General features: G+C 36.9%; 3 protein-coding genes and 1 pseudogene across 4 annotated transcripts; all 4 read right to left on the bottom strand.

Annotated features, from left to right (window-relative positions):
- Positions 1-3021: 3021 nt before the first annotated feature.
- On the bottom strand, positions 3022-8685 carry LOC117011849 (dynactin-associated protein-like). 2 transcript variants are annotated; one of them, XM_033087571.1, is made up of 4 exons: positions 8579-8685; positions 7888-7995; positions 5594-5671; positions 3022-4746 (listed from the first exon to the last, which is right to left on the bottom strand). In XM_033087571.1, the coding sequence occupies exons 2-4, from the start codon at positions 7942-7944 to the stop codon at positions 4402-4404; spliced, it is 480 nt and encodes a 159-aa protein (XP_032943462.1). In that variant the 5' UTR covers positions 7945-7995; positions 8579-8685; the 3' UTR covers positions 3022-4401. The 2 variants fall into 2 exon arrangements, with proteins under 2 accessions (XP_032943462.1, XP_032943461.1); XM_033087570.1 differs by lacking the exon at positions 8579-8685 and having other exon boundaries at positions 7888-8200.
- A 12540-nt stretch (positions 8686-21225) lies between these two features.
- Positions 21226-21930, bottom strand: LOC117011846 (proteasome subunit alpha type-2-like; annotated as a pseudogene).
- Positions 21931-22602: 672 nt separating this feature from the next.
- Positions 22603-31831, bottom strand: LOC117011686 (dynactin-associated protein-like). Its single transcript, XM_033087183.1, has 3 exons — positions 31702-31831; positions 28141-28305; positions 22603-23052 (listed from the first exon to the last, which is right to left on the bottom strand). The coding sequence occupies exons 1-3, from the start codon at positions 31756-31758 to the stop codon at positions 22603-22605; spliced, it is 672 nt and encodes a 223-aa protein (XP_032943074.1). The 5' UTR covers positions 31759-31831.
- Positions 31832-44632: 12801 nt separating this feature from the next.
- On the bottom strand, positions 44633-51584 carry LOC117011685 (dynactin-associated protein-like). The gene is made up of 3 exons (XM_033087182.1): positions 51528-51584; positions 47692-47856; positions 44633-45055 (listed from the first exon to the last, which is right to left on the bottom strand). The coding sequence occupies exons 1-3, from the start codon at positions 51582-51584 to the stop codon at positions 44636-44638; spliced, it is 642 nt and encodes a 213-aa protein (XP_032943073.1). The 3' UTR covers positions 44633-44635.
- Between the last annotated feature and the right edge of the window lie 20505 nt (positions 51585-72089).

The raw sequence follows: 72089 nt of genomic DNA, 5'->3' as shown, positions 1-72089 counted from the left end.
AATTGATCTGTCTTAAAACTTACCAATCCTTTTTCTGTTTGGTCAAGTCTGTTGAAGATCACTATTGAATTCTTTAGTTCAATCATTGCATTCATCAGTTTCAAAATTTCTGTTTGGTTCTTTTTCGTTTTCTGCCTCTTTGTTGAGCTTCTCATTTTGTTCTTGTATTGTTTTCCTGGTATTTTTAAATTATTTATCTGTGTTCTCTTGTAGTTCTCTGAGTATCTTCAGAACAGCTATTTGGAATTTATTTGTTGGGTAATCCTTAGAAATCCATTTCTTTCTCAGCTACTGAGAATTTACTGTATTCCTTTGGTGGACTGACATTTCCCTGATTCTACATGATTTCTGTAGCCTTGTATAGGTGTCTGTGCATTTAAAGAAGCAGTCATCTCTCCAGACTTTATGGACTGACTTCAGTATGGGAAGACTTTCAACTGTGGGTGGGAGCATATTGCAGCATATTGTGACCACGGCTCTAGTTGTGTAGGGTGCCAAGCAGGGGAATATGTGGCAGCACTGGGTCCAGCAGGGCATGCTGTTTAGTTCAGGCCACTGGGACCCACAACATTGACAACCATGTGGTCCTTGACAAGCATTGTGAGGCGTTTGCAGTGGCTGCACGGGATATTGGGGTCTTCAGCAGCACCTCTAGGTCCAGTGACTAGGAACCAAGGCAGGCAACAGTGGTGGCCAAAATTAGTGGACACTACTGCTGGCTGCCAGTGCAGTTCCCAGGCTCCAGTGGAGGCAGAGATGGGAGGGAGTGGGGAACGAATCAGACGGCTGACATCAGCAAACAAATACCTGGGGAACAAAAGCTGGTGAATTCTGCAGGTGGTTTTCTGCTGTTGGGCTGGCTATTAGTTCCTTCTTCAGTGGCATAAACTTCTGGATTTATCTGTAGAGAAGGTTGCTGTGAACCACAACGACTCTTGCTGCATGGCTGCTATTAGAAGTCCCTGCTTTTTCTTCCTTGTTCTTAGCCATCTTTATATGTCTCAGCTTTGCTAGTCTTGGTGGGGCAAAATCAATGTGGGATCTTTGGGCCGAAGGTCTGAGGAAGCTGGTTACTCACCTGCTCATCTTTTCTTGGCACAGGGAATGATTTCTAGCTGGGAAGTTCCCACTTAGTGTTGAACAATGCCTGCTTGGGAGATGGGATGAGGCAGGCAAAATGAATCTGTCTTCCTTCTTTTTTCTATTATTAGATATTTTGTTCTGCTATGTTGGTGAAGTTTTGTAAGTGGACTCCAGTGCTCTCCCAGAGCTCTTCTTGTTCATGGATAGCTGTAAAATTGTTGATCTTTGTGGGAGGACGAAGGCTGTTGTCTGGTACGCCACCATCTTGGTGACAAGATGCACAATTATTTTAGTTTCGTCTTTTTGTTGTTAATCTACCCTGTGTTTGTTTTATTTGTGTTTTGCCTTGGGGTACATAATGGACAGTTTTAAACATCCTGTCTGATAAGTGCAAAAGCAATATGAGAAGGAAGTCTCCTCTGAAGTCAATGTAAATGGAGAAAATAATTTTAAAAATTGAAACTGGTGAGAAAAATGATGATTGTTGCTTGTGATTTTTAGGAAGAAATTGTTTCATGGTAGGGAGCATTTTGAAAGACAAAAAAAGACTTCTACAAAACTTAGAAAATGCTCTCATGATGCCTTGACAAAAGTCAGCTGGAGACGTCACAAACTAGAAGCATGTTTGACTTGAGCATAACACTGATATTAGATGCCTATCACTATAATGACAATTAATTAAGAAGCTTAGGAAGTTATTGAAGACTAAGCAGGGGAAAATTCACAAATACTTTGTTACAAAGTTGAGATGCTTCCAAAGTTCAAAAAGCTTTTGAAACTGCATAATATCAAGGTGAGTGGCTTAAACAGTATAACTTCTGAAAGTGTTCCCTAAAATATTTGTGGACATCGTCATGAAGCAGGGCCACCTATTATGGCAGATTTTCATAGATAAACAAAATGCCCAATGGAAATGTTTTTTGTTTGTTTGTTTTTTAGTAAAGCATCTAAAAAAAGTGAATTATACTCTTATTTGGTGAAATGTATTGAAAACTTATCATTTTAATCCCACATGAATTACTTTACATTTAAGAACAAATGATGGACTCAGATGCTTTAAATACAGAAGAGTCCTGACTGATTTAAAATATATTACTGTCATTCAAGTATGGTGAATAAAATTTTTAAATAATAAATATTAGAACAAATGTATGGTTTTGATATTTGCTGAATAAATCATTAAAATTGGGTGATTACTTATTGATTGACTATGCAAATTTCACTTAGTATTTTCATAGTGTTTTCTAAAATTTTTGTTCAAGTTATGTATTTTAACTTGTGAAGATACTTGCCACAACTTTGTTTACTAATTTAACATTTTATTGAACCATAAAAGTCTAGAGCATAAAAAGAATCCAAGAGCTCATTCACTTCTCTATTTTACAAAGCACAGAACCCTCATGATCTCATATAACCTTAATCACAATATCCTCCAACCAAATATTTGACGTTAGGAAATTCATTGTTAATAGAAGGTGCTTCTAAAACACAAAGAAATTATCCTTCTGGTATTACCATACTGTATTCTGTATTACATCTAAGAGTAAAGGAGGTAAACAGTAGCTTTTATCACAACATTAAGTTCACTTAGGATAGCTTCTAGAATACCAAACTTCAAAAGAAAAAATTTTATTAGCAGTAAATTTATTTTAGCTCTTTGTATTAAAAGCGCTTCTTTTTTATCACAAAGTTAAATTTAAATCCTATAAAGAAGCATGTTTTAACCTAGTGAATTTAATCTTTCTTCTTCACAAGCATTTAAGTCAAAAATATAGAAATAAATTGATTTAAAACTATACTGGGGGAAAATGCATGCACACTAACACCCCTTTGTTTATTAATCTTATCTAGAGCTTTATGAAATTTGTTTTCTAAAATTTACATAATACCTTTCATCACTCTTAAAGTCTATTGTCAAATAATGTTTGTAGTATAAAAAATTACTCTTCAAAGACTCAAATTTTTACATTCCCCAGTGTCTGAGAAATAATACTAGCTGCCCCAAAATAACAATTATCTAAAGAATGACCATTTCTAATATTTTATTTGCAGAGCTAAATATTCAGTTAGGCCTCAAGGTCTATGCTAATTTACATGGCTTATTATTGACTGCAGCAAATTAATGTACAATTATATAAAACAAAAATCTTTTGCTTTAGGAAATCTTGAAAAACAAAACTACATATTTAGAACATTTAATGGTATGCAAAAATAGAAGCAGAAGTTGTAAGCTGGAGATCCAGGCTCTAGTGACAGCTCATAGGGTCTGAGTCTTTGACTAGAAGCTCCTCTCCCTTCTCTGGGACAGTCTTCCCCTTTTGCAGAGTTTGGAAAGTGGGTGTAGAGTGGACAGTTTGCTTTAACCCAAAAGGTTTTTCCAGATTGAAATGTTTATGCTTATATTAAGTATCAAACACTCAAAATAAAGTAATATTGAACAACAGTCTGTGTTTCGTAGTAAATTATAAGCAATGTGCCCTCAACGTTACAATACAAAGCATAAAACAGTTTGAAAGTTCAAATTTTATTAGTAGTTTAGAGATTAAGCAAACTATCACATATGGAAAATATTCAGTGAAAAAGTGCAGTTATATAAAATATATCACTTGTTACATTTGAAGTATTTCTAAATGTATTTTTAATTTTAATCTATTAAACACCCTTAGCCCTCCCATTTTCTACTTTAATTTTCTCTACTTAAATCCAAACTTTCACCCTTTTTCAACTTTCAGCTCTTCTCTGAAATCTTCCTTAATCATTCCTAGCCTCCCTGATCTCCCCTCTTTTCTGAACTCACCAATAGGAGAAATACTTCTGTAATGATCAATAGGTATTTAATAATTTATGCACATCAACCACTTTGAACATTTCCTTTTTCCCTTCTGGGATACAAATGCTGAAAATAGATTGGGAAATAATCAACAATGGATGGTAAATACTGTCTAAAGAACCAGCATGCAGGAAGGGAGGTAAGTAGAGTAGGGTACACCTGGTTGCCTGTTCAGCAGTTGGAATCTTCATCAGTGATAACTGAGGTTATTGGTACAGGAAGAGTGAAGAGAAATCTCTGGGCCCCAGCCTAGATGAGTTAATGAGGTTCAGCTGAAAATTTTCTTTTCCAATCATTTGAACATTGATGGGCCCAAGACTGAATCATCACCATATGGCAATCCAGCAAATGATTGAGCAAGAGAGGCAAGATCCCATGAAATCAAATATTTTGGAACCTCTTGGCAGGGAGGACAGAACAGCTTGGACATGCCTCCTTCAGGGTAAGAGTGTTGATCTGGCTTGAGGAGGGCTGAGGGCTCAAAAATATCATTCTCCACTTTCAATGATAACTTCGTGGCCCACTGATGTGGGTTTAGTTGTCTCCATGGCAGATGGAGGCACTGTGGTAGGGGAGCTTTGGTTGGCCACAGGGATAGAAGGCAAGGTGCTCTGAGACCCAGGTAGGAGTGATGAGGCAGGAAACGGGGCAGAACCAGGGATGCAGGTGACATGACTGGACTTTCCATTTGTCTGAATAATGACGGTGGTACCAATGGTAGGTTTGCCAAAGTGGGCAAAATATAAGACCAGAACAACAAGGGCCATAGCAATTAGACAGGCCAAAAGACACACTAGAAATGTTTTCCAGAGTGACCATGGTTTTGCTGTAACCTGCAAAGGATTACAATAAGTGGATATTTCAGCAAATTACATAGTGGCAACTTAGGTAAACACTTGCAATTAGAATAAGGCTAACCTTCTTCATTACTCCAAATGTTGTAATTCAAAAAACAATGTATTACCTCTCTCTCTCTCTCTCTCTCTCTCTCTCTCTCTCTCTCTCTCTCTCTCTCACACACACACACACACACACACACACACACCCCTTGTCTACAAGTCCACGAGGACAAAATGTCTCCTCATAGTTACCCCTTTGTACTAAAGCAATAAGTTGGCATCTCAAATGCAAATGGATTGCCTCGGGGATATATTATGTTTAGTTATTATCAGCTACTAACTTTGCAGTATAAATTAAATTATCTAATTAGTCCCCATGGGTAGAAAAATAATGAATAGATATATCAAAACATTTAGATAATTATCTTTGGGTGATGGAAAATTGCAGGTATTCTATTGCTCATCATTATTTCCTGTTTTCACATTACATATTGAGATATTACAGTTAGAAAATTATTTATTAAATACATTTTAAACTATTAAACATAAATAAAAGGACTTCCGTTGACTTTGGAAAGACATCAAAATAGAAAATGTCTGGTATGGAGGGGATCTTAAAGGAATAGAATATAGCACTGATAAACTGTTGGGGGCTGCAGGTTTAGGTGTGACCTACAGACTGTGGAATAGTAGCTCAGAAGTGTGGAGTAGCCAAAGTGTACAGCCAGTGAGGGGTTAAAGGAAAGCAGAGTCCTGCAGAGTGCGGCCTGCCTGTCTCATTTCTCCATTGTTCCAAAGGACTACTGAAGACTCCCCACCTTCCCCAGCCCCCAGACCTTACCCACTGAGGCTGGAAGGGTACAGGCAATCTACAACCACAGTGTGTTCCTTCATTTGAACAGTATGGATTTCTGGGTAACTGCAGAAAAAGAATTTAAAAACAAACAAACAACCTTGATTTTTAAGGATGAGGAAAATTTATTTTATCCAGGGATGTAAATATATAAAATATATAAAAATTACATAAACCTAACATGTATTAAATGAAGAGCTAACCAATTCTAGGAGAATTTGAAACGCTAATTACGCTTTAGGGATATGAATTATATAAATATACTTTTCATATCAAATGATCAGAGAAGAAAAATGAAATGATCATCTCAGTAGATGCTTAAGGATCATTTAACAAATTTCAGCATTTAGTCCTGACAAAAGCAGACAACCAATACAAATCTCAAAGAAATAATAATAAAAGAACAATTCCCAAATGTGACAAGGAATGTTTACCTCAAAATAACAACCAACATCATATTTAACAATGAAACATCAGACACCTTCCTTTAAAGTCAGAGGTGAAGAATGTCTCCTACGACCAATATTAGGTAATTTTTTAGAGGTTCTCATTAACATGTATGAATAATGGAAATGTGAAGATAAAACTTACATTATTTGCATGTGATATGATTGTGTACAAACAGAATTTCATGTAATCTATCAAAATAATAAGAACTCATTGGCTGATTATAAAAATATGAAAAATATTTGTAACAACACTTATTGTATGTATATTTGTATATACTAGCAACTGCTATTCACAGTAGTGATAAAGCATATAAAGTGCTTACCCATATAAAATGCTGTAGAACTTATATAAAGAAAACCATACAACTTTACTAAGGAACAAAAAGACAACTTGAATAAAGGTCCCCTTATAAAAAGTTTCAGTAGTATAAGCTCTCAATTCTCTGAATTTTAATGAAGAGCTTTATGGAACTTTCTGGAGGAAATAAATAGGCACATTAACAAAAATTTCATGTGGCAAAATAAATCAACCCAAACAATAAAATGACATTAAATTGGAGTGGGAGAAGACAGGAAGCAAAATATTAGCAGCGATCTTCTCTGGGAGGGATCATGGGTGACTATTTTTTCTTTGTAATTTTCTACATTTTCCAAATGTAAAAAACAAGTCTACATAACAAATGCAAAACGAAAACACATCTTCTACCCGGTTTGGGGGAAGCTAAGAGGTTGTCTGTCAGATTACTAAAAGATGGTAAATTCTAACCATTCTGTTTCATAGTCTCAGAAGTTGGTTTCACTGTTTGGGGATTTTTTTGTTTGCTTTGGTTTAGTGTAATTAATTAATTATTTGATTTCATGAAACAAATTGCATAAATGTTTTTGGCATATGGGGACACCGTAACTCATATTTAATATATTATGAAATGGAGGAAATAAAATATGTATGTAAGATATTAAAGCAGTGACATTTTTTAGCTTCCTTGATATATGAAGCAGCCTATAAATTAAGATTATGGTGCTATGGTTATTGAACACCCAAACTGATCACAAATACAACTTTCAATCTGTAAAGCAATTTTTAAGTCAAATGCTATCTTTGTATTTATTTTGTTTGACTTGTCTCTTGGTTCTAAAACCTTAAGTTAATTATAAAATATGTTTTTCTTTGTTAAGAAAATAGTAGTCAAGGTTTTGTGAAAAGTAGTTTCTTATAATGAAAAGATTCTATGTGAGAAACTTGAGTTCATTTTCTGGCTTGGTCAATGTCTAGGTAGACTCTTAATGTTTCAATGTCTTTATTTGGAAAATGAAGGGATTTGTTTGAATGATGAGTGAGACCCTTTATATGTTCTACAAAATAGAATTTTCACATTACTAGAGTTATACATTTTAAGCATAATTTCCCAACCATAAGATATTTTTTCATGTTATGATTTGAAATACAAGTAAGCCAATGAAAATAAATATTTTCATTGGATTAAAATATGTAGAAGTATAAATAATACTGTTAATATTTGCTATTAACACATTTCAAATCATCTATTCAAAGTTTGTCTACTGCTACCTTATTATAGGTTTTTGATATAAATATCAAAATTTAGGCAAAAAGTCTAATGCAAAATTCCTAATGATGTGAAAACACTATTTGGCATACTAAATAACCTCTTCAACACTTAACGATTACTTATAATAACATACCAGATTGCATTCATCCTGTAATAGCAAACATCAGAAAAAAAATGCAATTAAATTTTCTTGAAGAATTAAATGTTAAATGTTGAAAGTAAGGCTCTTAGTCGTGAAAGGATTAAAGATATTTACAATACTCACCAGCTCAGCTGTATTTTGTTCAATATCCACAGCATTTTGCCGTTGTTTTCCATTCATTCTGAGGGTGCTGGTTTCTCAAATGCAGCTCCAAAGATGTCTGTACTCACTCTGTGGATTAGAAGTTAGGAAACACTGGGTTTATAGTAAATTAATAACTGTGAATTTATTTAGTCTTGATTACGTAAGCTAATAGTCATCTATTTTCTGAAAAAATAATGTCCATAATCCCAAAGTACACAATTTATGCTAGTTGTGGAAAAATAAACAGAAAAAGTTGCTCCCTTCAAAAACGACATGTAAAAAATTAACTGTAAGAATGACTCTAGGATTCTGAGCAGATGTAAACATTTGAACTCCTTATTTCACAAAAATTATTTAAAATCACGGAAACTTGATTTCTCACAGGTTAGGAATTTAGTTTTTGCTTCTAAAAAAGCGCACAAAGCCACGCCTTGATTATAAATATTGCAGAATTCTGTGGCTAAACAAACAGAGGGATTATGGTGATGACTAATGTCAAAACTGTCCAAAAATAAGACAATACTGAGATTACTGGGTAGCGATAAATTTAGGTGAATCGTGACTAAAATCTACCACACTAAGTGAGTGGCTGTATTGCAATGGACAAAGGAAAAAAATCGTACTAAAGTGGCTTCAGCTAAAGTTAAAAATAAAAATAAGAGATAAATACACTTCAGTAGCTCTTGATTATATAAAGCAAGGATTATCCACAGGAAATTTTGTCTGCTTCTTAGGACGTATCTTGCTTTAGGCTATTTAATAATTGTCACTGTTTCAGATGACTCCTAATCTTTTGGATGAGCGAGAACTGGAAAAGAAAGAATGTCTTCAGTACTTTTCCACTTCTCCCAAAAAGTGTACATGATACAGCACGAAAACTGAAGTGGTGTTTCACATCAATATAAGAGCTGATGCTCTCTAACCCTTTGACAAGCTGGCATGCAGTATAGAATACAGAAAAAATGACTTTAAAAATTCTTTTAAATCACACATTTCCTATAAGCCAAACAACTTTGGGTAGGGGGTGGTTAGTGACATGAATTTCCAAAATATTAATAGACTTACACATAATTGTTCAGAATCCTTACAAGAACTGAAGAGATTGTGTTTTTCAGTTCCTTTGTAAATATCTCTGATATGAAAATTTTTTCCATATGTCACAGTAATGGAGCCAATTGTAAATTCCAGAAATGTCAACTCTTCAAAGTAGTTGATAATAGTATACAAATAAATGAAATATGTTGTCCAGAGAGCATGAATGTTGGGACCATTTGCATTTTTTCTTGGCTCTAAAATTCAGTCAGAAACCAAAAGAAAACAAGATCAATTTCCGATTCTCTCCCATTCTTATGGTGACTTGCTTATGGAATCCCAAACGGGGAAATATAGAATTTTGAGAAAGTTATCCAGAAGCTCAATAGAGTAAGAAAATAAATTTTGATGAACTACAATAATAGAAGTTAAAACATCCTAAATAAATGAAGTTTTAATACATACATTTATACTAATATATATATATATGCTATGTGTATGTATGTAAGTATATATATACTAAAATATTAACAATAATATGTAAACAAATATGTATAAATATTAACTACGTATTTTATATATAAATATATAATGCATATGCATGTAAATATCCATATATACAAAACATTAATAATTCTGGCATTGAGTGGAATACCCACACTATAATATTAGTAAGTATGGGTATTCTACTCAATGCCAGAATTAGTATATACTAATATACTTATATACAATACCAGTAATTATATATTAATAATTTTATATGTAATTAAATGCTTCTTTGTGAAAACATTTATCTCATACTTATAAAAACAAACAATTGTCAGGGACTATAATAGATAAATAAACTACTTTAATCTTAAAAAATGCCCTATGAAAAAGTATTATGCCCGTATTACACGTGAGGAAACCAAGATCCAAAGAGTTTAAGAAATGTTCTTCAGGTTGCAAAGTCAATAGTTGCTGCAGAGCAGAAATTCAATCCCTACTCTAAGTCAAAACACATGTAAGAACTAGAAAATTGATTCTTCAGATAGGTATCTAATAGATAAATCACTTAGCCAGATACTCTGATGTGAATAAGATGCGAGGTAACATATGTGAATTGGATTTACCTATGATGTCTTGGATATATTTTGTACCTCAGCTTTTAAACAATGCTCTATGACCACTATTTGAAAATTAAAAGAAAAGCTAGCATAGCATCCACACAAGAGGCCAGACTCATCATTCTACTTTTAATCCATTAACTTTAGTTTCCATTACTCAATGCCCCCAATTTACTGTCTTGCTTCTCTTATTTTTTCATTGTTATGAAACATTTGACTTTATATACTTTGTCCAATAGAAAAGTAAGTGTATGAATAGTAAGAGCCTATTTTAATGATAATTCAGAAATTTAAGGAAAATAATTACCTATACACGACTGCAGTTTTGTAGATTTCTTCCAGACATTTTTCAATGCATATCTAAGGATATTTATTATTTTTTGTTCATTTTAGTGTATTTTATTGGTTACTACTGTCATTACATAAAATTAATATAGTTTACTTAAGCACACTTCCATGCTTAAGTATTTAGATTGCTCCAATTTACTGACATAATATTCAATATGATAATCATTTTTTAAAAACTTTTTATCAGACTTTCTGTTTGTTTCCTTAGGTTGCAATATAAAAGTGGAATTAATTAAATAAAAAAAATAAAAATTGCTAAATTGACAAAGAAAATTGTACTAGCCTACACTGTCACTAACAATGCAACAAGACTGCCCTACTCACAGCATTCTCCTTATTTTGACCATTTTTTTTTTCAGCCTTTGCTAATTGGGCCAGGAAAAAATGTCTGTGCGTGTGCGCGCGCGAGCATGTGTTTAATAATTTCCTTTTTTTACAACTCTGAAATTAAACAATTTAATAACAATTTACATGTTATTCAATATTCATATTTATAAAGTATTTATAGATGTGTTTTTTCATCTTCATGCTCATATTTATTCATAATCATATTTATATTTTTGACGGTTTAACACTTGTGGTTCAGTATTCTTTTTTCTAGCAAACATTTTATGTTTCAAGATACCAATGACTTTTTTCTCTATGTGTTACAAATGTTTTTTAGCAGTTTTTTCCTGTGTCTTTTTTTTTTTTTTAAGAGATTGTTTTGACTTACAGAAGTTTTAACACTTAGGAGTTTAAACTAATTATCTCTGGTTTTTATGTTTTTATTTTCAACAACTAAATCTTTTGTGGATTTGAAATCAGTTTGTTTTATCCCAACTATTTAACCAGTTTTTTCCAGAACATTTATTGTATATTTCCTTCCATTCCAATTTATGAGTTTTTCCATTGTAGATTACTTCGCTCAATTCTAAACACTTTAACCTAATTACAAACTTAATTATTGAATCAAAAGCCCAGGACAATTAAAGGTTGTTTGTTGGACATTCTGGTTACCACATACAGAGCATAAATATTTTGAAAAATATGACATGAACATCCAAACTTTTGTGATTTTTGGGGCTTTAGGAAATTGGTCTACGTATGTTATATCCTATGAGGCTTATTAATAATTGGCCACACATCTAGTTGACATTCAGATGACATCCTGTCATCTATTCTCCACAATCATTCTCCTGATTCTCATCAACTAATATGGATACTACATTTGATGCGTGTCCTTTCTTTTGACACCGCCTTTTTCTGAAAACATTTCCTTCCTTTAATTACCTTACGTATTTCTGCATTTTTATCCTGTGACTATAATTCTCTCTTTGCATATATTATAGTCTCAGGTGAGCTCTGCTGTGGGACTGAGCACAAGCTATTGTAATTAAATATATTATAATGTTAGTTTCTGGGGGGCAGGGACCAGGCCTAGTTTTTTAAATGAATTTCCTGAGTGGTTAGTACCCACAGCACAATTTACAAGAACTTAATCAATTTTGGGTGGCTGATAAATAACTGGTTCATGATACAAAATTCTGTAAATAAGTAGTCTATAATAATTACTAAAGAGTCTCTTGTTTGTGAATACATGATGTGCAAGAGACTTTGAGGGTGTGAGTTAATCAGTGCATATAGGCATTGGGTATCATTTCTTGACTGAGAATTCTATCTACTCTACAAAATGTTTCATTATAATGAAGATTTCCAAGTTCTCATTTCAACCAACTTTATAGAACCTTTCAATCCTGTATCCTCTTGAATGGCTATAACTGAGTTTATCCCCCGCTTTGTGCTGATCAGAAGAAAATGGAGACTAAATCCCCATGAAAATGAAACCTAGAACCTTTGTAACAATTGTTACAACTTACCTCCTAAAGCCACCCCCTCCAGAGTGATTCAAGCAGCCCGTTGTGACACAGTGACAGGAGCTGGGGGAAGTAGAAGAGTGATTGCATTTGTTAACATTTGTTAACATTATGAGATATTTGCAGACATTCACCAAATATATGTATATAAAGAATGACAAAACAGACACTTACCTATGTATCCACTGCCTGTCCCAATACATAGACATCACTAATATAATTGAAACCCCGTATACACTTCCCAGGTAATATCCTCTGTCTCCAGAAAGAGCCAACACCCTAAATTACATGGCTATCACGCCCTTGTTTTTCTTTGTAGTTAGACTCTATATCTCCATAGCTTTAGAAACATTAGTGGTAAAGGTATTAAACTGTATGCTCCTGGACTTGTATTTATTTATATATTTATTTGTGTATTTATTTATTTACTTATTTATATCTTGAAATTTCTACTTCAAACAATGCTGCTATGAATATCTCATCCATGTATCCTGGCACTTCTGTAGTACATATACAGTTGACCCTCGAACAACACGGGAGTTAGGGATGTCAATCCCCCCACATGCATTCAAAAATTTGAGTATAACTTTTGACTCCCCAAAAACTTTACTAGTAGCCCACAGTTGGCCAGAAGCCAGTCAATTAACACATATTTTGTATGTTACATGTCTTACATACTGTATTTTTACAATGAAGTAAGCTTAAGAAAATGTTATTAAGAAAATCATAAGGAAGAGAAAATAGATTTACAGTATTTATTAAAAAAAATCCACATATAAATGACCCATGCAATTCTAATCTGTATTGTTCAAGGGTCAACCAGATAGATAGACAGATAGATAGATAGATAGATAGATAGATAGATAGATAGATACAGACAGACAGACAGACAGACAGACAGACAGAATGGAGTTGCTATAGTACAGGACATGCACATTTCAAATTTACTGGAAAATGCCAAATAATTTTCCTGAGCATTTGTACTAGTCTGCATTCCTAGAAACTATGTATGAGAGTGAGCATTTTTCCAGATTCTTTTCAATGCTTGAGATTTTCAGACTTTTAAAAAATATTTTCCAATCTAGTGGCTATAAACTATCTCAGTGTGACTTTAACCTGGATTTCCCTGGTAATTAATGAAACTGAACATGTTAGGATGGGATACTTATTGGCCATTTATATTTCTTTACAACATGATACAGGGGATGCACAACAGGCAGGAGACCTAGTAGAGGTGGTACTGTTCATTAAGGAGAGGAAAGCAGTGGAAGAATAAATATAGTGGAGAACATAATTCCAAACTATTACCTCCTTCCCAGACCTTTCTCTGAAGGCTGCACATCTGATCCCCACTAGATGCCTTCTCCTGCATATCCCAAAGACAATTCAACACGCACTGGGTGGATCTGGATCTCATGAACTTGAAAACCATAATACGCCTGGTCATGTGCTTTTCTCCAAGAACACTTACTGTGGGGAGGAGAGAAGATATATTGTTTGACCAAACCGGAACTGTGGCTTTCTATGAGAACAATGGAAGAAAAGGAAGGGATTCAGTTATGCTTGAAGTGAGGGTGCTGGTCTGAAATAGACAGGCAGGGAAGTGATGGTACCTAGAGGAAGATGAGTCATCGGGGAAACGTGGGCATTCGTGGTCCCAAGCAAGTCCGAGCACAGGTGTAATGGAAATCAGAAAATGGCGTATGCAGAAAAGGAGGTGTTTGTGGTCAGAGTATGAAATTGAAGTTGAAACTTTTAGTGGGGAGTTGTCCTTGCAGATGACAGGGCTTAGGGCATGGCTATGGGTTAGTGGAGGCTGAATGGCCGCTAACTACATAAAGCCATGGTCACTGGTATTAGAGCAGTTCAAGAATTATGAGCCTGCCGGAACTGAGCACAGGAAAGGACGGAACGGGTTTCTTTCTTTCTTTTTTTTTTTTAAGTTATTTATTTATTTATTTATTTATTTATTTATTTATTTATTTATTTATTTATTTATATTTTTAAGGAGGGCACAGCTCACAGTGGCCCATGTGGGGAGTGAACCGGCAACCTTGGTGTTATAAGCACCCCGCTCTAACCAACTGAGATAACCGGCCACCCCTGAACAGGTTTCAAATGAGAGTGACCAACAGCTGAAAAATGACTGCCACAAGGGAAGGTAGGTGGTAGAATAGCCAAAATGGCAAGAGCCTCAAATAATACGTTTTAAGTAGTGGTTTGCCGGCAATGATGGAAAATTAGCATGTTCACCTTCCCCGCACCCTCCACGGCAACACTTAACTTCCCAAAACGTGCTACAAATGGTACCGAATAATGAAGACAAAGGGAAGCATCAATCCTATGGAAAAAGGCAGCATTCATCAAGGCAAAAAGACGGTAGGATCACTCTTGAAAGAGACTGAAAAGTTAGGAGAGTGTGTTTACTTTGTGATGGGGATTCCATAGGGCATGACAGGACAGTTTAGGAAGAAGGGAAAGAAATGAAGGGTGAGCTAGGAGAGAGGAAGTAGAGAGCAAGATGGGGGTAAAAGTCAGGTCAAGGATTGGTGATGAGAAGGGTTTCCTTCCACTTGAGTCACAGGCCAGATAAAATTTGGAGATCTTTTTGTTCCAAGGAACACTTTAGTTAAAGCGGTTTAGGTACAACACAAGCCAAGGCCTGATGTCTCAGGGTTCCAAATTGCGAGGCATTGACAGAATAAGCCAAGTCTCATTCAGCACTTTCAGCAAACATTTCTTAACCATGTACTGTGAGCTTGGCACTAGACTAAGCCCTGGGGATTAAACATTTGTACAGCTGGGCTTTAGAACCGTAGGAGCAACAGTTTGTAGTCCCAACATGCTCAGTGAACGCAATTGCTGGCCTCCCTAAATTTCATTTTATTCCCAATCTTTAGAAGTTATTCAATTTGCCCAGGGGTGTAATATCTGAAAAACAAATTATAAGTATCTCATTTAAAAACAAAACAAAACCCTCAGACGGTCTCAGCCTGTCTGTTTTGCAGATTCTCTCTGCCCTGTTGGAAATCTAGTTCTCATAAACAGGCCTGTAGACAAAGGTCAAGGGAAAGAAAGGTTATGGAGCTTCCACTGATAAGACATTGAGTGAACTGCTTTTCTCACATCATGTTATTTCAGCTCTTGGAAAATAAGACTACTTCAACCTCCACTACAGGATTTTTCCGAAGTGATTTATGTAGGAATTGCAAGTACAAATCCATTCTGTTACTTCTGCAGAGGAAAACCTAGAAAAAGCAGTGGTCTTTTAGAGTATATATTGCATGTGGCACTATTTGTAATAAACTGGTAATAAACCCATTGTTTAACAAGTGTTTTATTTAGGCTACAAAAACTATGTTCAATTTGAGGCTGGGGTCTAAAAACTTAGCTAAGTCCTAAAGAACCGTCTAGAAATTGTTCTCTGAAATCATGTATTCTATCTTCTATATGGCTGTGTTCGCACTGTTAACATTGTAGGAAAGTGACATTGAATCTGTATCTGCAGAAAAGTTGGTTTCTCAAATGGTTGAAATAGAAAAACAACTGAATCAAATATCTAAATGATTACCACTTAGTTATACAATGAGGGGTCTGTATATGGAAATGGCTCTCCCTATAAAATTGTGCCTATTTTAATCTTAACATATGTGAAATAAAAACTGTTGCAAAACATTAATTTGCCAATAGAAAATTAGATATTTCATGACAGGTAGAAAGCTCAAATATGAGTTAAATGGAAGAATTCAAAATACAATTTCTGCTACTCACTGAATTTGAAGTTGTTCAACATCTGTAGAATGTGTCTTGTGTTTTTCTTCTATTCCATGGCAACCAATTTCACAATCCCAGCTCTAGAAATATTTGCCCTTTATAGTTGAAGATTTCTGGAAATGCTGGACTGAATTAACACTAAGTTTAACTATGATACATCTACCTCAGGGGGATTCAGTTCAATAATTATGATTGCATATTCAAGTCTTCACCTTTGAGGATAGGACATTTGAAGCATATACATTCTGTAAAACAATAATGTAACCATGTTACCATTTGGCTGAAAAGATATATATAACTGGTTTTTATGAGCCTTCCCAGCAAGACTCTGAAAGCCAGTACAAAATTTATTTCAACATACCAGTATATTAATATCAACATATTAAAATATCCAAAAAGAAATAGATAGACCATTTGTTTTAACAAAAGTCCCAACCCCTTTGTATAAATTATTAGGAAACTCTATTGGCAACCTTCCAAACCACTTTAAGTTCCAGACTTTAACTCCAAAACATTGCTTGGGTGAAGGTGTCAATTATCTCCTACTGAAAAAAAAAAGAAAGGAAACTTTTATCTTTTCTGTCATCTCCTACTTAAAACCTATTGTCTTGATTTATGTAATTACTCAACTGTTTTCTTAACTGAAACACGAAATGTAAGGGACCACAGAAATGATCTAGGCCCATTTCCTCATTTAACAGATTTTTGGCGTTGTGGCAAAGTAGAGGTTCCCTGACAATCAAGTTCACCATTCACGATTTCTCTCCTTTTAGTTTTGTTTTAAATGTTCACTAAGGCAGAAATTACAGTTTCTTTGAGAAGTCATGGATAAGTTACCAAGCTGGGAAAAAAACACGATCAGAGTGAACTGAGAAGCCAGCTTAGGTAAAATGAGGAGAAAGATGGAGCAAGAAGATCCTCTCTTCCTAATTGGAAGTAGGCTGGCTTGGAAAGTTCTACCACGTATACCGTATAAATAAACTCTGCAAGGCAAGTTACATTACTGTTTACCTCTTTGTCTGCAAAATCTGAGTTATTCTTTGAATTGGATATCCCGCTCAAGACCTGCATTCTCCACTACACTTTGCCCAGTGAGCTGATAAAGAACCTATAATCAGGACATCATCCCCTGATGACTTCACCTTCCAGTTCATGTTTATAATAGTTGGACTATGAAGAGCTCTGTTTTAACTTGACAACTTGGCATAATACATTTATCTTGCTTAACACTTTGGTCTAGCACACCTTTCACCAGAGGTGACTTAGTTGACAAAACTTGGTTCATTACTAAAGAATAATCATTCATTCATTCATTCAACCAACACCTATTGACCTCAATTTTATGCCAAGTAGAGACCTAGGTTAAGTGCTGTGGGTTCAGAGATAAAGTCAGTGAGCTTAGCCAGATTGGGAGACTGATACTCCAGCAGGTGATTATACTACAGTGTGGCTTACACTTACTAAAGGTATTTACTTACCTCCTTGAGCACTCAAAGGATGGTGCCAAACCACAAAACCTAGTTGGTGATATTAGGAAAGTCATTCTGTAGGGTTCAGCAACTAAGCTGAGTTTTAAGGGATGGGTAAGAAGTAAGCCAGGCAAAGAAAGAAGAGTGAGAGTTCCAGGAAAAGCCAGCAGCCTAGGAAGAGACTGGAACCATAGGAAATTAATTGGGGACAGGCTAGGAAGGAAAGAAGGAGGCAGATCTCCCATAGGAAACTAGATTTTATTCGGAAGGCTATTTGAAATCACAGGATTCACTTAAGTATGAGAGCGACAAAATAGAATTTGTATATTTGAAAGCTTCTTCTACTTCAGGTAGGGAGAATGAGTTGAAAGGGCAAGAAGAGAGAGGGAGCCCAGGCTGGAAGTGGAGAGAAAGGACTGATTTTAATGCACAACGGAGTGCATTTTATTCCCAGTGCCATTAAGGGGCGCAAAAAAGATATTTGTTATTTTATTTTGAATTATTTATGCTGAAGACTTTTGATTACTGAATTATCATTCAGCTTCTTCATAGTATTTCTTAATATGTTTTGTACTGTAATTAAAAAGACCTCAGTGATTTTCTGAGAGTGTAATTATCTTTAAGATTTTTTTTTTTTAAGTTTTATAATTAGTTTCTCCTCAAGGAAAAGAATGTACCTGAGCCTACTCCAAAGATTATGGGTTGTCCCTCAAATTCCAAAGAATCGTAACTCCAGAAGACAACTCTTGGGAGAATATCTTATGAATCTTGAAGAAAATGAGGGTAGCAAAGAGGAAATTTTTCTAAAAGGCATAGATAGGGCTTTAAGTGATGGAAGCTCGGAGGTAAGCTCCAATGCTGCTATTATTGCAGGGATAGGTAAATTATTTAAAAATCTAGTTTCCCCAAAAGGAAAATCAGAGTCACAAGGGACTTCCTTGGTCCTCTTAAAGTCACTTAATCCTAACACAATGGTGAATTGATGAAACTATATCCCCCCAAAGTCTTAAGAGTTGTCATAGTTTTTACTGGGGTGAAATCTGAGCCTGTTGAAAAGAATCTCTTGGCTGCATTGAGCTGTATCAAAGCATCTGAATTTCAGCCAGCCTTGGCCATGACCCAGTAAGTGATGGTTCTTATTTTTACTTGAAACCATTTTCAACATCAACTTTCTGAAAGTCAGCTTTTAATATTAGCTTTGAGAAAGAAAGTAGCTCCTGAGCAACCTTTTGTCCTGATATAGATGAAGTTGCTATGACTCAAGTAATGACAACCCTAAATAAATTGTATTATATCATTAGCTTCACTGAAAGAGGCCCCACCTTTTACCTAAAGAGGGAACAGAAGTGCTGATCGAAACAGAATCCTATGTTGTCAAGTTTTGAGAGCATTATTATTCTGCTTCTTCTCAGTCAAACGGCTGAGAAATCATCTTAAATCAGTAAATTTAAGCCATCTTAATTAAGACTTAAATGGGATGAAATCTTCTAAATGATCAGGGGGCTTATAACTGAATAAAACTGATGTTGCCCCTGCTTGCATAAGACGGAGGCCCTGTCATGCATCCCCTACTGCACCCTCCCCTTTAGATAACTTTAGGAATGATAAATGATAAACCAAGGTGATCATTTCCAAATAGTTAAGTAGAGAGAAAACTTCCAAATAATGTTTGTTAAATATATTAATGCTGAGAAGAAAAACAAATGGAAGTGCTACACACAGAATATTCTGTAGTTGTGGATATTTTTCTGAATAAGGGAGGTACGGCGGTATATGGTGGATTATAAACTTACCATATGGTAAAAATAACATTATGGGAAACATAAATATGAATCAAATGTATGAAAATCCTATATAATCTTTGCCGGGAATATAGTAGTTGATTAAAAATTAATGTGGTCCCCCTACCTGCCATCACAATAGTTCCTCTCGCAATGATCCACGGTACCTGAAGACTTCACGCAGTTCTACGAGAACTTAGAAATTCCAAATTTATGGAAACTGTGAGCATCCATAAAATAATCAAGTACATATTAAAACGTGGAAAATAAGTCTTAAAAGAAAGATTAAAAGAATTAAAAGAATTCAATCTAAACAAAAGTGTGCTAAAGTATTTTATTAATACTAACATTAAGAGTTAAATATTTGAATCATGCCTTAAAAATTATCCTTTAAATACAAATATTTGAAATTTGAAATAATACTTATTTGGGTCTACTATATGTCAGATGGCTATAATAATAGGTAATACTGAGGGTCTATTCTCATAGATCTTACATACGTAGTACAAGTCAGCTATCATTTATTCATTTATTCAGTATGTATTTTTATAAGGACCATTTATGTTACAGGCTGAGAACACTTTATCATTCTTTATAAAATAAAATGTACATGAATTTATTTACAAGTATAGGTAAACTTCCAATCATTTATCCTTCTGATGATTAGCAGAGCTGTGAAAGAATTAGAAAGAGGCAGCTCGAAATCAGAAATTGGTCTAATCAGTGATGTTTTAAATATCTCATAAAGTATTTAGTTTTATTAAAATCTTAATCAAAACATCAAGGAGGAAAGTGAAGGCCAATGTAAATTATTAGAAATCTAAATTAATATATTTACTAAAATGTCATTACTTCTAAGCACATTTAATTAAAATAACTCCACTAGTAAAAGTTAACAATGAGTATCCTTTTAAGTCCAACTTTAAGAGATTTTAAGTGCTTTAAAATTTGCCCAGAGGCTTTAATTTTAAAGTTTTTCTTGAAAATATTTTTTTTTTACTATTTCATAAATGAAACATTTCCCTCTTGATCATGTATAATTGGTTAATTAAGTAGTTTTTGTACATAGCTGGTCTATAATCCTTTTTCTTGCATACCTAGAACATGATTCTGATTTTTAATAGCTTAAATCAGAATTTATATCACTCTAATTATTGTCATTCTTAAGCTATGACCTTTGAATCACTGATTCTCAAACCTTCCAGGATATTACAAACATCTGTGAAGATTTTAAAATTATAGCTCATTAATTCAAATCCAAAGATCCTGATTTAGTAAGTCTGGGGTATCATCAATGGTAATTTAAATCTGCTAGAATTATTAAGAATTCAAAATAACAGTCTAAATTAATGAATTTACTGCTTAATTTGACTGCTATTTTCTTCTTCTGTGTCTTCCATACTTTTAGCACATAGTTAGGACTTAAGACATGTCACTTAATTGATTGGCTTACAAGACTGCAGGAAATTAATTATGTAATTTTAAAATAGAGATTCAAATGCACTTTCAGTAATATTAATGCAGGTAGAATATGATTGCTTAAAAGGTAATTGCAATCTAAAGAGAAATTGAAGAAACATATCTTCACTTTTAAGGAAACAATTATAAATTCTAAAATTTTCTCTACATAAATTTGTTTAAATCTCATCCATATAAAATTTCTGTTTATTATGTGTATAATTTGTGTACAGAGGAATGCAGTGTTCTGAACTGAAAACAATACATATTAACATCTAAATGGCTAATTTTTAAAACAAATTTTACTAACTCCTAAAAAGCTAGAAATGGGATTTAACAGTTTATTATGATTTAGAACTGTCATTTTAAAAACATCGATCCATTAAATCATGTAGAAATAAGTATGCAAAAAGTCTGCAAAACAAAAAACATACTTTAGACATGTTTAAGGATAGAGATATCTGAAATTCTGGATTTTCCAGTCACTTCATTATTATGTGATGGCAGCCAAGTAATCCTTAACTTCAGTAGGAGTAAGCCTCCTAAATCCAGCTTCATTGCAGATTCCAACTTCTATGTTATCTTCTGTCATTTGCCCTTCAAAGCTTCGCTTTAGGGTTAATATGGCTGTATGAATGGCATCTTCGAGTTCTAGATCTTTGTTATGCCTTTTCTCAAGGAAAGTTTTCCCATTCACATAATTCTTTCCCTTTGCTGTGGCTTTCCAAGCAAAGTAATCTTCAGATAGATCTCACTGAAATAAATATGCTCGTTTCTCTTTCCAACCATCAATTAGTAAAGAAACTCCAAATGGACGAATACCACCTGACTGGGTATATTCTTGCATCATAGAAGCTACTCTCTGCACCAGCTGAGCTGTGGAAATGGGTTCTTGGTAAATAAGATAGTTCTGCTGAGCTGGTTTTCCAGCTCTGTGCACAATCACTGTGTAATCTGAGCCCATGCTACTACACACTAAGCCTATGTGTTTGGTAATTTGTTCCACTTTGTGTACATTTTGCTCATTATACAGAATGAATTTCTGTTCCCTCTCAGTTGCTACTACCACACTATTTGAAGATTTAATTCCCACTGAAGGGGCTCCTCCAGCTACAGCAACCAAAGCATATTCAATCTGGACAAGTCTACCAGACTGGCTGAATGTAGTCAGCGAAAAGGTATAACCATCCTCCACCATCTTTACCCGGAGGGCTAAATGGCTAATTTTATTATAAGATTTTATATAAAACTTCTTAGAAATTCCTAAATGGACAAATTGTGTTACTTTTTCTATACAAAATTATGTTATTTGAAACTATAGAACCAACAGCAGATTCTTTATAGCTTAAATGTTCAGTTTTTAAAAAAAACTTTTAGAAGTTCTCAGTGTTGACTTAATGAAAATTCAAGTAATTATTCCATTATTCATTGTCTAAATTATTGTTCTTCAAGTGACATTGTGGTAGCTGCTGTAGGTGTAATATAGTAATAGCAGTAGATATAGACTCAGCTATTATAGGAGAGGTAGCTAAAGTTGTGGGGAAGAACTAGTGGGGGAGAATAGCCGTAGGTTAATTTGTAGTGATCATAACTAAAGACTAACTTGCCATAGAAGAGACCGTTTTGATGACTGATGGCACTTCTATCAGCTAAAGCACTAATGGTGACATTTGTGTAGTTGCAGGTTCAGACGAGTAGATGCGGATTACAGATTGTTAAAGAAGACTGATGACCATTGTTAGTGTAGGCGAAGTAGAAGTGACAATAGTCGTAGGTTGAATGGAAGTGGTAATGGTTATAGATTCAGTTGAAGGGAATATAGCTGTGCGTTCAAAGAGATGGCGGAAGTGGTCATTGTTTTGGTTGTCAGTTAAAATAACGTTGGATTAGGATTTTCTGTTGTTGGAGTTGTAGCAGTTGCAGGCCCTGTGGAAGTGGGAATAGCTGTGGTTTTACTTGAAGGAGGCACGCTGGCTGTTGTGGTTGTAAATTCAGTTAAAGGTGTGGAGACTGTAGATTTAGTTGAAGTGATGGTTGTGGACGTTGTGGTGGGAGGTTCAGTGGATATTGCAACAGTTGTGGATTCAGTTAACGTGGTGGTCACTGTAGGCTGAGAAGCGGTAGGGGTTGTTCCACCACCTTGAACTGCACGCTCTCCGTTGTTCGGGGTAAGCATGATAACAATGGAAGAGTTGTTACTTCCTCTATCATTCAGCAGCCATATTATGAGTACTCCAATTACTGTTGTTATCACACAGGCTAAGAGACAAGCCAAAAAGACTTTCCATAGAGACCAGGTACTGCAGCAATTTCCTTTCACCTAAGAGTGTCAATAAAAATATCAGTAATGAAAAAAAAAATGCTTGTGACTTATCATCTCTTGTGTAATTTATAACTTAGTGCATTAACATCATTTGAATCCCCATATGTCTCTGAGGAAACTTAGGCTTAAAGTCCAAGTTTTTATCCAGGTGGAGGTAATTGCATGCTTTTTCTAACCTTAGAAGAAATCAAAATCTGCCAATATATCTCATCTTCTCTTATTCTATTTTCCAATGATGGATAGGAGTTTTTTCATCTCTTCATGTGAGCAGAAAAGCACTTTAATGGTAAATTCTCTGTCATATACCTGGTCCTCCACCAGATGTTGTCATTACCCCAACTGATCCACTTCAAAAGTCTCTTTCCCAAGAATCTTGTGCTCTAACCACTATCTCATCTCCTTCCATCTTGTGTGTTCAATTATTCCCATAACAACCTTTCTTTAGTTTTATTAAAATATTTAGCCCAGCAGCCCTTGTTTTACTCATATCCCTCCTATCCACCTTTTGTTCTATGGTCCATTATTTCAATAACACTTACTAATTCCCTTAAGTCTCTTGTAGTTCCCTCGTCTCATTTCCTCCAACTGGCAAATAAACGATGATCCGCTTTCTCTAGACTTGCCCTTGAGCAGCCACACTGTTAGGGAAAGTTAAGCACCTGGACTGATGAAAGTCAGTATAAATGTATGATCACCATGCGTGAATGGATTTTTTGTACTGCTCTACTATCCCACTATATTTCTCTGATTATATTTATCAATCTTCTTCTTTCTCCTCAAACCTGTAACACCCACACACCAACCCTCACACACAAATTGTCCTTCCTTATTCCCATCAAAGACTTCGTCTCCTTCCTACTTCCTTAGGAAACTTGAAACCACCAGACGGAAACTCTTTCAAACCCCCACTAGGTACCAAACCTGCAAATGGAAACATACCTGGACTCTACCTTTCTGCCTTCCCTGACTGACACAAGAGGAGCTAGCCCGTCTTCTGCCTGAAACTGATCTGCCAATCTGTCCTTTGGATGCCATCCCTTCTGCCTTTCTGAGCAACATTTTTCTTTTGATTATCCTTTCTCTTAGACCGAATACTTAACCACTTTCCTCTTAAATGGCTTTTTCTTTTTAATATTTAAACCCACTCAAATCTATTGCTATCTTAAACAAAAAAGTCTCCTTTGATTCTACGTCCCCCTCTAGCTACTTATCTTTCTTTGGAAAATGAAATTTCCTGAGAGTTGTCTAAATGCAATGTCTCTGCTTACACACTCTTCAATCCAACCCCATCTGGCTTCTGCTTCTGTCATGCCATGAAACACCTCTTAATAAAGTCATCAGGGACATTCACTCATTAAGATATAAGTGACATATTTTAGCCCTCATCTTATTTAAACCCTCAGTAGTGTTTGCCCCTGGAGGAATGCCTCTTTCTTTCTTTTGAACAATCTCTTCTCTTTGCTTCTGTGATATTCCATTTTCATCTATTTCTTCCTAAACCGCAGACTCTTCTTAATTTCTTTTGAAGGCTCACTATCCACTTTTAGAATGTATTGACATTCTCAGGACCTTGTTTCTTTTCACTCTTGGTCTAGGATCCGCAAACTTTTTCTATAAAGGGTCAAATAGTAAATGTTTTCAGCTTTGTGAGCCCTACAGTTTCTGTCACAACTACTCCAGTTTGCAACTATTGCGTGAAAGCAGCCATAGACAGTAAGTTAACAAGTGAACATGACTGTATTGCAATAAAACTTTATTTACAAAACCGGTGGTGGGCAAGATTTGATCACCATGCTTTCTCCCTAGTCTTTTTCATTTATAGCTATGATTTTTATTACCATCCACGTCAAGAGTGACTTTCAAGTTATCTGCAGTCCAGATCTCCTATCTAACCTTAAAATGCTTTTGTGATACCACATCTTGGATCTCAAAAATGCCTCAAACTCACTGTATCCAAACCCAAAGTCATGATCTTCCCAGTGAACTCTGGCCAGCTCACACATTTTATTAAATAGTACCAACATCCTTTCCATTCAGTTCCAAAAGCTGGAATAAAGGAATCATCCTTGAAATCTCCCAATCCATTACCAAGCCCTGTTTTTATCTGCTAAATATATCCTAATGTTGACTTCTCTGCCTCTGTTGATACCACTCTAGCCCATGCTTCCTTTATCTCTGCCTTGTACTAGTTCAATAGCCTTGGCCCACACTGGCCTCCACTCAGTTTCTTCAATGCACCATGCTTACTTCTACAGTGGGACGTTGGCACAAAGTTGGTCAAGAATTCTGTTGGTCAGGAATGCCTTGGCCACCATCAGTCCAGCACCCAGAAGGCCGCACGATTCACCTTCAATACAGCATGACCTCCTCAGGCATCTATTTTCACACCAATACCTGAGTATTGGTTAGTGATTGTCTTATCAGGAGAGGAATCATATACTATGAGGTTTTTTCATAATTGTTCTTAGAATATTCCCAGTTTTGAAAGTAATATTGATAGCTTGGGGATGAATCAACTGCTGAAAATAACCCTTTATAAAGTCCTATCATTCCTCATGTAGGTAGCTGCCTAGGACCTAGTATGAACAGAGGGACCCAGAGAATCCACCTGAGTGCACTGGCTCCTTCCCAGGTGTATTACCTGGAAGTACACAATGAAAAGAGCTCCCTAGAAGCTTTCCAGTGATGTGACTTTAACAAGCTAAGACAAAGCCCTGCTTACATTCTCACTAATCCTTATCCTAGATTAGTCTATTTACTAGCATGGTATAAAAGAAAGAGAAAAAAAACCCATAGAATTTGGGATTAGAAACCCTATGTTGGAAGGTCTACTTTCTGCCTAAGCAAATTGCTTAACTTCTCTGAGTTCCTATTTCATCCTTTATGAATTGGTGACAAAATGGCTCGTGACTTACAGTATTACCTTAAGAACTAACAAAACTGAATTGCTTTGTTAATTCTAAAGTGTTTTTGCAAATATTTATTGCTAATATTCTTAGACACCAAAGCAAAGTGGAAGAGTGGAGTGTTTTTAATTGGAGAGATGTGTTAAAATTTCAGAGCTAGGAAATCACACAATTTCTTACCTTCTCTGAGTCTCAAATCTCCTTATCTTGAGGTACAGGGTTAAAAATATCTATCTTATATTATTGTTGGAAGACTGGAAATAACATACATAAGTCACTAGTTCTCAAAAATATTTTTATTTTGGATTCAGTAATCATCTAGGCATTAAGAGCAAGAACTTTGGAGTCCAACAGATGTGGAGTTGAATTTTAGCTCTGCTACTTATTAGCTGTGTAGCATTTGGCAACGTTACCTTTCTAAGCTTCAATTCCTCTTTAGGACAATGAAAGACAAGAAGGTAAAATAAGACAATGTTTGTAAGTGCCTGGCATAGTGTCAGGGATGTCCATTTTCAATTCTCCAACATGATCAATTATTTTATTATCACCTGGATGGAAGCAAGACCCTCAAGGAATGGGACACAACACTCATGTCTTACAGACAGACTAGAATAGATCTTAAATATTACAAAATTGGGCCACAGTATTCGTTGGAAGGCCAGGGTCTCGTGCAAAGGGTGGAAGCCCTAAAAAGGCAGGAGTAGAATGAAGGCACAGGTCACCAAGGCCAAGAAACTAGGGCCACTAAGTTCAAGTTAGCTCTCGGAAAAAAAAAAGAAAATACCTTCTTTACCATGACTGAAAGCACTACCAAGGTGTCTAAAGAAAAGAAAGTGGGAAAAGGTTTATGCACATCTGGGAGAAGTCTATAATACTGCTTTTAATAGAAATTATAAAAGAGCAGCTTAGTGAAATAAAGTGCACGTAACCAGACGATAGGACACCTAAGTTTTCCTGTCTTGGTCACTTCAGACAAAACTATGTGAGTTCTGGCAAATCTCTTCGATTTCCCAGGCCATATTCCCTGATTGGTAAATGATAAAACGGGACTAGATCAGTCATCCTCATCACGGGTTGCACATTAGAGGCACCAGAAGCATTGAAAAAATATTGATGCGTGGAGCTCACCCCCAGAGTTTCTGATTTTCTTGGTCTGGGGTGCGGCTCAGACATTGGTGCTTCATAAACAATCCCCAGGTGATTCTAAAATGAAGCTTGGAGTAAGAACTGCCAGATGAGATGTCATCTAAGACCTCTTTCACCTCTCTGATTGAAATGAATTATTGTACCTCTGCAAATAAGAAGAAACGTTTTTTAACTCCACCCTATGGAACTCATTCAATCTTTCACGTTGCCCCAGCAACAGTGTAAACAGTTTATATTTTTAAATCCAGAATCAAGAAACAAGGCTCAGACTCTTTCTACTGAACCTCAGCAGCAAGATTCCAACGGAGAATAGGAATTCCAGAGTCAGGGGAACCCAACAAAACTTCCAAGCACAATAAGTAATTTATAGTCAAGGTCAAGTTCCTGTTCTAGGGCTGAAAATGTAGAGAGATAGTCCTGAGGTAAAGTTAATCCAGCCAACAGTTAAGGTTAGGAACCAAGGAGAGCTGGGTCTAGTCTCCAAAGCTAGTGGAGAAAATCTGGAGAAGAGAAGAAAATTCCTATATCAAGGTCATGTGTACCAGAGGTCAGAACCAAGAGAGCTAAAGAAAGTGCCACACACAGGTTCAGAGGTTTGAAACGGTGCAAGAAAAGAAAACAAAGTGATCACCAATACAGCGGGACCCTTAAAGCTTTAAACGTGACTCAGTTTCCCATTGGAGTCTAATGAATTAAACCCTACATTGCCAACATATTTGCTCTCCTGCCCCTTCCCAAACTTGCATTTGTACTTTACATTTATTCCTCTTATTTTCATATCTGTTCTCTATCTATGTGAATATTTGATCCCCCAACTAGAACATTAGCTCTCTGAAATCAAAGACTACCAAATATTCTTCTTCTTGTGAATTGCCTCACAGTGTCTTATAATTATACTGAGAATACAGCAAATACTTAACATGAATGTAGGTGAATTAAATGATTAAATACATTTCCTGGGAAAGAAGAGAACAAATACATCCCCACAAAGAACACACCCCAACCTGCATAAAAGCTGCTATCCCAACATTACCTGTGTATGGGATAATTCTCTGTGTCTGTATCCTGAGTGTGCAAGGACTTCTGGGCTCACACAGACCCCGCCTAAGTTGGAAGAGACATCACTGGTTATGTTTTTTGAAGGTGGATGCCAGCATGCAGAGCTGTGAGCCTCTTGGTCATCTGAACGCATGGTTGGCTATAGAGATAAAGCCTACGTGAATAGGAAGCCATGGTGTTGAATTTCTAAAATTAAACTCTATCAAAAACAAACAAGAGTATGATTTTTAAAAGGAATAAAGACAAAACTTTTAAAAGGAATAAATATTTTCTTATCCTCTGAAGATAAAAAAATCTAGACAGATTATTCTATATCACATTTTAACTAATTTTTATGTTACTGATGTTGCAGATCAGGAATGTGTATCATCTCATTTTCTCCATCATATTACATGCATGTGTTAAATACCTTCATGTTGCAAGCTGCGGTAGGTGGAGCATATATTAGAAAGCTTCTATTCATATAAGGAAAAGAATGTTAGAGCTGAAAGTGTCCTTGCAGCTTGTCAGGTAAAACCTGTTCAGATCATTTTGGAAATGAGAATATTGAAGCAAAAACAGTTGAAGTTATTATTATTATTATTATTCCATAATGACACAATAGCAAGAACTGGATGTCCTTCCACAGTAAGGTCAGAGTACTTTTCTTTCACTATACTCTATATACTATATTGCTGTACTAAGCTATGGTACTCTACTAATATAGTGTATACTACGCTACACTATACCAATGAAAAGTTCTCATACAAAGAGACTCTGCATAATCCATACCATGATCTATGCAATGCAACTTGCAAGCCATGACTGGGGCACAGAAGACAAATCGTGTGTCCAGTTTGTGATGTATCTTTGCTGGGTTTCTCTTGGGCATTGTAAACACGATTCTCAACAACAATAGCAAAGGCCTCCACTCTTAGAAAGTTTGTATGCTAAGTCAACAGGGAGGCAAAACAGATTTGTGCATAATTAACAACACAATAATTGCAAAATGTTGTTGAGAAAAAGGGTGATAAGGATCAAACATGGGTGAGTTCGCTGGGAAGGATTTTGGGGAAGAGGTGTGTTAAAAGAAGGGAAAGAACAAGAGAAAGTAAAAACGAGAGAGGAATGGGTCCAGAAATTTATGGACCTTGGTCAAAAGTTTTGTTACATCTCAAAAACAATGTAGAATTGTCTGGGGCTCTTCCACTCATGGAACGATAATGTTTACTTTTCGGCTGTGAGTTAAGGACATCTTTGTCAGCTCATCTCCAAAAGGAGGACACTGAAACTACCCACTCATAGGTTTGCTGTGAAGATTTATCAGTAAATAGCTGTAAACGGATTAGAGCAATGTCTGGCATAGACTGTGCACTAGATAAGCATTAACTATTTTATTGTTAGTATTAGTATTCATTTATTTCTGCTGCTCTGACTACTAGTTGTCTTTGATCATGTTGATTTAATAACCCATTACTAAATAGCTATAGAAACCACTGAGTTTCATAAAAGTTTCAAACTAGAATTGTATGTGGTCATTGGTCCATTAGGAACTATCATTAGCAATACAAAAAATAAATTTGATTTTTATTAAATATAGATAAGATGGAATACTCTTATCAGTAAAGAGTTTGTAAAGTTAGATTTTTTTTATAAGTGTTATTCAAAAGAGATATAAAAAAATGTTTTATTGAATTAGGTTAAATGAAGCCCATGTTATTCACTAGGTAAATGTGAGCAAAGTTGGACTTACCTTTAATAATAACCTTGCTTATTTAACTAAGTGCTGATTCTGTTGCTTTAGTTATTACCCAGTTTGCGTGCGGCTGATGATATTGTAATGCACTTTATAAACAAAGTAAAACTCACTCACCAGGCCAGTGCTCCACAATTTCTTAGGCCCTTTTGGAATCCCAACCCTTTCAAAGAAGGAAGATGCTGGGTGGTACACGAAGGGTGGAGAACGTATGATCTAGGCTCAGCTTCTGAGTAATATTGCAGCCCAAGTAATAACATTTACTGTTAGGTGTCTCTGACTCTTACCGCAGGCAGAGTCTCTACATAAAATTAGAATAGTTGGAGAGTTGTGAAAAATGTTTAATCCCATATTCAGCCTTAGCTAATAACGCCCCTAGGCAAGTTCATTAGCTGTAGTTGCCAAAGAAAGTTCTATAGGATTTTCCCCTAACTTTAGAAGGATTAACTTAAGATCTCATATATCCCAAAAGAAAAACAAAACTCCAAAATTTACTTTCTTTTTGTTTATAATCTTCAAATAATTCTAAAATTTCACTGTTGAATTTGGTCTTAAGATAAAAATATTTTTATAACTATGCCCTAAAGGTCCATAATAAAGTGAAATATTCAGTTATCCAGATGCATGCTGTAAAAACAACTTAGGATAATATCTGCAAATGTCTTCAAGCTTGTTATCTAGAGAAACTATAAAGATGGCGAATACTTGGCTAGAGAGAATTTTTTTCCCGTCTCCGTGTCCTGGCATCCTGAAGATCCAATTTTAGTGTCTCAAACTCAGAAGTGACAAAGAGAACATCTTGAGGAGGGTCCTTTGTTCAATGACTCAAACAGACAAACCCCACTGTCTTTTGTGAACCAGGAATCATCAATGGGATCCTTTTATTTAACTAACACTTAACTGAGCAATGGGACATTCTTCTTTGGCATATTTTGTAGGCAATTACCGTGTTTCCCCAAAAATAAGATCTAGCTGGCCCATCAGCTCTAATGCATCTTTTGGAGCAAAAATTAATAGAAGACCGGTCTTATTTTACTATAATATAAGACACATTAGAGCTGATGGTCCAGCTAGGTCTTATTTTCGGGGAAACACGGTAATACAGGCTGATTGCCACAGTTCCAAATTGCAAAGGCAAAATATTTCATTTATTCTTCAGGCAGTGGATTTTAACTTACCATTTTACTTTTTAACACATTTCATCCTTAGTTCTAGTATCAAAAACTAGTTGTTCAAACATAAAACCAGATACATAACTATATAACTATAACTATACAGTGATGACCTGATTCTTGGCAGGAAATATTTTTAAGTAGACAAAAGATTATATTCTTATACAAAGTAAGAATTTTTAGAGGGTTTCTTTCTTTAGGCTTAAAGACAATATCCAGGATTAATATCAGAATTTCCAGTACATTTAGAAATCTGAGTTCTGACAAGTTTAGAAATTATATATATAATCTAAGAAACAAATTATAAAAATATAACTTGAAAACTAAACCAAATATTGTGAATGAATACGGTAAATATAGAAAGTGAAATGGATTTATTCATACTTCATGTGGTAAAGAAATATTTCTAATGCTTTATATCAATAACTATATAAGGTATAATACAGTAAGTAGAATATAGCATGAAAAGTTGAAGTAAAAACAATAATGCATGGCTACTGTTCCTTTTAGAGAAGAATGTAAAATTATGTCATTAACTACATAGTCGTAAAGAGATTAGGTTGCTTTCAAATGCTGAAAATAAGACTGCAATATAGGCAAAGTATTAAACTAGAGCAACAATACTCACTGGCTTGTTTTCAGAGTGTTCAACATTCACTACATATTTTCCAAGCTTCGTGTCCATTTTTGAGCTTGCAATTCTACAAGCTTAACTCCAAGAAGATTTTGCTGTTCACGTGTTGCACTTTATATCTGCAACCCGGAAAAATAATTTAAGTGACTGGTAGAAAATGAGCTCTGAAGCACCAGTGCAGGTGTGGATAAAACGAAATAATCAGTAATTACTCACTAAAGTGGGATCCACCTTAAAGAAGGAAATGAGGTGTTACTTACAGAAAGTCACAAGAAAACCTATACTGCCGCTGAGCGGAATTGTGACGAGCCCCTTTAACAGGCCCTGGCAGAAAGGAACTCTGAAATGCTTACATAAGTCTTCCTTTTCATCCTTTCCACGAGGCTGGGTGGTGCTGTCACTTGGAATTAGACCTACACACAAGGACAGAGACTGCTGGAAATCAGGCTCCATATAATAGCAAGGACCTGTCAACACCCAGGGTGGAGACAGGACTCATTATCCATGCTGACTCTGCACCTTCTGTCCAAGTACCAAATGGTCAGCCCACAGCATCTCAGAAGGTCACAGACTGGGGATCGGCAACCAGCCGTGCAGATCCCGTATCTCTCTTTGAGGAGAACAGGGCCCTAGATGGGGGTGCTGAGGTTCACTGAAGGGACTACAGTCCGCAGGGATGGGCACAGAAAGAGTAAGGGCTCCAGGTCTCATTAAGCAATTGCAGCAAAACGACTGGTTATTAGCATGGGAACTCAGAATGGAAATTGAAGAAAACCTCCGGTCTACAAAGCAGGGCAAAGACAGAAATTGGGGCTTGTAAGGTCTATAACCATAACTAGGTTATCAGAAATGAGGCCCTATGGACACTGGGGTCAACCCTAAACCTGGGATTAGAATGAGATTCAAGTGCTCAGCAGTGGGACATCATAGCCCTGCTCAGGGTACAGTGGACAGTGCAGGACCCAGCAGCCCCAGAGACCAAAGGTGGGGCTTTGCTTATTTCATCAACTTCACTTGAGGTGGAGGGTGAGGTGTACAAGATGGGCGCTATATGGGTCTGAAGCAGCTCATAGAGTTTCCATCTGAGTCAGGTTTGGATCTTGGACAATGATGGCAACTGAGGCAGAACTGAAAGGCTGCAGTGAATTCAGGTTTGAGGAGCGTGTGGAGGTGGGGAGAAGGCAGCCAGGCAGGGTAGGGAAGTGAAGCTGAGAATAAACCCATCGGGGGTAATATCTGAAATATCAGGAAAGCCACAGCAGCAATCTTTGAGGGATGAAGTCAGCCACAGTTTGCAAGAGGCAACATCTGATTCAGATCTTAAAGGTCCTCACACACTTGGATGCATAGAGAGAAGGAGAAATTGCAAAAGACGGCAGCTTAAACACACAGAGAAGCAGGAAGAGGTAAGACATTGGGGGAAATGATGAAATCTGGGTGAGACTATAATGGAAATAAAGAGATATTAGATTGAATAGACAAAGAGGATAGGGAAATGTCAGGATGTGAACTTTAAAATGTGAATTGACAGTGAACAAAACAGTAGTATTTTGTGTAAAAAAAAAGAAATGAAAATTATACTTGGAATAACTACTTTTGTAGCCATTAGTGTCAGTAAAAAAGGAGAGTTTATGACTATCCCTGAATTAATTCCAGTTATAATGCTATAATTCAAAATGTTGGCTGCTTTTTTTTTATGTCCCCTACTCTTTACTGTATGCTGCAATATGAATAATGATCCCATCATCCCCCCTAAGAAAGACCACACATAACTGGTCTCCCAATTTCCGCGTGGGCCCCCTTCCACTTCATTCTTCACAAGGTGGCCAGAATGCTCTGCGCAAAATGTCAATGCTTATACCACCGTCCCGCTCAAAAGCCCCAAACATCTCCCCATTCCCCTTAGGGTGAAATCCCAAATCCTTTCCACGGCCGACAAGTCTCTCATCTTTCTGGCCTCTGCTCACCTCTGAATCTTTAGTCTGCATTATTTCACACATCACATGCCATGCCCCAGCCACACTGTTTAAAAAAAATGGTTGAAGTAATATTTTGAATATACAAAAGGTATAAAGTATACTCTGGTGAATAGCCAAAGTCCCATTCTTACCCAGCTTAAGAGATTTAGGGTTGCTTTTACCCATAATACTTCTGAAACAAAATACATGGGTATTTTCCATATCAACCAGTTCTCCAGCTTTTCAGATACCAACTGGGTGTCCTACAATTCAATCAATTCTGACACCGTCTACCCAGAGTTAGCACCAGAGCCCAGTTAAACTGAGACCAGTTAAGGGGCTCAGGTCCACAAAACTGTCCTGACTTCAGACACCAATCTCAAGTCCCATGCCACCTGTACTTCTGACCAACTGGCTATAAATCACACGTTCCCCTTCTCAGGTTTGATGATTTGCTAGAATGGCTCACACAACTCAGGAATACACCTACCTTACATTTACCAATTTATTATAAAGGAGGTCTAAAAGATACAGATGAACAGCCAGATGATGAGGTACATAGGGCGAGGTCTAGACATGTCTCAAGTGCAGGGGCTTCTGTCCCCATGGAGCTGGGGTGTGCCACTCTCCCAGCATGTAGGACATGTGTGCCAACTCAGCTTTCTAAACCCCATTGTTGAGGAGGTTTTATGGAGGTTTCATCACGTAGGCGTGATTGGCTATTAACTCAATCTCCAGCCCCCTCATCTCTCCTGTTTGCAGAGTGGGGCTGAAAGTTCCAGGTGTCTAACCACGGTTTGGTCTCTCTGATAACCAGCCTCCATCCTGAAGTCATGTAGGGACCTACCACCAGCCTACTTATTAAAGCAAAAGACAGTCTCGTCACCTCTATCACTCAGGAAACCACTAGGGAGGTAGGAGCTCTGTGTCAGGAACTGGAGACAAAGACCAAAACAAATCTTTCTGTGGTATCACAGAGATGAATTTTTGTTGCATATATAATTACAGCCACCCCTCCCAACCTTCCTACCAGAGGTAATGACTCTCCTTAATTTGATGTTTATATTTCCCATGTATTTTTTTTATTTTAATACATTTCAAAAATATACAATATTGTTTGCATGTTTTAAAATTTATATGAAACCTATTCTCTTACACTGTTTTTCTCACAATATAGGCTTCTGGGAGCTCAGATTACATTTATAAAATTCAACTACCCTGACAGCTGTAATTCTTCTATTCATTGTCCCTGTTTTATAGTGTTTCATTGTTTGAATACATTACAATTATTCCTTTATTCTCATATTGATAGAAATTGAGATTGGTTCCATTATTTTCACTATTATAAATAATGGTGTTATGAACATCCTAAGATACGCCTTTTTGGGAACATTTATTAAAATGTTTCTAGGTGTATAGTTAAGAGTGAAATTCCTGGATTATCAAGTGTTTTTTTCAACTTCACCATATATGCTCAAAATTGTTTCCAAGGTTGTGTGGTTATTCACTCCCATAACAGTATTCCCATTTTTCATAATACTTAGTTTTAGTCAATTTTTAAAAAACTTCTCTAGCATATATGGTACAAAAAACATTCTGCTGATTCCAACTTTCTTCACTTTGCTTACATGTAAGTTGGAGTTTATAGGCTCCTTTGTTTTCTGCATTTACACAATAGATGTTTCTTGTGGGAGTTCTTGTTTTGTTTACTGTTTTTTTTCTTTGTATGAATTTCAGAAATAAATGTAGAGAGATTCAGAACTAAGGGGCTGTTTTCATGCTACAGAAATTAGAAACTACTGTCTTCTTGCCATACGTTCTTTTGAATTCTGATCATATTACATACACACGCACATACAGGATTTTCTTTTTCAATTAACATTTTAGCGTATGCATTTGCCCCAGTAATTTAAAATCTTTTCAAAAACAACACATGTAATGTCAATGTCAGGTGTGACATCATGTCAGTTGTGAATGAGTTGAGCTAACCTTTTGGGTTGTTGTGTGTCTTCAAATGTAATACCGGAAGGTATTATTATTTATATGTCAAGCTGTTTTCCAGTGACCTATTCGCAGAGAGTGAGATTACACAGCAAATAATATTGACAGAAGGATAGGAAATGTGTGTGCAAATATATTCTGAGGGTGATGCTCCAGAGAGAGAGGATAATAACACTGGATTGGGCCAAATGTAGTGATACGGGTACACCTACTTAAGGTTCTGGATTCAACGTGCCCGCCTGAGAGGCTTGGAGCAGCACTAATACTCTGTTCATTTGGTAAAAGCAGAACAGTGGTGGATTCTGCTTAATGGAGCTGAAATGACATTTCTTTGATATAATATAAAAAATAAATGAAAAATCCAAAGGCTAAGGAATATTTGCATTGAATTTGTCACCTGTGTTTCTCACCCATTCCATGACAGGATCCAGAGGGAAAGCCCTTCATCCTGCAGTGAAAAATATGATCAGTAAGGGCAGCTCTGTGGATGTTGTCTTCTGCAGGCTGGGGAAATGCACAAAAGAGAACATTTTGAAGTGCAAGGCAAGTTGTTTTATCGTTTATGTCCACTATGTCAGTGCCATCTTGCTTGGTGAGACTTTAAAATTTTGGAGGCAACATATACTATTTTTTAATCTGTTTCCTGTTAGTAACCCATGAGGCTGTCAGGAGGAGTGGGTGTCACTTGATCCACCAAGTCATTGAAGGTAGGCAAGTGAAGCAGTGAATGTACCCTTTCAAAAGAAGTGACTGCAGCTGTCCCAAATGAAGAATGGTTATTTGCATAATAGGACATGCTATTATCCAAAAGCCTGGGTTCTCTGATTGGGGCACAGCTCACAGACATAATGCTGAATTAAAGAAGTCAGACACAAAATAATACACACCATATGTTTCCATTTCCATGAAGTTTAAAAATAAGCAAATTGAAGCTATTGGTGGAATACACTTAGGGAAGGCAGAAGACAACCTGTCTAGTCTCATTGTTTGATGTTCTAGGTCTTGATCTGGTTGATGTTTATGTGGATGTATAAACAGGAAAAACAGTTCATTGAGCCCACACTTAAGGTTTGTATATTTTATTGAACATAAGTTATATTTCAATTTTTTAAAAAATAAGAAAATAATAATTGCTGTTAATTTTGTGGGATATAATCATAACATTTTAGTTATATAAGAAAAATGTCCTTTTAACATTTTCAGATACATACTGAAGTACTCACAGTTAAATGATTACTGCTTCAATTTCATTGTTAGTAATCAGTCTGTTCTCTGTATCTGTGGGTCAGTTTCTGTTTTGTTTCTTCATTTATTTTGTTCTTTAGATTCCACATCTCTGCACTTTCTCTGGATGGGGCAGTCCTGTGGGCAGGTATCACAGAATTTTGCTGACTCCACACTTGCTCCAGGTTGGGGAGCCTCATGTGCATGAGCAACCGTGGCTGTGCAAAGCATCATCCCGCCATACCTGCTAAATCAATCTCTGGTTGTAGGGGCCTCTTGGACTCTGCTATGGCATCCTCCTGCCTCCTGTTCCTGCTAGTTCTTGCTCTACAGCAGCCCTACAGGTTAGCCATAGAACCTAAATGGATCTCCCTCCTGCTATCTACATGCAGGAGAAATGTAAATAATGGTGCTTGTCAGTTGCTGGAGTTCTGGATTGTTCCCTCAGCTTCCAGAGAGCTACGATGGTTTCCCAACCTTTTGTTTGCAGTCTCTCTTTCTTGCTTGTTGTACAGGTGTTCAGTGGGCTCTGAACTGTTTCTCAGGAGGAACTGCTCTAAATATAAGTGTATATTTGATGTGTTCTTGGGGGGCGGAGAGCTCAGTGTCCACCTACACCACCATCTTGGACCTGCCTCAAACTGCTTTATTTCCTCCTCCAACACACACACACACACCATCCTTGCCTTAAATTTTACTATAGTCTGATGACAATTAAAACACTCATAGTTCACTAATTGTTTGAGACCAGTATGATAGTTCCCCTTCTCTGATTTTTGGCAATTCTTAGCAAAGGGATTATTTTAGTTCATCATTTTTATTGTTTGATTGACATAGTAAGAAGCCAGACAAGAGGTTTAAAAATATAGTGTGGTTAGTGATAATTAGATCTCTAGTATTAGTCAATTAATGTAAATGTATGAAAAAAATCATTACAAAAATACACAGAAGGTGTAAAAAAATTTAAAGTCCTATCAGAACTGGTATTAATTCATTGAGAGTTTTGCATAAAATCATTAAGTGTAGAAGTTTTAAAAAAAGGAAAAGTTTACACATTCTCTTATGTGTTTGTCATAAAAGGGTGGTTCTTTTTTTTTTGCTCAATTCAATTCCCAGTATATATGACAGGATGTCATTTCAACAAATTAATATTAATTAAGGATTATTAAAATTGAAGAATTATTAGAATTAATGAAGGATTATTGAGATAACATTTTGGACCAACAATAATCACTCAAAATGAGAAAAAACAACTGTTGGATCCACATTGGTGATTTTTCCCCCTAATTCCACATTACACTAGGTTACGTTCTGAGTCCATTTAAAAATGTCAGATGTGTTTTTTATAGAATATTGGGTTTTTTTAAAATTCAGTGAGCAAATGTTTATGGAGAACATAGTACACACCAGACATTTTTCTGGGCAATGGGGATTTATACAGCAATATATAAAACAGACAAGCACTTGTTTTATTGGAGTTTACATTTTAGTCTTATTACAGTTTGTAATACATGTAATATTTGACTTTTGATTATAAATTTTAAAGTTCAATTAAATAATAGTAGCTGTGTTTTATTGTAGATAATACTCTGCTTTTATAAATGAACATAATTATATTTGAGTTAAAAAGACAAACTCCAATAAATGAAAGTAAACTTTTCTTACTCCATCTGTGTGTGCCACTTGCAGTGCCTAAGAGTTCATCCATTGTCTAGGGTTCAAGATTCCTTTCTGCTACATCATTCTTCTTTATGGTGAGTCAACATCTTCCTCTCAGTAACTTCAACCTGTTTACCCTGATTTTGTTTTATAGAGAGATACACAAAATAAATTGAATTCTCCCAAATAGTAAGTCTTAATTATTTTGGCACCACAATCATGTTCCTAATTATTTAAGATTTTGTAAAAAGCCACTTCTTAAAAGACAAAAGTTAGTCATTTGACTTTTACCTAAGTCCAATTACAGCGGTACCTAGGTTTTCTAACATAATCCATTCCAGAAGACCATTCGAGTTCTGAAACGTTCAAAAATCAAGGCGCGGTTTCCCCATAGAAAGTAATGCAAAATGGATTAATCCATTCCAGACCTTTAAAATCAACCCCCCAAACTGCAAATTTACCGCGAATTTTATTACCTAATGATACCATAGATACATAAAATTTATGGCGTTCATAAACCTAAATGTCCGTCAACGGAGATGTTCAAAAACCGAGGTGCCACTGTATTTTTAATGGGTGAAGTTAAAAAAAAAAAATAGCACAGTAGCACCATCTGTTGTTAAAAAATGTCACTGCAGTCTCCTCAGTGGGTGTTAACACCTGAATACACACTACTTACACATCCTCTACAGTGACTAAAGTTAAAAAGTCTCCAAAATCATAGTGAGAATGTGTTGTAAACAGAACTAATACAGTGCTGGTGAGAGTGTAGATACTCTTTGACTCAGCTATTATTAATATTTTCCAGTAAAAGCTTGAAGTGTAATACACTGACCAAAAGATACATACAACAATGTTGCACAAAGCAACAATTTTAGTGACATATAAAACCAGAAATAACCTGAATGTCAACAAAATAATAGATAAATAAATCATGGCACGGTAATACAATGGATTAGCATACCACAATGATAGTGAAGCAGCTATTAATATAAGCAACAACAAGCATGAATCTCACAGATAAAAGGCTGAGCTAAAGAAATCAGGGCAGTGTTCACTTTGGAGGACAGAAAAAAGGACCTAGTGATTGCGTGTGGACACAGGGACTTCTGAAGTGCAGGTAATATTCCATTACTTGATTTGGGTATGAGTGTGCACACTTGGTGATAATTCATTGAGCTATAACTTATGATTTGTGCATTTTCTGTACATATGTTGTACTCAAAAAATTTTAGAAAAATAATACTAATTAGAGTACGTTAACATAAAATGTATATTAAAAGATGATTTAACAATATAATTCCAATTCTAAAAACTTCATTTAAGAATAAATTCTTGTAATTGGTGCTATTTTCATTTATTGAACAAAAATATTTATTATCTACTAGTTGCCAAGTACACATATTGGTTAAATAGTGGCCACGTCTCTGCAGAGATGTGGAACTGGAAAATAATAAAAGTTGTGTCTTCTTTAACAAAAAGAAAAGAGTCCAGGTCAGTGATACATTTTTTGATAAATAATACAAAGTATAACTAATTGGAAAAAAAAAGTAGAGGAAGGAAATAATAGAATTAAAGGGTTTTAATAAAGTTTTATTACATTAGTTGCACATAATTGCAGAAAGCAGGCTAGCAAAATAGGGGAAAGCACCTCTGTAAAACTGACTTGAATGATTAATTAAAAATTATTTCTAATTAACATAGGGGCTATTAAAATGTTTTAAACTGCTTGAAAATACATTTTTCCTTTTGGGTAAGAAAAGCATTTTCTGCCCAATCCCAACCATGCATTCATGTGTCTACATACTATACGGCCATCTTTTGTTTATAGGCAAAATTAACACCAATAAATGACACTGACTTTTGTTAATGCCTAAAAAAATATTTCCTGATTTCTATCAACCTCATTAACACCATCCAAAAGATGTAACAAGTTACAATGTCCTTCTGAGTTTAATGCTTCAACTAGTGGTTATCAAGCTTTTCTGCATACTTTTTGAAAAATATAGATTTATGGCCCATCCAGTGGGACGACAGTGGAATGCAAGTACCGTAACACCAATTTACACCTGTCAATTACCAAGAATTTTAAGTAACAGAACCCAAATTTGTAAGTTTCTTACTATCTGCATTGCTATTTTCTTTTTCTGAATATTCTCCAGTACTTCAGCAGATAGCAGGTACAAGTAAATATTTACTCAGTATTTAATTGAGTGCCTTTATAAGATTACTGCAAAAAAATAGCAGAAAACAAATTTACTAAAATGAAAATAATGATAACACATTTGCAAATACAGAGGGCGCCAAAAAAATGTATGCACGTTTTAAGAAAGGAAAAAAACACTATTAAAATTGTAATAGTCTATACTGATAACAAAAGATGAATACAAGTCACGTTTGACTTCTGCAGTTACAAGAGATGCTCAAAGTGGTTACCGTCAGCGTCCAGACACTTCTGATTATGGCGAACTACTGCTTGAGCAACATTGACCAAAGTGTACATTTGTATCGCTGCACATGTCATTTAATTTGTTCACAATTTGTTCAGTATCATGTGTCTCCAACATACCACATCACGAATGCGTGCAATTGTTAGGCGTGTTGGAGATTCTGTTGCATACTCATGCCTCCATTGTTGTTGTAATTCCACAACATTATCGAATTTCAAATACCACTTCAAAATGGTCTTGCACTCCTCAAACGACAACTATGCTTCCACCATTTTTTTTGACTGTCCTACCTGTGACCTGGTGATGCTAGCATTCATTTGATTAATGCCATCTTTTGAGCAACGTCATACTGCACATTGCTATTAATAATTCAATTCAATTTTGAAAAGTAATACATAGATAACATCTCTTGTGTATACATTTTTTTGGCACTCCCGGTATTACTTAAAACACAAAATGATTTAAAGAGACAATGAAATGAAAATTTTACACAATCTACAAAGAAAATGCAGTAATACATAAATGTATTTAACATACCCTTACCATATAGAATGTCCTTTCCCTATTACATATAGAATTTGTGTATTAAAGACTAAAACTTTGGAATAATGGCTGCATTTACATTTGGTAACATTTATTAAATAATAACAGGTTTCCAACATAAATGAGTAGTTGGATTTACTTTGTATTAGTAGAAGTTATGGTACTAGCAATGTTTTGTGGATGTAATGTTGCGGCTATAGACTCATTTGAAAGGGCAGTGGAAATGTTAACTGCATTATGACAGTAGATTACTTAGAAGGTGATGTTAATTTTCTATTAATAGGTAATGGTTATGGAGATTATAAATTCTGCTGAAGTCATTATGGTGTTGTGATTGGAAAGTCAGTTGAATTTGTAGCATCTGTGTTGAATTTATTTTTTCTTGAGGTGGTGGTAGTGGAGGTAGAAGATGATGTTTTAGTTGAGTCAGAAGCAGACTAGATTCAGTCACTAACATAGATGTACCTACTGTGGATGATGGACATTCAGTTGAAAAACAAATAGTAGAATCTGGAGATTCTGTTAAACGGAAGCTAATTGTAGTGTTCATTTGAAATGGGAATTTTTCAGATTTGAGTTAAATTTATTGGATGATTTATAGTTGTAGCATCAACTGAAGTGAGAAGAGTTGCCATGGTAAATATTGAACTAGTATTGTAATCTCATAATAGTAGTTTCCGTAAAAGTTTCTGTAGTTATACAGTCAGTTAATATGCACCTGGTACTCATGGCCACAGGTGCAATAGAAAAGATAATTGCAGTTGTAGTGATGTATTCAATTGAAGGGACAATGCTTGAAATTATAGTCATAGGTTAAGATTAAAAGGTGGTGCTCACAGTTATGCTGATGGGTTCACAGGAAGTGGTAGCTGCTGTAGTTGTTGTAGATTCAGTAGAAACAGTTGTGGCAGCCATTGTGGTTGCAGCCATAGTGGAGGGTTGGCAGTTGCTGTGGTAGCCGATTCAGTTATAAGTAGCTGCTGCTTGTGGTGGTTGTAGATTTGGTAGAAGTGGTAATAATGGCCATTGTGGTGGTAGCCTCCGTAGTAGTGCTGGTAATTGTGTGGTAGTTGGATCAGTTGAAGTGGTGGCTACTGTGGTAGTTGTAAGACAGAAGAGGGATTGGTGGTTGAGGCTGTAGCATCAGTGATAGTGCTGGCTATTATTATGGTAATTGGTTCAGTTGACGTGGTAGCTGTTGTGATGGTTGCAGGTTCAGTAGAAGTAGTAATGGTGGCCATTGTGGTTGGAACCTCAGTGATATGGCTGGAAGTTGTGGTAGTTGGTTCAATTGAATTGGTGGCTGCTGTGGTGATTGTAGGCTCAGTAAAGGATACCGTGCTGGTCACTGTGGTTGTAGAATTAGTGGTAGTGCAAGCAGTTGTGGTAGGTGGTTCTGTTGAAGTACTGTCTGCAGTTGTGGTTATATGTTCAGTAGAAGATGTAGTGGTGGTTGTGGTTGTAGTCTCAGTGATAGTGGTGCCAGATGTGGTGGTTGGTTCTGATGAAGTGGGGGTTCTGCCATGGTACTAGGTTCTGAAGAAGTGGTAATAGTTCCAGCTGTGGTTGTAGGTTTGGTAGAAGTGGTAGTGGAGGCTGCTGTGTTTGTAACCTCAGGGGTAGTGCTGGAAGTTGTTGTGGTAGTTGGTTCTGTTGAAGTTATGGCTGCTGTGGTGGTTGTGGGTTCAGTTGTAGTAGTAGCTATAGCTGTGGTTGTAGCTTTGGTAGAAGAGGTAATGGTGGTCATTGTTGTAGCCTTAGGGTTAATGCTGGCAGATGTGGTATGTGGTTCACTTGAAGTGGTGGCTGCTATGGTGGTTGTAGATTCAGTTAAAGTTTTGGTTGCTGTTGTGGTTGCAGGTTTGGTAGAAGTGGTGGTAGTGGTGACATTTGTGGTTGTTGCTTCAGTGGTAGTTCTGGAAGTTGTTGTGGTAGCTGATTCAGTTGAAGTGGTGGCTAAAGTTTTGGTAGAACCAGTAGTGGTGGCCATTGTGGTTGCATCCTCAGTGGTAATGCTGGAAGTTGTCCTAGCAGTTGGTTCAATTGAAATGGTGGCTGCTGTGGTGGTTGTAGGCTCAGTAAAGGACACAGTGGTGGTCATTGTGGTTGTAGAATTAGTGGTAGTGTAAGCAGTTGTGGTAGGTGATTCTGTTGAAGTGGTGCCTGCTGTGGTGGTTGTAGATTCGGTTGAAGTGGTGGCTATTGTGGTCGTAGGTTCAGTAGAAGAGGCAGAAGTGGTCACTGTGATTGTAGCCTCCATGGTAGTACTACCAGTTGTGGTAGTTGGTTCTGTTGAAGTGGTGGCTGATGTGGTGGTTGTCAGCTCTGTTGAAATAGCAGTGATGTCTGTTGCGGTTGTAGCTTCAGTGGAAGTGGTGGGTGCAGTATTATCTGTAGGTTCAAGATGTAGTGGTGGATGTTGTGGTTGTGGCCTCGTGGTAGTGCTGGAAGTTGTTGTGGTTTGGGGTTCAGTTGAAGTGGTGGTTGCTGCCTTGGTAGTGAGTTCTGTAGAAGTGGTAGTGATGCCAGTTATTGTTGTAGATTCTGTAGAAGCACTAATGGTGCCATTGTGGTTGCGGCCTTAGTGATATTACTTATTGTTGTTTTGGTAGTTGGTTCAGTTGAAGTGGTGGCTGCTTTAGTGATTGTAGGTACAGGTGAAGAGGTGGCTGGTGTGGTGGTGGTTGTAGGATTGGTAGAAGGAGTAGTGGTGGCCATTGTGGTTGTAGCCTCAGTGGTAGTGCTAGCAGTTGTTGTGGTAGTCATTTTAGTTGTTGTGGCTGCTGTACCGTGTTTCCCTAAAAATAAGACTGGGTCTTATATTGAGGTTCACTCCAAAAGATGTATTAAGGCTTATGTTCAGGGGATGTCATCCTGAAAAAGCATGCTAGGGCTTATTTTCCGGTTAGGTCTTATTTTCAGGGAAACACAGTAGTAATTATAGATTCAGTTGAAGTCCTGGCTGCTGCTGTGGTTGTAGGTTTAATAGAAGTGGTAGTGGTGGCTACTAGTGTTATTGCCTAATTGGTATTGCTGGATGGGGGCGGTTTAGTCTGTTCAGCTGAAGTTGTATCTTCTGCTGTGTTTTTAGGTTTAAGCAGTATTGTTGGCAGATGTGTTTGTAGCCTCAGTGGTAACCGCTGCAGTCATTGTTGTAGTTGTTTCAGATAAAGTGGTGCTTTTTGCTATTGTCGTTTCAGTCGAAGCAGTGGTGGTTGTACTGGTAGGTTCTGTTGAAGTGCTACCAGTGGTTGTTGTGATAGTATTTACAGTAGATGGTGTGGTAGAATCTATTATGGTAGTAGGAACTGTAGGTTTGGAACTAGTTTCAATTGTAGATGAGGTTGTCCCATGGTTTTGGGGAAGTTGGATAACAACAGTTGCATTATTATTTTTCCAATTATATACCAGACACACTACAAGTACTCCAATTGCTGTTGTTATCACAGAGGCTAAGAGACAAGTCAGAAAAATTTTCCACAGAGACCAGTTGCTGAAGAAACTGCGTGCCTCCTGAAAAGATTTATATAAAATTACTGAAAATGAAACCAAATATTTCAAAAAATTAATACCACTGATAATCCCTTTTATATAAATTTGAGTCAGTATTTATTATTAAATGCTATTATGAGAGTGTTTTATGATTATACTTTCTTTCAATGCATTCATTTAGGAAAAACTTGGTCCTTGTATGGTCTTTAATATAGGAACAAAGACATTTCCACTGACTTCTCACGCTGTATTTTCATATATCTGTATTTTAAAGTAAAAAAATAATAATAAACGTCTTCTCAGAAACTCTTTATTCCTCCCACTGTCAAAAGTATCTATACATGTGTGGCTGACTGCTGCACCTGCTATGAGTGTCCCAAAAGATCACCTGATCAAATTTTCTTCCCCTTGTGGCTTGTAAACTATCAGAAATATGGCTGTTTTGAAACCTTCCATTTTAACAGCATTAATTAATGGCTTATCAAAATTTCTAGTTAACTCATACAGATTAGCATTTCACAGCATGAAATTCAGAGTCTGAAAATGTTTGTTGAAATCTCACTTCTGCTCCCACCAGCTATTTCCACTGTGTAAGATGCTCACCTCATTGATGCTACTCTTTCATCCATAAAACTCTTTGTGATAAGATTAGAATAAGGATTAATGTCAGTAAATTACTTTTTAAACTCTCTTTATATACCTTATATACCATATATATACATATATACACAAATATCATGTATAACAAATTTTATATAAATATATGAAATTTTTATACATAATGTATATATTTACACATATATAACCCATATATAATTTGTTATTGCAGAGGAAACATTGCATAGTGTAAAACATGTAAGTCTTGAGATCAGAGAATCTTGAATTTAAATCCCATACCATTAATATTCTGAGCAAGTTTCTTAACTTGTCTAATCTCAACTTACCTTGTATCAAAAGTGGGGATAATTATATCTACCTCAAAGTGTTGTCGTTAAAATAAGAAATATTACCCATAATTAGATTCTTACAGAAGGCAGCGTACTATAGTAATTAAGAGCACAGGCATGAAGTCTAACAGATTTAGGTTTAAATTTTAACTCCATCTTTCAGTAGATGGGTGATGACATTTGGAAATTTGCATCATCTTGCACAGCCTTGATTCCCTCATGTGGATAATATCACCTATTGCGTAGGATGGCTGTAAATAGTAAAAAAGAAACGATATGGGTAATATTTCCCTACATTTACTAAGTATTTAAAGAAAATTTGATTTCACTCAAGTTTAGCTCACTATTATCCCTTCTCTTATGACTAAAAACAGATCACTAAGGGAAACAAACACAGAGCAGATGTCTTTGGAACGTGTAGAACAGCCCTTGAATGTCCCCCAAAATGGAACAGTGTCTCAAACAGTAAACCTCACTTTGGGTGTTCAGAGCAATACTCAGTAGGCAGTCAGGAGCAGTTCCAGGGCATTGGATACCATGGCCAAGGGAATTCGGGGCACCAATGAAGAGCGCCCAAAGACAGATGGCATCTCCTGCCCCATTCAGGCCTTAGAAGGGAAGTCAGAGGGTGAGGAAAGGAAGGACCATACTCATATCTCAGATAAGGGAGGTGATTATCCTCGTTTTTGGTTTGAATCTTAAAAAGAGGGGCAAGAGTAACAGAAACTCATCTTAACCTGACCTCAGACTTGTGTTCCAATGCTATTACTGCCTAGCTGTGTGAATTCTTACAAACATTTTAAACTTCCTAGACCACACTGTTTTCCATCTGTTGCTAAGGAAAGGCATCTAAAATAACTTTCAGCTCTCTGATTGGTTTGGTTTGTTTGAGGTCATCAGAGACATATTCTCTAAGTAAGTCCTATCTATCAAAAGCATTCTTCCACAATATCTCTTGACATAAAGAGTTTATGCTCTCTTATTTTGTCAGTCTCTCCAAAATGTCTCTACAGTAGGGTTAAATAGAAGAAAGGTGTAGTTCAGAGCTAGAAACATTGAACCAAATTGCCACGCCTCATCATCAGTCTGTCAAAGTTAAGTTTTCACCTGGCGGGGAAGACACAGAGATCAGACCTTAAGGCAAAGAAAACAGGATCACAAGAAAAAGGGTCATGAATACCAGAAATCTGCTTCTGGGTACCAAACCAAGGTGGTAAGAAATGGTTCCTAACTCAAGGTTGAAAACACATGAGGTCAGAACCAGGAGGACTAATGGGAGGCCCACGTTGGCTCAGAGGCAAGAAGGGAAGGAGAGTGAGGCAGATCCCCCCGAGACTAGGGCCCTGGGGCCTTAACACAGGATTTCATCTCCCACCTGAGCAAGGGTTACAATGTCATTCACTGCCAATGCATTTGCTGTCCTCCAAAAAAAGGAGGCCAAAGATTTATTTTTTTTCACCCTTATATATGTTCTCTAAATTTTGTTTTTGCCTTTCCATCACAATCATTAACTCCTTAAATGAAGAGCTCCTAAATCTATCTATCTTGCTTTCCCTCTCAGTGGCCTAACATATTCAAAGGATACTTTAGATTTTCAAAAGAACAATGTTATCATTAATTGATCGAATATTCTTCCCAAATATTAGATCAAGAATATTTCCATGTGAATTACATCATAGCCCAGAGAAACAGTGCTGCTCCAAACATTACCTGACAATGTTGTAATTCTCTGTCAGGAACTTCTGAGTGTCCAAAGGTCCCTGTGTTGGTGCAGACAGTAGTTAAGTTGGTACCAACATCACCAATTACATCAGTTGATGTTAGAGACCCACATGCTGAACTTTGAACCTCATAGTTTCTTGGGCTCAGAAATGGCTGTATATAAAAAAGAATGGAGAGAAAATAAGAAGTTTTTATATTTGATGTCTAAAGTAATATCATTCTGACAAATATATATCAGATTATGACATATTTGATCAAATAAATTCATTTGAAACATGACTGAAGGAATAAATGAATATATTCATTACATTTGTTCTCAAAACAAGGAAATTTAAATAGAGCATAAGTTACAGTTCATTATTTTATGTAATTATTGATGTTAAAGTCCAGGAATAAGCATTATCTTTTATTGTCACATTTAACGCATTGTTAAATATCATTATGTGGCAAGCTGGTATAGGTAGATTATATAAGAAAAAAACATCACAGAGTGAAAATTCTACAGACCTTAAGGCTTATCAAGAACAACTTTTTTGGGTCATATGCAAAATGAGAAAACCAAGATCTAAAGAGTTGGATATAGTACATTGCAATAGACCACTTCTCCCACTGCAATCAATCAGTCAATACATAAATAAAAATAATTGAATATCTTTGAAAGAAATGAAAATTAGATGATTTAAAATTTAAAGGAAGAAAGAGTTTATCAAAGTGGTCTGAAAATCATAGGTCATTTTCTCTTCCGGGGACGTTTATTGGTTTTGAGCATGAGCTCACGTTCTGACTACGCGAAGTGCAAGACTTTTGGTGTTCATGCACTCCTGGCATGACAGGTTGGAAAACAGAGGAACCCCAACCCCTCTGTAAGGTTCTGGGCTAGCTCAGGAGGCTGGAGGCCTGGGATGGAAAGTTAGAGTAAAGTCTCCAGCAGTATCATAGTGGTTAGGAGGTAAAATCCTGCTAGAAGAAAGGGGCTTCCCACAAACACAAGACTGGTTTCCTCCTAAAGACATTTGTCAGAGTTTGACGCTGCCTGCCATAGGAAGCTAAAGCGTTGACCTTGAAACCTCCGAAGATCAAGCTCTCAAAAAATGTAGATACATTCTAAACAAAAGAATAGCAAATTAAACAAAAGAATATATGAAAAGGTTAAAAAATCATGACCAAGTGAGGTCTAACCCAGGAATGCAAGTTAGTTTAACATTCAAAATAGTTAATATTTTTCACCTCATGGGTGCTGTGGCCTTTGTATCATTAATGCCATCCCCTTTTCAACAGAATTAGGCAGTCCATGGAAGACGAGTAATCTAGCAATCTCTCAACATGCATTATCTAGTTTCTGTTTGAATTGTCTATTACAACATATTTATTTGAATTTGATAAAATAGGTACAGAGAAATATAATAAGAATTAGAAGCTGGAAAGTATTTAGGCACAACTATATTCCCCATAGTCTTCATGGGGTGAGTAGTACAAAGGAGAAATGGAACAGTATCGGGAAGATATAAACAAAAGACTTCAACTATATCTGTAATGATTTATTTTTTAAACTTGATATTTGGTACATGATGCCTAATGTTCTTTAAATCTTTTAAACACATTTTGAAATTTTAAAAAGTAAATTAATTAAAAGGGTGGGTTTAAATAAGAAAGGTTTAGGGAATTAGGTGTTTTTCTGAAGTAAGTTAATAGAAAAATAACCCAGATGTAGTTTTTAAGAAAAAGGAGAGTAATCTGTGTCACTTACTCATGGAAGAGTCAAATGTTACATACAAATTTGTCATAACTGAAAAATATTATAGAATTATCTAGAATTGTTTTCCTCATAGGACGGCAAGAGTAGTATTTAAATGTAATCTCTCTTGATTATATTGATTAAATACTCAATCTTAAAAGGTTATTTGAAAAGCTAGTGACATTGCTAACTCAATCTTTAAGTTCTAATAAAACAAACTAAAAATGTGTACAAAAACTGGCCACTGAGTGACTATAACTAAAATTAAAAAGGAGTATAACTGTAACTAAATATTGGCAAGAAGGAATACACTTGGGCATAAAAAATTAGTCAATGTCTAGTTTTCTAAACATGCAATATCATGTCAAACAAATAGAGAATAGCTATGCAGTGAATAAAAGAAGATATGATATACACAGGCACTTTAACAAATTTCCATCTGTTTTTAAATAGGTACTTTTGAGAAAAATCACAAAGATTTATATTTTATAAAAGCTTTGTATTTCTGTGTATTATTACTACAGCTGTTATTCAGCTATTCAGTTTGCTTGTGGCTGATAAACTTGGACATTTTTTTAACTTTTGTAATTAAAAATTTACTGGCCAGACCAACTTGCCAGAATTGAATATATTTAAAAGAAGAAAGAAGGTAGGTGTTTATACTGAGAGGGGAGAACCCATGATACTGGAGCTTCAGGGGGTAATATAATCCTGTCTTAATTTCCCCTCTCTCTTAATAAAAGTGGAGTCTCTTAAAGTTAAATTTTTGCTCATTTGGGGAATCTATGAATTATAGTTAATTACTCTTGGTAGAAACCAAAATCTTCATTATATACATCTAGTAAGTATTAGCTATGTTCACGGAATATAACTTTCAAATCTCCACTCATAACTGAAAAGAGATTAATTTATTAATACCACTTCATGTTTCCTAGTAGGGAAAAACAAACTCCTAAACTATCCTTTTCTATGTGGCCTTCAATCACTACTTTAATCCATTGGTGAAAATGGCCCTCAGTGGGACGAAAATATTTCCCTACCATTATGTCCAAATAGCCAGGTGTAAAGTGAAATATTCAGTCAGTGATCAAGATCTGGAAACTTTATTTGAAAACTTTCAGCATTGTCTAAGAAAACCTTCAAGATGACTCATTTATTACTAAAGGGACCTTTTTATCTGAGTATCTTGATACTGTAAAGACACAGTGACAGTGTTTCAAGGACAGAGAGAGCATGAAGAACATCTTCAGGGGACAGAGATGCTGATCTAGAATCAAGAGAATAATTTCTCTGCCCTGTAACTTCTTTGTTAGTGCATGGGGACAAAAATATTTTTTCCTCACAATATCTAATCGCCCATTCAAACTTACACTGATTTCATTCAGTACATTTCCATTTCTATTTCCAATATCAAGGGCTCTAGTCAGACATGCACAGTTACATAAAAGGCAATCATAAAACTCACAGTATAAATTGTTTCTTTCAAAAACATACGAGTAAATAATAGTCAAATAATATTGTATATAATTGAAATCTAATAGTTCACCTTAATATAATTCTTTACTAAAAAAGAAACTCATATGTAGTTTAGTAGAGATCAATCTAAAGGATTTGCTGGACAATTTACTTCCTAAGTGAAGGCCTAGCCTTCACTTACAAGATTATTTTCTGACTTTCAAAAATACGTAGAAATCTTTGAGTTCTGACAAATCTATACACTACATTGAAAAAGTAGGCTGTTAACAGAAAAATCTACATATCACATTTAAAAAACATAATTTGTTGATGCAATCAAATGAAGATTTGTTGGCTTATGTTTGAATTACGATAACGGTAGCGAATTGTTTGAACAGGCTATTAAATTGTTACCCAAGAAATTGCTGATATCTTAGATAAGTGATGCAGAAAAAAAAATTTTCTAATTAATAATTAGTAATAGAATAGTTAAAAATTGGCTTCCATGTAAAACTTTGTTTAAAAATTCCTTTGGGGGAAGAACCATGCAATAAAAAAATTAAGAGTTGCATAAATACTGCAAACAAGACTCTGCGCTATCATAACATACTACAGTAGTGCCACCAGTACTCACCGGCTGCTTTCCAGAGTATTCAATATTCACTGCGTATTTCTCACGTTTTCTGTCCATTTTTCAGCTGCCGATATCACAAGCTTAACTCCAGAAATATTTTTCAGTCTGTTCATTGCCTTTTATAGCTGCAACCTTGAGGAATAATTGTGTTGCTTAATATTAAATTTATTATGAGACATTGGTGCCAGTGTGGATTAGACTAAATAATAAATAATTATTCTTCATATGGGATCCACCTTAAAGGAAGAAGATGAATGGTTGTTAAGTAATTACATAAGGATGCAGGAAATCAATCCCACTTCTGTGATACACGCGCAGTACTACTCCACCAGGCAGCCTGCCTAACAGAAAGAAACCTGCAAGCATGCAATTCTTCCCTCTCTCTTCTATCTCTATCCCATCATTTCACAGAGCCCTTCCTTCCGACTTCAGCAACGGCCCAAGATAGAATTCTGAAATAAGCGAATGTTGCTTCTTTACCAACTGAATGTGAACATTTTTCCTGAGCAACTTTAGGTACTCATGACCTACTGCTCAAGTCTTGAACTTCTCGGGTTCCTCCCAGCTCTAAAACTTTTCCAACCTTCTCTCTCTCTCTCTCTCTCTCTCTCTCTCTCTCTCTCTCTCTCTCTCTCTCTCTCTCTCTCTCTTTTTCTCTCTCTCTCTCTCTGTCTCTGTCTCTGTCTCTTTTTCTGGAAAATTTTAATCTAACCTGGTTTACACTTCCTCAGACCCTAATCCAATACAGATACTTAATCTGATGAACGAATCTCTGTGAATATATCCACCAGGGTCCCTTTCTCTTTCCTTTCTGTGGGATCTATTTGGCATGGTTACCCAGATTACTTCTGATTCTTCTTACAGTTTACTATTATAACACTTGAGTAGGTGGGGCTCTTCTAACTTCTGCAAATTTAACTCAAAAGCAAAGGACTGTTATCTGTAGAAATATGTTTGGCAGGATCTAAAAGACAATTGGTAAGATTTAATAAATAGCTTTTTACCTTAAATGAAAAGTTATCCATCAGTTCCCAACATATGTATCCAGGGAATCCCAAATAAAATTGGTGCAGAAAGTTGTGAAGAATGGTGCTTACATAACCTAAAAGTCTAAAAATATCTTTTCAGTAGTAATTAATCCAAGATAATTTTGGGGAAGTGAAGCAAAAAAGACAAAGTACTTACGCTTTTTTTTGTTGAAAATATCTCCTGTAGCACTTTTTATCTGACCAGACATCTATCAGGTTTCAAAGATAAGAATTACCTGATAATAGAGCTGCAAGAAGTCTGAGAGATCTTGTAGTTCAGCCTGGTCATTTTAAGGTTAAGGAAATTTGTGTCCAGACAGAGGAACTGATAAGACCAGATGTGTAGTGGAAACTGGTGTCCATTTCAGTCCAATATCCTCTGCATAACTGGTGACTTTGTAGAAAGATGAACAGCCTATTAGGAAGTCAAACAAATGTCTTTTTGAAAACAAAATGAAATAAAAATTTCAAAGAAAGGAGTTGGAAATGATCCTAGATGGGATACCTGTTATATACCTGGAGCCATCTGACACAGACTTTCAGAAGCAGGATTTGAGAGTCAGACTTTTTGGCCAAATGTCAACTCATCCTTATTCAAACAACGTTTGAGAAGTATTGTAATAAACAATGATTCCCAGGGTGGTCATGGGGTGTCTTCATATCTTTAGGAAGAAAATCATGTGTATGAAGAAACCTCAATTTGCTTAAATTAAAAAATGGGTAAGTTTTTAAATTGCTTATTCATTCAACAAGAACTATTGAATCTCTACTATACAAGCATTGAGCAAGGTGCTGCATGTTTAATGGTGAATAAAAGAGATTCCTGCCCTCCTGGAATATAGTAAAACATACATTGATTTTGTATTAAAAACATTTTTTGATCATTTCTGAAGTCGTCCTATAAATTAATTCTTTAGCTAGAGGTTTCCACTGGTATTCTATTACTAGCTAAAAGGAAAGTAAAACGGCCCCAGGGTCTACAAAACATAAAGGCATGAAAAATCTAGGGAAGGGATTTGTTCTAAGGAGGAATGAGAGACAGTGCTTTACCTCTCCATGCTGAAACTAAGCCAATGAAACTGAGACTGCTGGGACTGTGTAAGTAGAACAATCACAAAATTTATCACTCCAAACCAAAACACTTTTGTGCGCAAAGGGAAGCAGCAGTAGTAATTTAATTTCACAGAGACAATACTATCCCATGCAAACAAGGAATGTGGTCACTTAGCTATAAGGAACCCATGTGAGTTATAAGATACACTGGTACTAACCATGACCACTGGATAAGCCAATGCATTTAAAAAACAGTTTAATATCTCTAGTGAACATGTATTTCAATTGAATAGAATACATATTTTACTTGAGCTTTTTAAAAAATCTATTATGGCACCATGGTACTAAGACACATATTTATTAAATTTTGCACTGGCGTTTCATAACCACTGGGTAGATGAAACTCCACAATGTATATCAGGTCACTGACAAAATAATATCAAAGTCCCACCCTCACTGTCATCAACTGATTAACTGTTGCAAGAGCCAAAGTACAAATGAACAAGTATATTTCAGTGTATTTAAACTTTTAGTAGAAATTTCTAACTTTCTCTATTGTTCCAAAGAACATTTTTTTGTGCTTTTATTCCACCACAGACTAACAGCTACAGTAGAGCACACCTGGATTATTACAATGTGCAAAGAAATACAGGTTAATTCTCAGTGGTATGCTGAATATATCCTAGAAAAGTTCTTTGATATCTGCAGAATTTTAAGCCAAAAGAATTTGAAACTCCCTATTAATTGAAAGTGGTTGACAGTCCTTTAACAACTGGTAATTTTTTTAGCCAAAAGAATGCAAAGCCTGTTAACATATCACCTGTTATAAAATGAACCGCACTGTAGTCTAAAGATTACCAAAAAAGTTAATTTAATGATCAAATTATCCACTTCAAACACTTCAGTGCTCTGAAATTTCACCAAGATCTGATACTAATCAAAACATCATTAGACTTCGGCTTTGGTCTTTCACTGTAATGACAACCAATATGACAGCTACCACTCTCTCATCTTTAGAAATTTTTGTAGGCCAGAACATTATTATAGTTTATCATGTTGTGTTGAGTGATTAAAATAACCAGACACCAGATTTCAAAGGCTTCAGTACAGTCTTTAGATTTTTCCATTTCCTATTAATTTAAACTTGATAAGATAATCTTTCATAATGCACAGAGATTGTTAAAGAAGTATTGAAGTTGTTGAGTCAAAATCAAACCAATGCAATGACTATGCAAAAAATAATAATAATAATCAAAGAGGGAAAGTGAAAAACTACCTGTATATTTGTTCAAAAATCCCTCCCAGCAAAAAACCATCTTAGATAAATTAAGGGGTTATCTTCCCTTCACATCAAGAGAAGGCTACAGGAGGGCAGTTCAAATGCAAGTGAGAGGTTAAGAAAACAAAACTTTCATCCCTCATTGAAGAAGGTGACTAATGGGCGCTACTCTACCCCTGGATGGCTTCTGACTCAGCCACATCTTGTCATTAACATTACTGAAATTTCTTGTGAAGGGTGCCTCTTTCAGTGCATACCACATTGATCATATCTAATCCTCCTAATAATTTCCTGAATTAAGTATCATTACTCCATTTTCCTGATGAAATACCAAAGCATTTAGTGATACTTTATGAGTCCCACGTTTGTGGCTCCCCATTCATTCACCCAAGAAGTGGTTATTTAATATCACAGGAGGGCAAATAATGCAACCCATTCTTTGTTAGGGAAAATAATTCAAAAAATGGTCTAGATTCCCTAGTGACCAGGAACAAATCTAAATTGTCTGGGGCCTGAAGTTTGTATAATTTGGGGAGCTTTTTTAAGTAAATTAGGTACAAAATTAGGTACAAAAAATGAGAAAAGAAATAAAACATAATTATAAAATTTTAAACGTTGATGTTAAATACCACAAACACCATAATATCCAGGAAAAATATTAATTAGTATTATTAATTAACTGTGTGATACACTTCTGTAGGGCATTTCTTGTTCACTGATCACCTCTTCATGTGACAGCAATTTTATTTTCAGTAGAAAAAAATAGAAACAATTTTGTCTTCCCTCTCTCGTGGCTGTGAAAATTACTTTTATTATTCATAGTTTAGAAAAGCTTCTTTCAGCTTCACAACTCCTCATTGGTAATAGCACATCTGCAACTTCCTCCAATAGTTTTGCTCAGGAGGTACTTCTAGCCTGGACAAGCCCTGGGAGGACTGTGGTCCTCTGATCTTACTGGGCACGTCCACACCAAGTGCTGCTTCAGCAGCCAATCCAGCTCAGTCAGGGCCTCAGATTCCCAATCAGACCATGAGGCTTAAGCTGTAGTGGCTCCTGAGCAGGGCAGGGAGGAGTGTCTCCCTCCGATCCTTCTCCTTGGGGATAAAAATAGGGTCCAGGTGTTCAACAAGATCCCCAAGAAGAGGCTGTTGTTGGGGGCAGATGGATGTAACGGTAAAGCCTACATTCTGAATCAAAGCATAGAACCAGTTAAAAGATCTTCAGCAGATTACCAACTGCCTAGTTGGGTTTTCAAATATTTTCTGTTCCTGAAATTCCCGTTGTTATATTCCAACTGTCTGACAGATCATCTATCATTTCAAATTGGAATATCTGATACTGGGTGCCTATTCACATTACAATCTATTACCTAGTTGTCTGTGTAATGCCTGTCAAACAGACTTTCTCCTAGCTCCTGCAGCTGAAACTATGCTTCCAAGGACCATTGCAAACCATGGATAGGCCTAGTTTTAAGCCTCGAAGAAAAGAACTGAGTGGTCCTAAGGAAACTAGCGTGAGTAATAAAATCAAAACTCAGTTTTTAAAAAATACAGTTTTGCTGTATTTATTAACCATTTTGTTAAAAGTTTTCCCCCTTTAAAAAAATATGGTATCTTAAATAAAAGTGAAGGATGGTAATATTAACTTCAAAAAAAATACTATATTCACTGTGTCATTAGATGCTGAGGAAAAATGGGGGATAGCGGAGGAGAAATATATTTAAAAATTTAATCTCTTATGGATAGAAAAAACAATCAAAAACACCTAAAGACTCTGAGGACATGCCTCGGGATGTATATCAAGGCAGCATGGTTGTTTACTGGCAGCAAGAAAGGAGACTGGACTACTAGGGAGAGGACGCTGGAATTTAGACCCAAATTTTAACACAAGCTTAGAAATTCCTAAGCAGAAGTCAAGACTTATCAGTTTTGTGGACAATCTCTGTCTGAGGTTCAGGCAGATGATCTTACATGAGGGAATCCAAACAAAAACATCAAGCCTTGCCAACAGGAACCATTCAAATGGAGAATGATCGGGAGTTTGCCATCTATGCCATGATTTGCCTACAGGTAGCAGGGCTCTAACATCTGGAGAGATGAGACTCCAGTCCTTAGGGATGGGGCCAAAAAAGAAGACAAGGCTTCCAGTCCTATTCAGACTGGGGGGGAACAAGCTGATGAACAAGACCTTGCGGGAGAGACCCGGGAGGCTCACAGGCCTACAGAACGAGTCATCAGAGAAAGGACTTGAACTTGTAAACTCCAGTATCATAACTTGTTTATCAGCCCTGGGGACCCATGGAGCACTCACCCCCAGACCACAATGTTCTAGCTCAAGCCTTTCCAAGACATGATAGAATTGCACTGCCGGTCCTCCTCCGCAGCCTCCTTGAAGTCAGGTTTATTCTGGCCAGAGTTGTGGGTACAAGTGAGGTGTATCACTTTGAGGCTGGAGCATTTAATGCTAAGACAACTTACAAGTCATGGTCAATGGCAATGTTCTACACAGAGGCCAGGTCCCTTTAGCCTGAGTCCCAGAATGAGGACAACGATAAATGGAGCAGAGCCCATAGGCAGCCAGTACGAGACAAGTAGTGTGACCAAAAAATAAACTTCTATTGTCATAAGCCATTGTACTACCCATGCGATTTGTTACTGCAGCAAAATCGAGCCTATGCAGACTAAAGCAAGGCTCCAAGTGGTCAGCAGTGGGAAATTACACCTCGTGTCAAGGCTGCGACACTAAATGTCAGGGCGTAGTAGATGATGTTAGACTCCAGCACCCTGATGTCAAAAATTGGGGCTCCAAATATGTAGTCTGCCTCAGTCATGGTGTCTCTGGAATTTAGGCGGGGCAGAAGTGCTTGAGTGAGGTGGTGCATGAATGGACTCAATGACAAGGAATTTGGTGAAACTGAAAACAAACATGCAAAGAGTGATGTCTTTCAAAATATGCATACAGCAAAGGCAGTGACTAATGTAGAATCAAGCCCGTCACTGAAGGCTTCCTAGACATGTGAATCTTGAACCAGATAAGGATACTGGAAGATGGCAAAAGGAAGTGAAAGAAGGCATCATAAATGAAGAGAACCTTTGAGAGAGGAGCAGAGTGGGGGAAAATAATGTGTGTTGTGAGGGAAATGCCAGAAAATAGCCTAGCTGTGGAGAAGAACAACAGACATGAGACACCCTATTAATTGCCAGGCCCTATATTAAAGATTCTTATACATTTCTCCCTCTGGTAAATACAGTAGCCTCACTGTTAGCCTCCCAACTATGATAACTATAAGTACTAAGAAAGAACACAGTGTATTTTATCATTTCATCTTCACAATTCCGTTAACAATTGGGCAATACTAGCGACTCCATTTCACTCATAAGGAAACAGATACTGAAGTGCAAGGAACTTGTTCAAGATCACACAACCAGTGAGTAACTGAGCCCCAGTTTTCCTCCTGGAAAACTCCTACACTTCTCAAAACCCAGCGGGACTGCCATCCCTCAAGTGCAGACTTTCCACCTGGCCTCAGACAGAGCCTCCTGCCTCTCTGCTTGCTCCATCACCCTCAGTCTTGCCTCTAAATGGCTCTCATACCAGTGATCTGTGATTATCTAGTTGCATCACTCTTTCCACAATTTGAGCTCCTCAAGGAAAGGAATGGTGGATACTTATTTATTTATATGTATTACCATTATCTCTCAGCTAAAAAAAAAAAAAAATTAGTGAACTAAAGAAAAAGTATAAACACCTGACATCCACAAGGCCAGGAAATGTAATGGAGGAAATTTTTTTTTCCCTCCAATTTTCCATAATAATGATTTAAGCTTAAGCAATGTGTGAAAATTAACACAATTAAAAGGAGAGAGAATGTCCCTCTCCTCCAAGGATTTACAGCGAGCCTTCAATGCCAATCACGCGATGCCACGCTCCACTCAGTACTCTAAAGGATTCCCAATGCATGGAGGAAGAAATCTTTAACAAAGGCAAAAAGGGCCCTGCAAAATCTAGCCCCATCTATCTCTAAAACCGTAGCTTGCACCACCATCCGCCTCATTAATCACCCTTCAAATACCTTCTTTTTCATGAACTTGATGAAAGCTTGTGTCGAAATCTTCGTCCTCCTGTGTTATTTTCCTTAGAAAGTCCTCCCCCACCCAACACCTTTCCTCACATCTAGTCTCTTCTCCATAGTCCACCTTTCTTCAGCAGTTTTCTAGTTCCTGACAGACTGAGGGCTAACTCCTGTCTGGCTTCCAAAGCCCAGTGGTCCCTTCTCCCGTTTAGCTGCGTGTCTCCTGGCCCTCCTCTCTTAACACGGACCTTCAGCCAAGCCATGCCCAGCTCCTCAGTGCATGGAGACCACCCTCTTCTCGGTCCCGCACGAGTCCCTTACTCGGGCGGTTCCTTTGCACTACTTGGGATAGCCTTCCTTTTCCATCTACTCAAAACAGACCCACCAGCAAAGGCTCGCTGGTGGAGACTTCCCTGACAGAGAGCTTCTTTGAGTTTTCTTTGAGCCGAATTCCCCCTTCCAGCCTGGGTCACAGTTTTCAGCTATGCACAAATGAACTCCGACTTGAAGGGCTCGCTCCTGCTGCTTTTCTCCTTGCCAGTGTGCATCTTGCATTGAGCCTCAAACTGGCCCGTCCTCAGTCAGACCTTGTGTGCTCCCTTCTCACTCTGTCGCTCTCCCTACTCCTCATTGCTGTCGCCACATACGTATGTTGTTTCTTTTCTTTTAACGTAGGTGCAGAGGGTTGGGTGCCTCCTACCCCTCAGTTCATAGCACAATCTCATTATTGGTCCTTGCCTGGCTCTTCTCTTATTTTATTCACTTTATCTCCACACCTTGCTCCCGTTCTCTTCCACCTTATAGATTTTCATGTGTTTTTTTATGGATGGTTTTGCAAAACAAGTATGGTTGTTTTAGATTCTTGCGGTTTTCACTGTGCTTTTAAGACCCATTCATAGTACAGTCAGTACATTAACCTAACCGCTATCTGTGCAGCCACCACCACTGAACCATCTACTGTCCCAGGTGGATATCCAGGTTATCTCCAGCTTCTGGTCACTACAAATAATGTTGCAATCAACACCTCGTCCAAGTCTCTTGATGGAGCCAAAAAAAAATTTCTTTGATGTATATATACGTAGGAGCTGAATTGCTGGGGCACAGATTTGTATATCATCCCTCATTTGATCAAGTAGTGCCAGATTCCCTCTAGAATCACTGCCACCCCTGCCAGCACTCACACAGCTTTGTACTTTTTGCCAATGTATCAGGCCCTCATTTCTGGCTGTGCAATAGCTAGAGAAACACCTGAGGGACCTTTAAATAAAACCAACGTCCCAGCCTCCCCCAGAACATTTGTATCTGAATCTCTTAGGGTAGGGCATCTGTGTTGTGTTTTTAAAAATCTTCCCAGGTGATTCTAATGCCTAGCCAGGGCTGGGAACCTCTGGTATAAAGAGTTAACTTGTTTAAATTTGTCTTTTTCTCTGATTACTCATGATTGTGAATGTCTCTGTTATAGAAGTCTCAGTTCTTCTCGCAGAAGCAGGGAAGAATCAAAGGTCAGTAAGCTGATTAATGTGCAAGCAGAGTTTATTAGCGATACATCTTCAGGGAAGAGAACAGGCCTAGCTGAGGTCAAGGAGAGAGGAAGGGAGGGAAGGAGGGAGCGAAGGAGAGAGGCAGACCGACCTAGCCAAGGTGGTGGAGAAAGAGGTACAGGCTCCCGCTATTAATGATAAGTTCTCGGGGCCTAGCTGAGCTAGAAGAGAGACAGAGAGAGCCCTAGGCCCCTTGTCCCAAGGACTTATAGTTTGCTGGGTGGGGTGAGGGAGTTACACATTGATATGGCGGGAAAGGCGGTGCACGCTCTTTGGGAGGGTGTAACCTCCTAAGATGGGTGGAGGTCTGTTGACTCAGATCCTTATCTTGCTCCAGACCACCTCTTGTCATCTGTCGTAAAAACAGATATGTTGCTGGAGGCAGTTATCAAAGCTAGTTACCGTAGTTATGAGCTTTTTCTGTAGGCACCATGGACCCCCTCTCACCCCGCCTCCTACATTTTCTAACTTCTACCTAACATCTCTTCATATACTTTTGGGGTTTCTTCTTTAGTAAGCTGTCTGTTTTCCAGGACATTTACACAATTGAAAGTAGGTTAAAATGATGATCAGGTACAGGCTTGAAGGAGGAAAAGCATACAGACTAAGATACATAATAGCACAAGGAAGGAGCAGTCTTGCTCTCAACAGCCTTTGTGACAGTGGGATTAGGAAATCTGTCTTACTGGGTGAGGCTTTTGATCTTTATATGTTCTATCTGGAAGCCACACACTCCTTACCCAAGTACTGCTTCCTGAATTGCTACTCAGCCCCAACAGAATTAGGGTTCGAAGTCAGAGCAAGCAAAGACCCAGGCAGAGGAATCTCTTCATACTTCTAAACTTTCAGAGGCAACCCACTAGTTGAATTTTTATACTAATTATTGCTTTTCTTTGTAGTTTTATATATGCGTAGGCGAGTCTAAACAACTTTTATTACAACTTTTTCTCTCCACAAATTTGAAATTTTTATATTTGTCCTACAATTTACAATTTATCAAAGTCTAGGCTTATCCAAACCCTTACCCTTCTGCAAGAAAAGGCAAGAATATTTGAACCAGTTAACGCCATTTTCCCCTCTGCTGACATATGCACTATTGTTTTCTGGTATTTTAATACTGTCTTGTTGGGGTGTGTCTTAATCTTACTGTGTGTTACAGTCACTGTTTTATACAATCAATGTTTATTGACATTTTCCCATATATGTGTATAACAATAGTCTTTCCAAGTTAGATTAATCTTAGGCCTCCTATAAAATCTTACATGGTTATCAATTATCTTTCCCATGATGACAAGTCTACCAACTAATAAAAGGGGGAAACAGGAAAAAAATTAATGGTTTTTTTAATAAATATATTTATGTAGAAATAAATTTTAGAAGTAAATTCTCAGTTTGAAATTAATTATCAAAATAATCTGCTTATATGTAGGATCTAGGGAGTCTTAGGTTGTGTTAAAGTGCCATCTGCAGCAAACATTGAAATAACTGCACAAGATGTGTCTGTGGAATATTTCTCTCCATGTTATTTCAATAGCAACTCCTTACATTAAGTCCCTCTCCATCAGCCATGCCCATTTTTACTCTGTGGTTATTTCCATTCATTATTAACAGCTTTTGGAATGCAGGGACTATTTTTGAAAGGAAATGAGCCAGTCAGATATATCTGGAGGCTTCACAGATGGCATTTTTTAGAATAGTTTTGTTTTCATTTTGCTATTGAAAAGTCCTTTTAGACCCCTTTGCAACATGCAATAATGAGCTCACATTAACTGATACATGATGTGTGCTTCTGCTATTTTTCCTCTGCTTCACTTGGCAATTAAACACATGATTTCCCTGCAAATGACTATAATTTTTTGCTTCCATAATATTTATGTCAACTCCAGAGGAGCTGGGAGTTGGCATCCTGAAAACCTGACCATCTGAGGCAATGGCAGCAGCTTGTAATTTCATCTGTATCCACTAATTACTGGATGATCAGAACACCAGAAATAAAAAAATCATATGCTGAAAAACCATAATGCGTGCCCTCAGCTGGCTAAATCAGTAATTTGAAGCCATGTGCAAATGAGCACATAACTTTCTGAGTGATTTATTGCTGTTTTGGGAATACATACTGAGCTCTGAAAATATTTCATTTGACCTGAACTACAAACTTCAAGCAGAATGTGGCTGAAAGCACCACGCGGATCTTGCCAAGAGGTCTGCTGAAGCGGTCCTTTCTTGTGTCAAAAGGTACGATCAGAACACATGTTCTGCAGAACTGTCAATGAGATTGTCTGAACAAGATGGCACTCAACTGAAGGCAGAATTCATACGCTGAAACAGGTGGTTACTTCTATTTCTGCATTTGGGCATCGTGGGAAGAATATGATGTGGGGTTTGAGCTTTTGTTGCACCCCAGGAAGTGCCAATTCCCTCTTTTCATGTTCTAAGTTCATTGTACCTTAAAACAGTAACCTAGCCCATTTAGCATGCAAGAAAACTGAGATAGAGAAAGGAGAAATTATTTTCCCTAAGTTACATACTTAAATAGTGGCAAAGCCCAGCTAGGATCCCGGCCCCTTCATTCTAGAGTCATTTCCACCTTACTACCCAGGGCGTTTGCTGTGCTGTCAGCTGGTCCTTGCCTCACTGGGGAGGCCCGACCTGGCTAGTTGTACCAGCCTCCCCCACATGACTCCCCTGTCCAAGAGACAGATCTCTAAGCTGTGGCCTAACAGAGCTCTTCCCTGCTCTGCACCTTGTCTCACATCCTTAAGTTTCACTGATTTGCTCATATTTAGTAGCTACAGACTATTCCACTAAATACACATACATTTTGATTTACATTCTTCAGGCCCTGGAGAGAAAAACAGCATACAGTCAATTCTTGTCATTCACAGTAGTTATAGTTTATAACGTTACTGCAAACACCCAATTAGCAAATACTGAACTATTGCTCCTAGAAGAAATAAAGTGTTAGATTTCTGCAAGCTTGTGGTCACATTTTCATCAACTGATCAATACATAACCTTGTTTTATGTGTGTTTTTGTTCAAAGACATCTTACTTAATATATATTGTTGATTCATTAACCTGAACTCATGGCCAACATCACTGTAATTCATGCCTGAGCGCAGCATACCTAACACATGGGTTTTCTCCATAAGGCACATCATGGCTTTCTTGAGCTTAAGAACACTGGATAGCACTTCGGCACTGAACTTGGGGGCCATTTCAAACAATGTCGTCACCCACAAAAAGCGCAAAAATGCAAAAAAGAGCATGGCACAAAACAGAATGTGGAAAGTACACTTGACAGTACCACAGATGAAACAAGAACGTGAAGTGTGTCCTTGTTTCATCTCAGCTCTAAACATTTACATCAAGAAACAAATTTTTCAAATTTTCACCATTGCTCATGTCCACGAACGACTGCAAAAGTCCTGCAAGTGCTGATTTTGGGGTCGTAAATAAATTTTAGTGAGCAGGTCAATTTGCAAATATGGACCGCAAGAATAATGAGGCTCTGCTGTAGCCCCTGCTCCTGGGGAAGCCACAGAACTGAGTGCTGTAAGAGTCAGAGGAGAGAAGACACACAGGTAGTGGAGTACCCAGGAAAAACACCAGAAGGGTGGGGTGGAGGGCCTTGGCGTGGGTTTCAAAGAACTAACAGGATCCAAAAAGACAAAAGAGGATACCCAAGTTGATACTTCAGTTTTTCCTCTTTTCTCTAGTACAGTGAGACGATAACGTTTTCTTTCTGCCAGAAAAATCTTTGTTTTAAGGGTCTTGCTACCTTAATATAAAGAAGTAGGAGTTATCTGGGCAGGACCAGTGGGGAATGTAGTTTAGAACTCCTTTTATCTCTCTTTTATCATACAATTAATAGAGCAATATATATTCCCCTTAAAGGCAATCACAGAGAGAACCATGAAAGAACCTCCAGGGTAACAACAGATGCGTTTAGCAGCCAGCAGCTGAACGTCTGGGCTAGAGTGCCTTGTGTTTATGGTCTGAGAGTAAAGCAACAGGAGGATGTGTATTTGGTACTTCTGAAAGCTCCTGGATAACTAAGGGAGGTCATCAGCTGCAACAGAGGGGCCCTATAAGCCTCATTCATGTGTTAAAAATCAGAACCATCTACACAATCCTTTTCCAAAAAACTAATTTAGGTGACATTAACCACTAGAAGGCCTCCATAGCTTATCAGTATCAAATTTATAATTGAATCATATACCAAAAGCCTGTGCTCCTTATGAAGACCTTGTTGTTGATTAGCTACTAAAGAACTATCACCAGCTCATCGCACTGGATAGTAAAATCCTAGCGGTATCCAGTGAATTCATGTTTATTCCAGCGTCAGCTAACCAGATTGATGATTGCTCCGATACTCTCAAAGTCCTCCTACCCCACGGAGAAAGAGGGAGATGAGATTGCAATTATGCTAGTCAAACGTATTACTTACAAGCTGCTTTTATCAGAATTTGATGGAAATAAAGCTTGAAATTGATAGTCAAAGTATCCATTTTTTGACTTTCCAAACTACTTTTCCCTGCTCTCCCTCCCTCTTTCTCTTCTCTTTTCCTCTCTAATCTTTACACTGAATCAAAAATAATATTTTACTAGCAGATGTAGAAAACCCATTATACATATCCTTTAAAAATTCCTTTACCATCTTGATTACTTTGGGTTAAGCTATCTAAAAAGTGTATTTCTACAATAATCCCTTAACTTAAATGTTCTACATGCTTCAATAGAGTCCTAAGAGTAAATATTATAAAGGTATCAATATTTCAAAATTAATTTACAATTTAATGTATATTTCAGAACAAAATCTAAAATGTATCTGGAGGAATAAATCAATGAGAAGAGTATTAAAGTTCTGAAAAAATATTTAATAGGTAATAAAAGTATTATGAAGCCATAATTTAGAAAATATTTTTTGTTACTTGCTTCCAAATACAGAGATAGATTTAATAGAGAAGAATGAAGTCTGGGAATAGACCTAAGTATATATAATTTAACATATGACAAACAGGGAATTATAAGTGGCTCTATTTCAATAGATAACCACTTAAAAAAAACAAATGAAATGAAATTCTTAACTCACACCATATGCTAAAATACATCAACTCAATTGCAAAATTAAATGTAAAGAAGGAAATTACTGGAAGAACTATTCAGCCTATACAACAATCAGCATCCACTTGTACTCACGTGGCTGACTACATATCTCAGAAAATCCCTCCCAAGAAAAAATACCAAGAAATCACATATAGAATGGGGGCAATGGATGGGGAGACTCCAGACTAGAGTAGAAAACAAGCATTGAAGCCACAGCTTCCGGGAAGGGTGAAGGCGTCATCTGGGATTTTAATAGCTTCAGAGAGATCAGAGTGAAAACCCTCAGGGGGATATAAGACTGATCCCTACAAAAGTGGGTGGAGGGAGATTGGTCAATGTAATTAATTAGACCATCTGTGTTTGTTAATTGGCAGTAATTGAAGTTAAGCTCTTATCCTCCCACAGGGGCTGGGAGGTAGGAGTGCTGTCTTCCTTGAGGATGACATTTCAAAGGGATGGCTCCCAGGTCCTAGAATTTGGACTCCTCTTCCTGCTTCTTCTAGCCTGAGGGAATATTACCTCTCCATTGTTCATTTTGGCTGCTAAAAGATGATTAAGCAAAACAAAAAAGTGAAGAACAAACAACAACAACAACCCCCCTTGCCAAGTTGGGTTTAGCAAATTTTGTTCATCTATATGTTGCATTCCTTAGATAGAAGAAGCAAAAAAAAAAAAAAATCACTGGTTAGCTATTTTCTCAGAATCTTTATATAGCTCTCAGGTAAGGACATTGCTTCCAATGGCAATCGATGGCAACTCTGTCTCCCCCTCCAGGTGCTCAGGCCAAAAACCTTGATATCATCATTGACTCCTCAATTTCAATCACAACCCATAGGGGATACACCAACACATCTTTGTTGGCTTTCTCTTCAAACTACATCTAAAATTCAATCTCACTTCTCACAGCCCCACAGCACCACCATGGTTCGAGACACCATGATTTCTCATTGGCTATCCTACTTTGGCTCTTATTTCCCTTCCATCCTCTCTCAATACAGCAGCCAGAGTGATTTTGTCAATACAGAAGTCATAATACAGCATTCCTCTGCTCAAAGGCTCCAACTGTTTCCCCACTGGCCTCCAAGAGAAACTCACAGTCATTGCCATGGTTTACAAGGCTCTGGGGAGTCTGGCGCAGTCCCTACCATAAATTCTCCAACATCAGCTCTTACACCTTTCCCAGACACTCCAACCACAACGTCTCCCTGATACTCTGAGACCATGCCAATCGCATTCCCCGCTCAGGGACACCACACTCACTCTTCCATCTACCAAGGTACCCTTTCCAGCAGATGTACTTACTACTTTCTCACTTCCATGAGATCTTTATTCAAAGGTCAATGTCTCAGAGAGGTCTTCTCTGACATGAGTTAAAATTGAGCACACAAACACATATACAAACATGCCTCCTCATCTGCTTATCTGTTTTATTTTTGTTAAAGCAATTACCACCATCCAAAATACTATTTTACTTAGCTACTTGCATCAGAAAATTTATCCAAAACTTGGAAATAGACGAAAGATTTCTGGGTATTCTTTTAATACTGTCCCAGAATTTACTTCTTTATTGTATAGGCTATTTTAAAATTTTGTAGAAGCAGAGCGTAACTTGAAGATTTTTGTCTAGTAAAGATGCAAATAATTTCCAGTCTAGTGGAACAGATAAAACCAAAGTCTATAGTTTATGTCCCCATTGGTCATTAACCAGTTTTGTATATAATCCAGCAGCCTTGTCCTAACATTGGCTATAAATACCTAACTTCTCAAATGATTTTTAAAGTTTTTTTTAACATCTTACTTGTTCCCTTGTTAATTAATGAGTTAAATAAGATCTTTGACATGGTCCATTTTATAGTTGCAAGACAGTCATTAACTGTACCTCTTGCAAGTTATACTTTAACATTTTATGTCTTGCCTATCTCCTCATATTAGAACAGAAAGCTCAATTAGGGAAGGAATTTTTGTCTGTTTTATCAATGGCTACCACCATTCCTGGCATATTCTGTGCACAAAACCCTGTAAAGTGAAATTTTCACTTTCAGGAATTCTAAATAATCTTGAATATTTTTCTTCCTTCTGTAGCCTTTTAAACGTGATGCCATAAATCTCTGCTCCTCTTTGACTTTTATTGCTTTTTCCTAGTAAAGCAGCAGGGAGAACACAGAGGAGAAGAAAAGGGTGTTTAAGTCTGTTTCTGTCATGGGACTTCCTTCTTGGGGCTCATTCATGGTCAAACAAGGTACTTAAGTGGAAGAGACAATTAGTCCCTGAAAAGTACTAATAAATTATGCATATTGCACATATGAGCAGAGACAGATCACCTCAAACTAAACTGAAAGCCGTTAACTGGCAAAGACAAATCACCTTATGGTTTCCAAGTATTTGTTAACTAAAGGAATTTTTACAGGAACTCTGCCCAAGTCATTTCCAACCAAAGTTTGTCTCTTCTCCAACCAGCGGTGGGGAAAAAAGAAAAAGTAAAGAAAACCTACAATGACAGGATGCAAATAAGTTTGGGGTCTTATTGTCCAGATTATTCACGTAGCTCTCTGCTTTAGCATCTTAGTGCCTTCTAGAAGGAATTGGAAGGATGGATAGGAAGACAGGAAATAAATTCCAAAATCCATCCACACAAGGACTCAAGCTTTTAAAATGTACTAGGAAGGTCTGTGGGGAGCGCTATCCAATAGGAATATGATGTGAGCCACAAATGTGAGGCAAGTATGTAATTTTAAATTTTCCAGAAGCCACAGTCAAAAAAGTAGAAATAAAAGTGTAATTAATTTTAATAGTACTTATTTAACTCAATAAAACCAAAAATGTTATTTTAACAGGCAGACAATATAAAAAATTACTAATGAAGTATTTTGCATTTTTTTCATACTAAATCTTCAAAGTCTGGTGTGCATTTTTCACTTATTACACATCACATTTCAGACCAGCCACATATCAAGTGTCTATAGCCACACTTAGGTTGGGGCCACCACATTTGACTGTGGAAATCTACAAGGAGACTATGCCCTTTCCATTTCCCTGGACTAGTCATTTACATGTACCTACCCCTCTGTAATCCAGTGTATTAGCCAAGGACGTTATTACCTTTATATGGCTGGATAAAGAGCAATGACCAAAATTTATCAAAAGGCCACCAGAGTTAACAAGGAGCATTGATTTTCTTTTTTTTCACTTTGACTCCTACAAAGAATAAAGCCTTAGGCTATACCTTTAATCAAAAGTGCAGCCGTGAAGTGAAGCAGTTTCTTCCTAAAGAATTTCTGTCATCCATTGGTTAAAGTGAAAGCGGTTTAAAAAAATTATTTAGAAGCCTACGAAGCGCTAGATTTTAATATCATATATTATGCTTTGCATTTTATGCTTCTTTATTTGCTTCTTCTAGTTCTATTAGAATCTATATAAGCTAAAAATTATTTTGTGGGTCCCCAAACTGCTCTTTTCCCAGTACCCTCATTTTAACCTAATGGCTGTAATTGTTTCTAATAATAACCATAATTATCCTTCATATTTATATTGGTTTTTCACACATGTTATCTTGGCTGGGCCTGAGTAATCTCTTGAGGCATGCCCAGTTATGGGGGAGGACCTTGTGATTCCCTTTGATTTCAGGGGCTTATCAAGGTCATACAGGCTTGTAAAAGATTCCATCTTGTCATTTATTTCCAACCTGTGAATTGCTATGAGAGGCAGGTAATCCAGCCTGCCCTTTTCACAGCAGCCATAAAAGCTGGGGCAGAGACATGTGCACAAGCTCCTTCTATGCAGAAACTGGTGACTCGGAGCTGGTTGGAAGGAGCAGGTGGGAAAGGTGTCCTACAGCTTCCCCGTTCTCTAGGGAGGACGGCCACTACCCCTCGTGCCTATTGAATTAGAAGGCTGGCCTTTAGGCAGCAGCTTTTAAAGTCTGCAGTGAAACCGCTTTCAGGGGCAGATTGGGAGCAGGGCAATTCTGTTTGTTGCCTCTGCAGTGAGCCCTGGGGGACAGCCTTGGAGACAGTGCACTCACTGGTTAAGAATTACTTCTGGTTTGCTATAGTCTTCTGGGTCTTGTGAACACAAGCCCTAACTTTTCAGAGGTAGGTGTTTGGGGCACCTGTGCCTCTGGTGAGACTCTTAAATGTTGGTGTGGTAGATGTGCTAGTCAAGGAAAAGCTAGGCGTTGGGGGTTCCCTCCCAATTGCATGGTGCTGTGCGTGTCAGGGGTGGGGTTTACGGCGTGTCTCAGCCTTTCCCACCTGTCTGACGTGGATATTTTCCCATTTGTCTGATGTGTAGGAGTCATTCTGGATCTCTTTTAGAGGGAACTGCTCCATATGTAGCTGTATATAGGTGTGTCTGTGGGAGGAAGCCAGATCAGAGCCTCCTATGTCACCATCTTGTTCAATTTCTCTTTACTTGGCTTATGGGTTTTTTGAAAGAATATCACAGAGGGCAAGCACCCTTCTCATCACAGTCCCGTGGAGATTTGGACACAATCTCCATGCCGGGGGTACCTGATGTTACATGACATCACTAGGGATAGTAACCTCAAGGCCAAAGTACTCTTGGGCAGGTTCTTCACTGGAAATTTACCATTTTTCCCTCTAGTCTTTGGAAGTGTGACGCTTACATTATTCAGAAGCAGGAAGATTGAAAATATGCTACAGAAAAAAACGGGGGGGCAGGGGGGGAGTTAGGAAGGAGGAGCAACCAGAGAGAAAGAAAGAAAACCCAGAAAGAGAACTGTCCAGGTAGTCATGAAAGACAAAAGGATTTCAGGGATGAAGGCGTGGTCAACAATGTCAAATACTGCAGGAAGTAAACATAATTACTGAAAAGTGTCAAATGCAGATTGTGATGACTCTAATAAGACTAATGTTAATTGTTTGATGGAACAAAGCCAGAATGCCATGGGCTGGGCTAATTACAGAAAGTGAACATAGGATGTAAATTACAAATTCTGGAAGCACAAGTGTGAAGGAAGTATATGGAAAGGGTGGTGGTTAGGGAGACAGTCAGAGGGACAAAGAAAGTTTTTGTTTATAACTTTTTTTTTTTTAATGTGAAAGAGACTTGGGAAAATATATATACTGAATGGAAAGAGGAGAGAGAAAGACAGAGAGAGAGACAGAGAGAGAGAGAATGAGAGAGAGAGAGACAGAGAGAGAGGTGGGTTAAAGATTTAGCAACTTGTCTCGGTAGAATAAGCGTATGTGGGCTAAGTCACAATATCTACCACAAAGTGAGGTTAGGTTAGTCTTCACTGAGCAATAATGTCTTAATTATTACTGATTCATTTGTCAAGAATGCTTGGAGATTTAATTTAAGCTCAGAAAGCAGTGTATATCAACAACAACAACAATAATAATAATATAATAATAATATCATTTCTTACAGTATGTCCAAATCTCCAGAAAGCTGTTCTTCCAGATTTTCAGTTGACACTCCCAAAATAATTAGTAATTACAGAGGCAAAAATATTAAGTTTATGGTGGACAATCCTAGCAGGCACTACTTTAGTCAAGTGATCAGAGTTAACTCGTTACATATTAGTAAAAAAATCAGTGTACACCCTGATATGATACACTAAGAAAGCACATCATTTCTGAGTTAGCCTTCCCAATCATGCATAAACTGAATCTAATCATGAGAAAACAACAGACAAATTCAAGCTGAGGAACACTTTAAAAATAATTGACAAGTATTCTTCCAAAGTGTCAAGGTCATGAGAGATGAGGAAAGACTGAGGAACTATCACAGACTAAGGTAATACAACTGAAGATAATGGGGGATCCCAGGTCGGATTTTGGAGCAGTCAAGGAACATTAGTAGAAAAACTGGATAAATGGTGTCAAGTTCCGTTCTTTAATCAGTAGTATTGTACCAAGGTTAACTTCTTCGTTTAGATAAATGTTTTATGGAAAGGTAGGGTATTAACATACACAAGAGCTGGTTAGAGTACATGAGGGAACTCAATTTTGCAACTCTACTCTAAATGTAAAATTATCTCTAAAGAAAATCAAAACACTACAAGTAAAGTCACCAATGTTCCCTTTGCAGTTCCACTCCTCTCCCTCTTTCCGCCCCAAAGCTTTCAAGATAAAATTCAATATTCTTAACTTAGCCTACAAAAAGCCCACTTTCTGCTGGCACCAATTTCATCCCTAGCTTTCCTCCTGCCACTCTTCAATACTCTGTGATCCAGACAAACAAAAACTGCATATTTCCTAAAAGTTTCAATGTGTATCATGTCTCTGCACCTTTACTCATACTGTTCCTTTTGTACAGAATGCCTTTCCATGCCTATCTCCACTAAATATCTACTAAACTTCCAAAATGGCCCAAGTGCTTTCTTTGAGTATCTATCTCATTATAGATTTCCTTATTCTGTGTTCTCAGAGCTTTTTGTACATTCTGATATCATAACACTTATCACACTGTATATTACACTAGAATTATGGATTTATTTGTCTGTCTTCTCTACTAG

This window comes from Rhinolophus ferrumequinum, chromosome 19 (assembly GCF_004115265.2).
Source record: "Rhinolophus ferrumequinum isolate MPI-CBG mRhiFer1 chromosome 19, mRhiFer1_v1.p, whole genome shotgun sequence".
NCBI lineage: Eukaryota > Metazoa > Chordata > Mammalia > Chiroptera > Rhinolophidae > Rhinolophus > Rhinolophus ferrumequinum.
This window is presented reverse-complemented; position numbering and strand designations above follow the sequence as displayed.

What these genes read in the sequence shown, in the direction of transcription:
- LOC117011849 (XM_033087571.1), bottom strand. Translation starts at nt 7,944, where the DNA reads ATGAATGGAAAACAACGGCAAAATGCTGTGGATATTGAACAAAATACA. An exon ending in AACAAAATACAGCTGAGCTG is followed by an intron (nt 5,672 to 7,887) that starts GTGAGTATTGTA and finishes CTTTTTCTGCAG; the next exon opens with TTACCCAGAAATCCATACTG. An exon ending in TACCCTTCCAGCCTCAGTGG is followed by an intron (nt 4,747 to 5,593) that starts GTAAGGTCTGGG and finishes AATCCTTTGCAG; the next exon opens with GTTACAGCAAAACCATGGTC.
- LOC117011686 (XM_033087183.1), bottom strand. Translation starts at nt 31,758, where the DNA reads ATGGACACGAAGCTTGGAAAATATGTAGTGAATGTTGAACACTCTGAA. An exon ending in AACACTCTGAAAACAAGCCA is followed by an intron (nt 28,306 to 31,701) that starts GTGAGTATTGTT and finishes TTATCTCTATAG; the next exon opens with CCAACCATGCGTTCAGATGA. An exon ending in GAGAATTATCCCATACACAG is followed by an intron (nt 23,053 to 28,140) that starts GTAATGTTGGGA and finishes TGACACTCTTAG; the next exon opens with GTGAAAGGAAATTGCTGCAG.
- LOC117011685 (XM_033087182.1), bottom strand. Translation starts at nt 51,584, where the DNA reads ATGGACAGAAAACGTGAGAAATACGCAGTGAATATTGAATACTCTGGA. An exon ending in AATACTCTGGAAAGCAGCCG is followed by an intron (nt 47,857 to 51,527) that starts GTGAGTACTGGT and finishes TTTTATATACAG; the next exon opens with CCATTTCTGAGCCCAAGAAA. An exon ending in GAGAATTACAACATTGTCAG is followed by an intron (nt 45,056 to 47,691) that starts GTAATGTTTGGA and finishes AAATCTTTTCAG; the next exon opens with GAGGCACGCAGTTTCTTCAG.